The sequence below is a fragment of the Ranitomeya imitator genome, chromosome 2, assembly GCF_032444005.1.
Source record: "Ranitomeya imitator isolate aRanImi1 chromosome 2, aRanImi1.pri, whole genome shotgun sequence".
NCBI lineage: Eukaryota > Metazoa > Chordata > Amphibia > Anura > Dendrobatidae > Ranitomeya > Ranitomeya imitator.
In genome coordinates, this window is record NC_091283.1 from 314,930,474 (window position 1) to 315,002,562 (window position 72,089).

The 72,089-nt window shown below is 45.8% G+C and overlaps 1 pseudogene; it reads right to left on the bottom strand.

The window, feature by feature from the left end:
• Positions 1-19,262: 19,262 nt before the first annotated feature.
• On the bottom strand, positions 19,263-33,678 carry LOC138666466 (zinc finger protein 665-like; annotated as a pseudogene).
• Positions 33,679-72,089: the final 38,411 nt, after the last annotated feature.

Genomic DNA, 72,089 nt, shown 5'->3' on the forward strand with positions numbered 1-72,089 from the left:
ATGTACACCAATAAATTGTTAATGATTCACTTGCAATATTCCATCCGTGAGTGCAGTGTATTTTCCTATTACTGTTAGTTTTCTTTATAACAATTGTAGCTGCTCATTCCAGGTCTGTCTGTAGCTCTCCTCAGGTAATCCTTGGCTCTTGGAAAAATTTTTGTCTAAAACCTGGTCATGGCCGGTTTATGGTAAAATAATGTTCTTTCAAATACCAGACTACTGCCACAACAGTACTCACTAGAACCTTCAGTAGTTTATAAATGTTTCTGTAACAAATCCCATGAGTATAATTTGCAAGAATAAGGTTGCAAAGGTCTTGAGACAGCACACTGGTTTTACCCATCATGAGATTTTTTTTTGTGTGTGACATTCTGGTTAGGATTTCATGTCAATAGTAGATTTCATGTCAAACAGAACTTAATATTTAGTGCAGAAACCTTTGTTTGCAATTACAGAGGTCAGACGTTTCCCATAGTCATTGACCAAGTTTACACACACACACTGCAGCAGGGATTTTGGCCCACTCCTCCATACAGATCTCCAGTTAGTTCAGGTTTCAGGGCTATCACTGGGCAACATTAACTTTCAGCTCCATCCAAAATTTTTCTGGAGACTGGCTAGGCCACTTCAGGACTTTGAAATGCTTCTTACGAAGCCACTTTTAGTTGCCAAGACTGTGTTTGGGGTCAATGTCATGATGGAAGACCCAGCCATGACCCACCTTCAATGCTCTTACTGAGGAAAAGAGGTTGTTGGCCATAATCTTATGATACATGACCCCATTCATCCTCCCTTCAATATGGTGCAGTCATCTGATTTCTTTTGCAGAAAAGCACCATGAGGTTTCCCCTATCATGCTTCATGGTTGGGATGTACTCATCCTTCTCACTCAAAACACAGAGTGGAGTTTATACCACAAAGTTATATTTTGTTCTCATCTGACCACATGACCTTCTCCCATGCTTCCTCTGGATCATCCACATGGTCACTGACAGATTTCCAACGGGCCTGAACTTTTGCCGGAGTGAGCAGGGGGAACTTGCGTGCCCTGCAGGATTTTAATCTATGACAGCATAGTAGGTTACTGACAGTAAGTTTGAGACTGTAGTCCCAGCTCTTTTCAGGTCTTTGACCAGGTCCTGCCATTTAGTTCTGGGCTGATTCCTGACTTTTCTTAGAATTATACTTACCCCTTGAGACGAGATCTTGCAGGGTTCCCCAAATCGAGGAAGATTGACAGTGATCTTGTGTTTCTTCTATTTTCTAATAATTGCACCAAGGGTTGTTGCCTTCTCACCAAGCAGCTTGCCTATTGTCCTGGAACCCATGCAAGTCTTGTGCAGGACTACCCTGGAGCCCATCCCAGTCTTGTGCAGGTCTACAATTTTGTCCCTGGTGTCCTTAGACAGTTTTTTGTTCTTGGCCATGGTGGAGAGCTTGGAGTGTGATTGAGTGTGGGGACAAGGGCTTCTATACAGGTAATGATTTCAAACAGGTGCAATTAATACAGGTAATGAGTGCAGAGTAGGAGAGCTTCTTAATCAAAAACAGGTCTGTGAGAGACAGAATTCTTGCTGGTTGGTAAGTGATCAAATACTTACCGTATTTTTTGGAATATAAGATGCACTTTTTCCTCCAAAAAAGTGGAGGAAAACGCAGAGTGCGTATTATAGTCTGGATGTACCGGCTCTGGTTGAGTTGGGGAGGTGGGTGAGTGGCATCGGGGGAGCAGCAGGTCACAGGAGGCTGTAGCCGGCTGCTGTGGCTAATTCCTGTGCACGCTGCTAAAGAGAAATGAATATTCACTGCATTCCACACTCATGGATGTGGAGGGCAATGAATATTTATTTCTCTTTAATAGTATCTTGGTATGATTGGCCCCCAACCCTGGTCTTTGTAAGCATGGTCCCCACCCCCATCTTTTCCTAGTATGCATGGCCCCATCCTTATTCTGGTATGATTGGCCCCCCAGCCCGGTCCTGGTATGCATGGCCCCATCAGAAAACATAAAAAAAAACCAAATCATTACACTTACCTTCCTGGCACTCCCTCAAAGCATTTTGTTCTGATGCCAGCAGCTGCTTTATGCTTGTAAGCAGTGCATGGCAGGGTCATCATGCGCTGCTTGCAAGCCGATGGGCAGCTGCCGTAATACTCATTGCTCTGCACACCGGGACTATGTGTGTGGTGGGTAGTGAGTATTCATTGCTCTTCAGTAGCGTGCACAGTGCCAGCCGCCGGCTTCATGTTGCTGCTGGGCAGCCACGTGTGCCACTACTTAAGAGAAATGAATACTCACCTCTTTCCACGCCCAGAGAAGTGAATATTCATTTATCTTAAGCAGCTACACATGTGACTACGGGCAGCAGCAAGAAGGCTCTGGCTGACACTACACTACTGAAGAGCAATAAATACTGCTCTATGCGCACACAGTCCTTGCGTGCAGAGCAGTGAGTATTCTGGCAGCTGTGCTCTGCTTATGAGCTGCGCATGACATCCCTGCCATGCGCTGCTTACAAGCATAAAGCAGCTGCTGGCACCAGAACAAGATGCTGCAAGGGGCGCAGGGAATGTAAGTGAAATGATTTATTTTTTTTATGTTTTCTGATGGGGCCATTCATACCAGAATATGGGTGGGGCCAATCATAATCTACTATATAATTGTCTAAGGGTCACTTCCGTCTTTCTGTCTGTCTGTCTGTCCTTCTGTCATGGATATTCATTGGTCGCGGCCTCTGTCTGTCATGGAATCCAAGTCGCTGATTGGTCTCGCCAGCTGTCATGGCTGCCGCGACCAATCAGCGACGGCAACAGTCCGATTAGTCCCTCCCTACTCCCCTGAAGTCAGTTCCCGGCGCCCACTCCATACTCCCCGCAGTCACTGCTCACACAGGGTTAATGCCAGCGGTAACGGACCGCGTTATGCCGCGGGTAACTCACTCCGTTACCGCCGCTATTAACCTTGTGTGACCAAGTTTTTACTATTGATGCTGCCTATGCAGCGTCAATAGTAAAAAGATCTAATGTTAAAAATAATAATAAAAAAAAAAACATTATATACTCGCCTTTCGCGACGCTCCAGTGACCGCTCCATGCAAGCGGCAGGTTCCGGTGCTAAGGATGGTATGCGACAAGGACCTGCCATGACGTCACGGTCATGTGACCGCGACGTCATCACACCCTGGGAACGGAAGCTGCCGTGTGCACCACGCACAGGCAACAGAACTACAAGGGGCCCTCGGATCGGAAGGTGTGTATGTTTATTGTTTAACCCCTTCATGACCCAGCCTATTTTGACCTTAAAGACCTTGCCGTTTTTTGCAATTCTGACCAGTGTCCCTTTATGAGGTAATAACTCAGGAACGCTTCAACGGATGCTAGCGGTTCTGACATTGTTTTTTCATGACATATTGGGCTTCATGTTAGTGGTAAATTTAGGTCAATAAATTCTGTGTTTATTTGTGATAAAAACGGAAATTTGGTGAAAATTTTGAAAATTTTGCAATTTTCACATTTTGAATTTTTATTCTGTTAAACCAGAGAGTTATGTGACACAAAATAGTTAATAAATAACATTTCCCACATGTATACTTTCCATCAGCACAATTTTGGAAACAAAATTTTTTTTTGCTAGGAAGTAATAAGGGTTAAAATTTGACCAGCGATTTCTCATTTTTACAACAAAATTTACAAAACCATTTTTTTAGGGACCACCTCACATTTGAAGTCAGTTTGAGGGGTGTATATGGCTGAAAATACCCAAAAGTGACACTACTCTAAAAACTGCACCCCTCAAGGTACTCAAAACCACATTCAAGAAGTTTATTAACCCTTCAGGTGCTTCACAGCAGCAGAAGCAACATGGAAGGAAAAAATGAACATTTAACTTTTTAGTCACAAAAATTATCTTTTAGCAACAATGTTTTTATTTTCCCAATGGTAAAAGGAGAAACTGAACCACGAAAGTTGTTGTCCAATTTGTCCTGAGTACGCTGATACCTCATATGTAGGGGTAAACCACTGTTTGGGCGCACGGCAGGGCTTGGAAGGGAAGGAGCGCCATTTGACTTTTTGAATAAAAAATTGGCTCCACTCTTTAGCGGACACCATGTCACGTTTGGAGAGCCCCCGTGTGCCTAAAAATTGGAGCTCCCCCACAAGTGACCCCATTTTGGAAACTAGACGCCCCAAGGAACTTATCTAGATGCATAGTGAGCACTTTGAACCCCCAGGTGCTTCACAAATTGATCCGTAAAAATGAAAAAGTACTTTTTTTTCACAAAAAAATTCTTTTAGCCTCAATTTTTTCATTTTCACATGGGCAACAGGATAAAATGGATCCTAAAATTTGTTGGGCAATTTCTGCTGAGTACACCAATACCTCATATGCGGGGGTAAACCACTGTTTGGGCACTCGGCAGGGCTTGGAAGGGAAGGCGCGCCATTTGACTTTTTGAATGGAAAATTAGCTCCAATTGTTAGCGGACACCATGTCGCGTTTGGAGAGCCCCTGTATGCCTAAACATTGGAGCTCCCCCACAAGTGACCCCATTTTGGAAACTAGATCCCCCAAGGAACCTATCTAGATGCATATTGAGCACTTTAAACCCCCAGGTGCTTCACAGAAGTTTATAACGCAGAGCCATGAAAATAAAAAATAATTTTTCTGTCCTCAAAAATGATTTTTTAGCCTGGAATTTCCTATTTTGCCATGGGTAATATGAGAAATTGGACCCCAAATGTTGTTGTCCAGTTTGTCCTGAGTACGCTGATACCCCATATGTGGGGGTAAACCACTGTTTGGGCGCACGGCAGGGCTCGGAAGGGAAGGCACGCCATTTGGCTTTTTAAATGGAAAATTAGCTCCAATCATTAGCGGACACCATGTCAAGTTTGGAGAGCCCCTGTGTGCCTAAACATTGGAGATCCCCCACAAATGACCCCATTTTGGAAACTAGACCCCCAAAGGAACTAATCTAGATGTGTGGTGAGGACTTTGAACCCCCAAGTGCTTCACAGAAGTTTATAACGCAGAGCCATGAAAATTAAAAAAAAAATTATTTTCTCAAAAATGATCTTTTAGCCTGCAATTTTTTATTTTCCCAAGGGTAACAGGAGAAATTTGACCCCAATATTTGTTGTCCAGTTTCTCCTGAGTACGGTGATACCCCATATGTGGGGGTAAACTACTGTTTGGGCACATGCCGGGGCTCGGAATTGAAGTAGTGACGTTTTGAAATGCAGACTTTGATGGAATGCTCTGCGGGCGTCACGTTGCGTTTGCAGAGCCCCTGATGTGGCTAAACAGTAGAAACCCCCCACAAGTGACCCCATTTTGGAAACTAGACCCCGAAAGGAACTTATCTAGATGTGTGGTGAGCACTTTGAACCCCCAAGTGCTTCATAGAAGTTTATAATGCAGAGCCGTGAAAATAATAAATAAGTTTTCTTTCCTCAAAAATAATTATTTAGCCCAGAATTTTTTATTTTCCCAAGGGTTACAGGAGAAATTGGACCCCAAACGTTGTTGTCCAGTTTCTCCTGAGTACGCTGATACCCCATGTGTGGAGGTAAACCACTGTTTGGGCACACGTCGGGGCTCAGAAGGGAAGTAGTGACTTTTGAAATGCAGACTTTGATGGAATGGTCTGCGGGCGTCACGTTGCATTTGCAGAGCCCCTGGTGTGCCTAAACAATAGAAACCCCCCACAAGTGACCCTATTTTAGAAACTAGACCCCCCAAGGAACTTATCTACATATGTGGTGAGCACTTTGAACCCCCAAGTGCTTCACAGACGTTTACAACGCAGAGCCGTGAAAATAAAAAATAATTTTTCTTTCCTCAAAAATGATGTTTTAGCAAGCATTTTTTTATTTTCACAAGGGTAACAGGAGAAATTGGACCCCAGTAATTGTTGCGCAGTTTATCCTGAGTATGCTGGTACCCCATATGTGGGGGTAAACCACTGTTTGGGCACACGTCGGGGCTCGGAAGGGAGGGAGCACCATTTGACTTTTTGAATACAAGATTGGCTGGTATCAATGGTGGCGAAATGTTGCGTTTGGAGACCCCTGATGTGCCTAAACAGTGGAAACCCCTCAATTCTACCTCCAACACTAACCCCAACACACCCCTAACCCTAATCCCAACTGTAGCCATAACCCTAATCACAACCCTAACCACAACCCTAATTCCAACCCTAACCCTAAGGCTATGTGCCCACGTTGCGGATTCGTGTGAAATTTTTCAGCATCATTTTTGAAAAATCCGCGGGTAAAAGGCACTGCGTTTTACCTGCGGATTTCCAGTGTTTTTTGTGCGGATTTCACCTGCGGATTCCTATTGAGGAACAGATGTAAAACGCTGCGGAATCCACACAAAGAATTGACATGCTGCGGAAAATACAACGCAGCGTTTCTGCGCGGTATTTTCTGCACCATGGGCACAGCGGATTTGGTTTTCCATAGGTTTACATGGTACTGTAAACCTGATGGAACACTGCTGCGATTCCGCAGCGGCCAATCCGCTGCGGATCCGCAGCCAAATCCGCACCGTGTGCACATAGCCTAATGCTAAAGGTATGTGCACACGCTGCGGAAAACGCTGCAGATCTGCAGCAGTTTCCCATGAGTTTACAGTTCAATGTAAACCTATGGGAAACAAAAATCGCTGTACACATGCTGCGGAAAAACTGCACGGAAACGCAGCGGTTTACATTCCGCAGCATGTCACTTCTTTGTGCGGATTCCGCAGCGGTTTTACAACTGCTCAAATAGAAAATCGCAGTTGTAAAACCGCAGTGAAATGCGCAGAAAAAATGCGGTAAATGCGCCATAAATCCGCAGCGGTTTAGCACTGCGGATTTATCAAATCCGCAGCGGAAAAATCCGCAGAGGACCAGAATACGTGTGCACATACCGTACCCTAACCCTAACCCTAGCCCTAACCCTAGCCCTAACCCTAACCCTACCCCTAACCCTAGCCCTAACCCTAGCCCTAACCCTAGCCCTAACCCTACCCCTAACCCTAACCCTACCCCTAACCCTAGCCCTAACCCTAGCCCTAACCCTAACCCTAGCCCTTACCCTAACCCTATTCTAACATTAGTGGGGGAAAAAAAATTCTTTATATTTTTATTGCCCCAACCTATGGGGGTGACAAAGGGGGGGGGTCATTTATTATTTTTTTTATTTTGATTACTGAGATATAATCTATCTCAGTGATCAAAATGCACTGTGGAACGAATCTGCCGGCCGGCAGATTCGGCGGGCGCACTGCGCATGCGCCCGCCATTTTGGAAGATGGCGGCGCCCAGGGAGAAGACGGACGGATCCCGGCAGGATCGGTAAGTATGATGGGGTCGGGGGGGGGGAGCACGGGGGGGGGAATCGGAGCATGGGGGGGTGGATTCGAGCGCGGGGGGGTGGAACGGAGCATGGGGTGGTGGAACGGAGCACGGGGGGGTGGAACGGAGCATGGGGGGTGGAACGGAGCACGGGGGGGTGGATCGGAGTGCAGGGGGGGTGATTGGAGCAAGGGGAGGGTGATTGGAGCACGGGGGGAGCGGACAAGAGCACGGGGGGAGCGGAGCACAGGACGGAGGGGAGACGGAGCAGTGTACCGGACAGATCGGTGGCTTGGGGGGGCGATCGGTGGGGTGGGGTGGGGGCACATTAGTGTTTCCAGCCATGGCCGATGATATTGCAGCATCGGCCATGGCTGGATTGTAATATTTCACCAGTTATAATAGGTGAAATATTACAAATCGCTCTGATTGGCAGTTTCACTTTCAACAGCCAATCAGAGCGATCGTTGCCACGGGGGGGGGGGGGGGGTGAAGCCACCCCCCCTGGGCTAAACTACCACTCCCCCTGTCCCTGCAGATCAGGTGAAATGGGAGTTAACCCTTTCACCGGATCTGCAGGGACGCGATCTTTCCATGACGCCACATAGGCGTCATGGGTCGGATTGGCACCGACTTTCATGACGCCTACGTGGCGTCATGGGTCGGGAAGGGGTTAACCTGTGACATACGTGGCTAGGCAATATACTACGTAGCTGGGCAATATACTACGTGGCACTGTGCTGTATACTACATCACTGTGCAATATACTATGTGGCTCTGTGCTGTATACTACGTCACTGGGCAATATACTACGTAACTGGGCAATATACTATGTGGCTGGGCAATATACTACGTCACTGGGCAATAAACTACGTGGCTGGGCAATATACTATGTAACTGGGCAATATGCTACGTGGCTGGGCAATATACTACGTGGCTGGGCAATATACTACGTGGCTGGGCAATATACTACGTGGCTGGGCAATATACTACGTGGCTGTGCAATATACTACGTGGACATGCATATTCTAGAATACCCGATGCGTTAGAGTCGGGCCACCATCTAGTAATAATATTTATTTATATAGCTCCAACATATTCAGCAGCGCTTTACAGTTTAACAGTTTCAAACACAACAGTCATAAGTAACAATGTTAACAATACAATAATGAAAGCAAAATAAGACGACCCTACTCATGACAGCTTACAATCTACAATGAGGTGGGGGAGATACAAAGTAAAGGTGTGTATTTACAATGATGTATTTACAATGATGGTTCAACCATCTACTGGGGGTGGGGGATAGGTGGAAGTAGTGAATGGGCTACACACACATAAAATGACTGATTAGTGAACGTGATAGGCCACTCTGAACAAATGTGTTTTGAGGGAGCGCCTAAAACTATGCAAATTGTAGATGGTCCTAATATCTAGAGCAGCGGTTCTCAACCTGGGGATCGCGACCCCGAGGGGGGTCGAACGACCAAACCACAGGGGTCGCCACCTCTCTCACCTCCCCATCCACCTTCCCAGTGGTGTAGGAAGGGGGGTGCGGGGGGGCGGGCCGCCCCGGGCGGCACACTGCGGGGGGCGGGTCGGCCGGCGCTGCAGAAGGAGGAGAAAAAAAAAAACCGTGGGCCCTTTAAGTCTTCGGGCGCCCGCCCCCTTCCCCCGGTGCCAGCGCTAATACTCACCTCTCCTGGTTCCTGCGGCTGCGCGGTAGCTGCAGCCAGCGTCTTCAGCGCCCTCTGACTCTGCGATGTCTCAGGGCAGAGGGTGCGATGACGTCATCACTGCGCGCTCTGCCTCTCTGTCCTGAGCGTTGCAGAGCCGGAGAGACGCTGACTGCACCGGACCTGCACTGGGAACGGGAGAGGTGAGGATTTTACTTTTTTTTTTCTTTTTTCTTTATGTCTGTCTGGGGGCAATGCTGGAGACCCTGGGGCAGATTTCTGGACAGACTGGGGCAGATTTCTGGACAGACTGGGGCAGATTTCTGGACACACTGGGCAATGCTGGACACTGGGGCAGATTTCTGGACAGACTGGGGCAGATTTCTGGACACACTGGGCAATGCTGGACACTGGGGCAGATTTCTGAACAGACTGGGGCAGATTTCTGGACAGACGGGCAGATGTCTGGACACACTGGGCAATGCTGGACACTGGGGCAGATTTCTGGACACTGGGGCAATGCTGGACACTGGGGCAGATTGCTGGACACGCTGGGGCAATACTGGACACGGGCAGATTGCTGGACACACTGGCGGCAATGCTGGACACACTGGGGCAATGCTGGACACACTGGGGCAATGCTGGAGACCCTGGGGCAGATTGCTGGGCACACTGGGGGCAGAGTGCTGGACACACTGGGCAATGCTGGAGACCCTGGGGCAGATTTCTGGACAGACTGGGGCAGATTTCTGGACAGACTGGGGCAGATTTCTGGACAGACTGGGGCAGATTTCTGGACAGACTGGGGCAGATTTCTGGACACACTGGGCAATGCTGGACACTGGGGCAGATTTCTGGACAGACTGGGGCAGATTTCTGGACACACTGGGCAATGCTGGACACTGGGGCAGATTTCTGGACAGACTGGGGCAGATTTCTGGACAGACTGGGGCAGATTTCTGGACAGACGGGCAGATTTCTGGACACACTGGGCAATGCTGGACACTGGGGCAGATTTCTGGACACTGGGGCAATGCTGGACACTGGGGCAGATTGCTGGACACGCTGGGGCAATGCTGGACACAGGGGCAGATTGCTGGACACACTGGCGGCAATGCTGGACACACTGGGGCAATGCTGGACACACTGGGGCAATGCTGGACACTGGGGCAATGCTGGAGACCCTGGGGCAGATTGCTGGGCACACTGGGGGTAGAGTGCTGGACACACTGGGCAATGCTGGAGACCCTGGGGCAGATTGCTCGGCACACTGGGGACAGAGTGCTGGACACACTGGGCAATGCTGGAGACCCTGGGGCAGATTTCTGGACACACTGGGCAATGCTGGAGACCCTGGGACAGATTTCTGGACACTGGGGCAATGCTGGACACTGGGGCAGATTTCTGGACAGACTGGGGCAGATTTCTGGACACACTGGGCAATGCTGGACACTGGGGCAGATTTCTGGACACTGGGGCAATGCTGGACACTGGGGCAATTTGCTGGACACGCTGGGGCAATGCTGGACACTGGGGCAGATTGCTGGACACACTGGCGGCAATGCTGGACACACTGGGGCAATGCTGGACACACTGGGGCAATGCTGGACACACTGGGGCAATGCTGGAGACCCTGGGGCAGATTTCTGGACACACTGGGGCAATGCTGGACATACTGGGGCAGATTGCTGGACACACTGGGGGTAATATGCTGGACACACTGGGGCAGATTGCTGGACAACCTGGGGGTAATATGCTGGACACACTGGGGCAGATTGCTGGACACACTGGGGCAGATTGCTGGACACACTGGGGCAGATTGCTGGACACACTGGGGGCAGGACTTGAGGCATGGGCAGAATGTAGATACGGGGCATGATTGGAGACACGGGGCAGAATGAAAGACATGGAGCAGGATGGATACGATGGAGACTGATGGGGCAGGATGGGGAGATCATATGGGGTAGAATGGATACTCATGAGGGCAGGATGCGAGAACATATGGCTGGAGCCAAGAATGAGATAAACGGGGCCAGGGTGGGGAATATTATTACCATAGGGGCTAATTAAGGGATATTATTACTGCAGTGATGTATTTATTTTATTTTTTGAGTATACTGTTTTAAATGGGAGGCGGTCCTGTTACTGTGCAGAGTGACACTATATCGCCTTTTTTTCTTCGTGGTGTAATGTAGAAGTTGTTAAAAATTAAGTAATGTGTTCTACAAGCGGAGCTCGAGATAACTGTGTTATTTCCTGCAGAAACGAGTCCTGGCTAGAAGAAATGATGGCGGTCTGTGCTGGATGAAAGATGAAGGACTTCACCTAGAGACGTCACTGGTGAGTCAGTGTTACCTATACACTGACACTATACACTGTATACTATATAGAGGTCCTGTGTATAATGTCACCAGTGATCTCTGTATTACCTCTCTACACAGACACTGCATACTAAGTACAGATCTCCTGTGTATAATGGCACTTATGGTGATAGTATTGTGTTTTTTTTTATTACTGATCAGTATTGTAGTATTCAGTCACTATTTGGTGATAATATGTGGTCTGGAAATGGTGTTGTGGTATTTGTCCCTTGTATGTGCTATTTGGTCACCAAGTGGTGGTAATATGTGATCTGGTCATGGTGAGGCGGTATTTGTCCCTTGTATATAGTATTATTTGGTCCCTATGTGGTCTGGTCATGGTGTGGTGGTGTTTCTTCCTGTGTGATATTATTGGTCTTGGTATAGTGGTGCCGCAGCCTCCTCGAGTATATACGGTAATTGTTTTTGTGATTATTTATTATGTTTGATTTGTAGCAATGAGAATACAATACATACTGCATATCAGATATTTACATTCCGAATCATAACTAATAAAATTACAGTTTCAAAGTAGCCACCAAAATTATTTTTTGGGTTGGGGGTCACCGCAACATGAGGAACTGTATTGCGGGGTCACGGCATTAGAAAGGTTGAGAACCACTGATCTAGAGGTAGATCATTCCAGAGGATTGGCGTAGCACGGGAGAAGTCTTGGAGTCAGGAGTGGGAGGTACGGATCAGTGCAGAGGTTAGTTGAAAGTCGTTTGCAGAGCGCAGTGGTCAGTTAGGCCGATAGACCGAAATGAGGGAGGAGATGCAAGGGGGTGCTGCACTGTGGAGAGCTTTGTGGGTGAGAACAAGTACTTTGAGTTGGATTCTATAATGAATGGGCAGCCAGTGTAATGACTGGTGAAGAGCGGACACGTCTGAATACCGATTAGCTAGATGGACAACTCTGGCTGCTGCATTAAGGATAGACTGGGACCATGCATACCAGGACCGGGATGGGGGCCAATCATACCAGAATAAGGTTGGGGCCATACATAATAGGACAAGATGGGGGCTCTGCATACCAGGATAGGGATTGGGGCCATGAATACTAGGACAAGATAGAGGCCCTGAATACCAGGATAGGGATTAGGCCATGCATACTAGGATGAGATTGGGGCCCTGCATACCAGGATAGAAATGAGGATGATCATTCCTGCCAGGATAGGGATGAAGAGGACCAATCCTACCAAGATAGGGACGAGAGGGCCATGCATACCAGAGTAGGGAGGAGGTAACCATGTGTGTCACGGTTACTACCGTGCTGCCAACAATATGTCACGGATCCCAACAATATGTCAGGCATCTCGGATACCTTGATAACAAGGGGGTTGTTTGATTTCCCCTGGTTCCTTCCGAAGGGGATTTAGCTACATCCCACTTCCCAGTTTGGAACTTGCAGCTCTCGGGCGCCCCCTTTACCATCAGGTCAGATCAGGTACTGCACCTAGGGTAATTAATTGCCAGAAAGGCTGCCTGCTATGTACTGGTTATTGGACACACTGTTATGTACCTGGTGGTTAGGAGCACCCGGAACAACCTGATGGTTAAACTCACACAGGACAAGCTCTGGGAAGTGGGAACTCTGCTGACCGCAACCCCTAATCCTATCACACAACTAGAAATAGCCGTGGAGCGTACCTAACTCGGCCTAGACGCCTCTTCACAGCCTAAGAGCTAACTAGCCCTAGAAATAGAAAATAAAGCCTACCTTGCCTCAGAGAAATTCCCCAAAGGAAAAGGCAGCCCCCCACACTATGTTACTATTATTGTATCATACAATTATTAGGTTCTGTAGAAGGACGTAGATCTGGGTATTTATTATGATGGAATATAGGCTGAACTGGATGGACAAATGTCTTTTTTCGGCCTTACTAACTATGTTACTATGTTACTATGTTACTATATTGACTGTGAGTTAAGATGAAGTCACAAACACAGAAATTAAACAAGTTTCAGCAAAGGGAGGCCAGACTTACTAAACAGACTGAGGATAGGAAAGGTATCTTTGCGGTCAGCACAAAAAACTACAAAAAGACCACGCAGAGTGTGCAAAAAGACCTCCGCACCGACTCACGGTGCGGAGGTGCCACTCTGCATCCCAGAGCTTCCAGCTAGCAATGCAAAATCATGATTGCAAGCTGGACAAGAAAACAATGAACAAATAATTAACTAGCAGGGACTTAGCTTCTGCTGGAGTAGACAGGTCACCAGAAAGATCCAAGAGCGAACTGAACCAGTACAAGAACATTGACAGCTGGCATGGAGTAACGATCTGAGTGGAGTTAAATAGAGCAGCCAGCCAAATAATAAACTCCGTCACCTGTGGAAGGAACCTCAGAAGCAGCAGCTCCACTCACAGCCACCAGAGGGAGTCCATGGACAGAACTCGCCGAAGTACCATTCATGACCACAGGAGGAAGTTCGATAACAGAATTCACAACAGCACACTGCAGCGAGGACAATATAACTACTCCCACTTAGCCGGGAACAATAATTATCAATGTCGCCAGTCGCTGCAAAGCCGCCCAATTGCACCGAACAAGGTTGGTGCAACCAGCTCCGATTTTCACCAAAGGTTAACGGGTCCAGAGCCAACCCAAATCAGTAGCGTTATTCACCTCAGAGGACGCACAGTTGAATAGAGCATGAAGACAAGCTAGTAAAATTATACATTTTACTCCATAAAAGATAGAATAACAACCACAGAAACCCCAATCACCGTATACCAGCAGAAAAAATAATTTATAAAATTAATAAAATTTGTAAAATCTTGATGTGAATGCCAGTGACTAGCGTCCTGTGGAGAGCAGAGTGGAAACCACCACCATACCAAGGGAGAACAACCACAGCAAATATGGAGTAGTCCAAAAAGATCTACCAAGCAGAGATAAGAATCCCAAGAAGGCGCACCCCGACGCGCGTTTCGGATTACTATCCTTCGTCAGGATAGTAATCCGAAACGCGCGTCGGGGTGCGCCTTCGTCAGGATAGTAATCCGAAATGCGCGTCGGGGTGCGCCTTCTTGGGATTCGGCTGACCCCACATTACAGGTACATTAAAGGTTCTATATATCTCCCTGCATTGTGCCATATCGGCTGGACCAATATCCGGTCCCCTGATCCTCAGTACTCCCTTTTTGCTTGAACTTTTTTGCTATTTTGCACATATAAATTATTTTTTATTATATATTTTGCACACCTTACATTAAGGGGTATATACTTGGAATATATGCGGATTTTATACTATACATAATTCGGGCCAGTATATGTCAGTGTAGGAGGGTATGTGAGCTTTTTTGTTTGGAATATATATATATATGTAGAAAATACCTTTTATATAAAAGGGTCAGCCTGTATCATTGTTTACATTTGTTTTTACTCGTACAAAAAATATTGTCCCTTTGTGCGCACATGTGTTTATAATTTTTTGCATATTGTCTTATATATTATATTTGTTATTTAATGTTTGCCAATTATACACAATAAAGGCAATTTGTATCTTATCTCTGCTTGGTAGATCTTTTTGGACTACTCCATATTTGCTGTGGTTGTTCTCCCTCCATAAAAGATAGGCAGTATTTACAAAAATATTAAAAAGATATTATAAAGACGAATCATGTGTATATTGCAGTTACAAATAAAAAGGGATTAACATTGAAAATTGACTTACAATTCTTTTATATCATTCAATGGTACGCTGTATGCTGGCTGGTGGAGGGGACCTTCCCCACTTATTCTCACGTCAGATTGCACAGCCTGTCGTAGCTGAATCCCCAGCAAAAGACACTGCAAGAATCCTGCTTTACACAGATATTCCCTGCCTAAAGCCCAGGCACTCCCCCTGTGGTGACATCACTTAGGGGCTGAAACCTCCCCCTTTCTTACAATATGAAAACTATTTTTTATGCATAATTTTCTGTGTGAACCTCACATAAGTACGTCACGATGCTCATGATGTTCCCCACGTCAGGGGCGTTCTGTTAAGTGTAAAAACGGAGCCATTACCTGAACTGCTTAAGGAGAAATCTGGAATTTGCACTCGTTGCGCCTAGTTGCTTGCGCTTTCAGTGGCCGATATATTCTGAATGTCCATCAGTAGAACTGTAATTCGTATAGTTCCAGCCCAAATCGGTGCCGCGATATGTAACTTTAATAGAACAAAGAAACGCATGTCTTACACTAGTTCCAACTAGTACTAGATCGGAGGAGTGAGCAGCCTTCGCAGAAACTGCTATTTGCCGGGGGCAATAAAAATTCTTCACACACAGGCAACCAGCAGAGAAAAGAGGGGGGGGGGGGGGTCAGAATAGCCCACAGCATGTGTCTTATAAAGCTAGGCAGACTCAAACAGGGCATATTCACATTATCGTGACAATGTATATCAGGATGTGGATGAGGGGACCATATACCAGGATAGGAGATATTAAGTACAAAATTTACCAAATTTTTTGCTTCAGCTTTTATTTCCCTAATTTCCTCCTTTAAAACCTAGGTGAGTCTTATGGTCCGGTGCATCTTATAGTCCGAAAAATACGTTATTTCATGCAATAAAATGCAATTTAATTATGCAAAAGTCATAAAATGTTATTTCCTGGCTTTTATTTTTAGATTCTGTCTCTTACAGTTGAAGTGTACCTACAAAAAAAATTACAGACTTCATTCTTTGTAGCTGGAAAAACTTGCAAAAATCGGTATAGTATCCAATAGTTATTTTCCCCATTGTATATATTTTCTCCAGGTCAGAGCTAGTGTTGACAGTCAACAAAATACAATTTTCAAGTAATTCATTCTTTACACTCTAGGTATGATAATGATTTCTCGCTGTGTGGGATTTTTTTTATGTTTAAAAGGGTTTTTCTTTACTTGGACAATCCCTTCTCAAGCCTTATGTTTGATCCTGTTAAAATAAAAATAATTATTCAAACCTTCCATGCCGATGCAGTTCCAGCAGTGTCAGCACTTGCGTTCATGAAGCTCATGTGAGTTTGTCACGTCATGTGAGCCCTGCGGCCAATCAGCTCTGATGTCACTGTCCCCAACTTCAAATTAAACAATAGGAGGAAGTAGAGAGCACTCTTGTTGAATAGTTAATATTAAACCAGGGTAACCATTAATGTACTAAATCATATAATACCTCATAAAACCACTTTTATTTATAAATGATTAAAGTACTACCAACCCTGTGGTGATACCATGTAAACAAAACACACCGTGAACAAACTGGTATAGGGATAGGTGTTCGTACACTAATACCTAAACTGGTACCTGCCTGTCTGCGGGGGTTGGCACCCTAGGGGGAACGTTGTGGTGCCCCCACTCCACGACAGCTGGCTCTAGGGTCCCTGATGAACCCTATTGGATGCCCAGGGTCCCTCTACCCAATTATATAACTGAGGGTACCCCTGACCACTATACACAGAACAATCCTATGTCTAAGGAATCCTAATCCCCACACCGTGCCATAAAAACAATGGAGAATATGTGTAAAGGTTTAGGACGGTAATTCGATCAATGCAGCACGCTGGCTCTCATTCCACATTCTAATGGGTCTTTATGCCCTTCAGATTTGAGACCTCAATATGTGCTCAATTGTGTGGTTAATGCTCCTATATGATGTGCTGCACGTATGCTGTCATAAATATAGGTAAGTATACTAGTGAAAACTTGAACACATGGGCTACTTGCACAGTGAACAAGTCTGTAGTTTCCATAATTGTTCTCTTGTGTCTACAAGACTGGGGAGCTACCCACCACTCCTCTTGGGCTATCTGCACAAAAGCTGTTCTACTCTGTATGCACACATGGATTTTTCCTCTCTGAACCCTGTTCACACAGGTAATATACAGATGATCAGGTTTTTAAATACATCAGATAGGGATTGCATACATTAGTTAGGACTGCTCTGATAAGGGTATACCGTGAAGATTGGTAGAGCAGCTTAGTATACATTTTTTGCAAAAAACGTATCAACCAAATACCCTGTTTTTTACATCTTTTACTAGCACTTGCGGATTACTGCAACATTTTTTTCAAACTGAGTGTTTTTGGTTTTACTATTCTCTTTTGTGTCTTCAAGTATACTAGTGAGTATACATCCGGATACAAATCAAAGTACTCATCCAGCCAAAGCATGCCGTCCGCCTTTCCAAAGTACTGCCTCAATGCGTTTCGCCTCTCCGGCTCATCAGGAGGCGCGATTTAAGAACATGTGTCCCGATGGTGTCAGATAGCTATGAACTTTGATACACTACCTCTGATTTAAAAAGGCCGCCCGGGCTCTATGTCCGTCTTCATTTCCGGTTCAGCCAGAGGTCCGCCTCTGCGACCTTGCGTAGATACAGCATACTGCGCAGAATCACCATGGGATGCACTCATGATCTCGCGTTACCCAACCGTGTATTGCGCATGTTCCTTCCAGATCACACCTACCCTTTCGATTCAGGTGTGTGAAGACGTCACTGGGCCTATTGCGCTTGCATCTAGATGGGACGCATCGATTGCGTTCTACCTGATAAACACCAACTAGATGCTTCTGCGCAGACTCCTGGTTGTGCATCGCAAATGTTAGCCATCCAGTGCCTGCCGGCAGCATAACGGTGAATGTAAATTGTTGCCGCTTATGATATAGATATGCATATCTTATTCTTTCGAAATGCACCATTCTGAATACCGCTTAATGTCAAAAGATCATACCTATACGTGGCCCTATCTCTTACCCATGATCTAACGGTAGGAGTACAACATATATAAGATTAGCCCGTTTCTTTAACATAGAAGACCCATAAGTCAGAGGATTTCTATTGTATGTTATATTTATCATACTAATCTATGTATCACCCTAACAAAGGATGAATTTTAGAGTAAAAGCATAGCCAGAATTTCTTCATGGAGACATACATCAAGTCCCTCCCAACTAACAGGAAATGGGGAACACTCTAATGACCAGAAAAAGCAATCACTTTACATAAAGCCCCCACGCTACAGGAAACAAGCAAAGGACAATTGTTCATTCAGCCCCTTAGGGGTCATTGCGTCCATTCTAAAGGTCCATTCACATTCTCTCAGTAAGATTTTTTTATCCATATTACCCCCTCTAGGGTTGGGTTTTATCACCTCAATGGCCATAAATCTGACATTCATCATATCACCCAGATGTTGAAGTCTCATGTGTCTCGCTAGAGTGGTGTCCCTGTTATTTCTGATGTCCCCCATATGTTCACCTACCCTCCTATGCAGCTCCCTCTTAGTTTTGCCAATATAGTCCTTTAGACAGGGGCAGGTGGCCATGTATACCACCCCTGAGGACCTGCAGTTAGAAAAATCCCTCTGATAGAAGACCTTTCCTGTGGAGGAGCTCACAAAGGCCTTATTGGGTTTCATCTATTTACACATCTGACAGTCTCCACAACGAAAGAAGCCACAGGGTTTTTTATCAAGCCACGTGCCCCCACCTCTTGGTCTACTGTAGTGGCTATGAACCAATACATCTTTTAGTGACTTTCCTCTTCTATAGGTGATATCTGGGTGAGGACCTAACAGATCCCTGAGGTCCGGATCCATTTTAAGGATTTCCCAGTGTCTATTTATGATTTCCCTCACTTTATGATGTTGATGATCATAGGTCCCTACGATCCTGATCACATCCTTTGTTCTTTCCCGTGAGATGTCATGCTTGTGTAGTAGCTGTTGTCTACTTTTATTAGTTGCACCCTGATAAGCTGTTTCCAAAAAATGCCTAGGGTAGCCTTTTTCCATAACATAACATAAGGAATGACAAGGTGTTGTCCTAGTAGTAAGACAACTGTTTTAAGAAGTTACAATTTTTGGTTAAATATTTCCAACATTCTGAACATGAAAAACGCTTCTTTGATGTTTATTAAAGAGTTGAATTCCATGTAAAACATTTCCCACATTAGGAACAGGAAAAAGGCTTCTCCGCTGTGTGAATTCTTTGGTGTCTAACAAGATCTGATTTCCGATTAAAATATTTTCCACATTCTGAACATGAAAAAGGCTTCTCCCCTGTATGGATTCTCTGGTGGCTATCAAGATGCACTTTCCAGTTAAAGCATTTCCCACATTGTGAACAGGAAAAAGGCTTCTCCCCTTTGTGGATTCTCTGGTGGCTATCAAGATTCGCTTTCTGATTAAAACATTTCCCACATTTCTGAACATGATAAAGGCTTCTCACCTGTTTGAGTTCTCTGGTGCTTAACCAAATCTGATTTCTGGTTAAAACATTTCCCACATTCTGAACATGAAAAAGGCTTCTCACCTGTGTGAGTTCTCTGGTGCTTAACCAATTCTGATTTCTGGTTAAAACATTTCCCACATTCTGAACATGAGAATGGCTTCTCCCCTGTGTGGATTCTCTGGTGGCTATCAAGACGCGCTTTCCAGTTAAAACATTTCCCACATTCTGAACAGGAAAAAGGCTTCTCCCCTGTGTGGATTTTCTGGTGGCTATCAAGATGCGCTTTCTGATTAAAACATTTCCCACATTCTGAACATAAAAAAGGCTTCTCCCCTGTGTGAGTTCTCTGGTGCTTAACCAAATCTGATTTCTGGTTAAAATATTTCCCACATTCTGAACATGAAAAAGGCTTCTCCCCTGTGTGGATTCTCTGGTGGCTGTCAAGATGCGCTTTCCAGTTAAAACATTTCCCACATTCTGAACAGGAAAAAGGCTTCTCCCCTGTGTGGATTCTCTGGTGGATATCAAGATGCGCTTTCTGATTAAAACATTTCCCACATTCTGAACATGAAAAAGACTTCTCAACTGTGTGACTTTTCTGGTGACGAACAAGATTTGATTTGTGTGTAAAACATTTCTCACATTCTGAACATGAAAAAGGCTTCTCACCTGTGTGAGTTCTCTGGTGCTTAACCAAATCTGATTTCTGGTTAAAACATTTCCCACATTCTGAACATGAAAAAGGCTTCTCACCTGTGTGAGTTCTCTGGTGCTTAACCAAATCTGATTTCTGGTTAAAACATTTCCCACATTCTGAACATGAAAAAGGCTTCTCACCTGTGTGAGTTCTCTGGTGCTTAACCAAATCTGATTTCTGGTTAAAACATTTCCCACATTCTGAACATGAAAAAGGCTTCTCACCTGTGTGAGTTCTCTGGTGCTTAACCAAATCTGATTTCTGGTTAAAACATTTCCCACATTCTGAACAGGAAAAAGGCTTCTCTCCTGTGTGTAATCTCTGGTGGCTATCAAGATGCGCTTTCCGATTAAAAGATTTCTCACATTCTGAAAATGAAAAAGACTGCTCACCTGTGTGAGTTCTCTGGTGCTCAACAAAATTTGAATTGTGTGTAAAATATTTACCACATTCTGAACATGAAAAAGGCTTCTCCCCTATGTGAGTTCTTTGGTGTATAACAAGATTCCACTTCTGGTTAAAACATCTCCCACACTTGGAACAAAAAAATCTATTCTCTGCTGTGTGAATATTTTGACGCTTAAGAAAAGATTCTTTGAGGGGAAAATGATTTCCATATTCTAAAAGTGAAAATGGCTTCTTTACTTCAGGACCAATTTGTTTTTTAATGCTTATTTTGTGACTTTGATTTTCCTTAGTAGTCGGTAATGAATCAGAAGACAGGACCTGTTTCAAAAGATCAGACGATAGATCTTTGCTGTGAAGGGATGATGGTATATCTGGAATAATGGCATTCACTTCAATTGTATACTGTGGGATCTCAAGATTATCTGATTTAAAAACTGAAGATGTCAGCTGCCCCACTGATTGCCTGGTGCAGTCATCTGTTAAAAATAAAACCAATTAGTTTTCATAAAAAAATCCTTGAATTTTACATATTTTAATATTTGTACGTAAACTGTCCACAACATGACAAGTTATGTTGAATATGTAATTATTCACTAAGACAATGACAGCTCACAGTCTAATAGAAAACCTCATAGGATGAACCAGTAGAGTGTGGTGTTCAACTGTTTGTCCATTCTGCCTCCGAAATATAGAGTAAAAAGTCACCAAACAATGTTATGTTGAGGAAAATTATACCAATAAACCTTCTACTCATCTCCCAAAAAAACAAGTCCCCACTCAGGTCCATCATCTGTCAGTGAAAGACAGGTTTCTACATTAGAAGTGGCTCAAAGGCTCTTGAAAAGCACCATGGCTTCCATACACCAATCCAGCAATATCCGCTCTCCCAAAGTCAAATTTTCCCCTCGCTTCTTAGCCTTGCAGTGTGCCCAAACCACATTTAACATCCATGTATAAAGCACGTGTAAAGCGCCATGGAATAAATGTTGCTACAAAAATGAATAATGATAATAAATAATAATGTATTTGGCATTACTATAGTGATAAGGACCCACTTAATTTACAATGTTTGTGTCTCCTGGACCACAATCTGAGTGTTGGGTAATAAAATGGCATATTTGCAATTTTCACTCTCCAACATCCACTGCGTGCTAATTTCTAGAAAGTGGCTCTGGGGTGAACATAGTCACTACTACAATACATTAATCCCCTGAGGGTTATAATTTCCAAAATGAAGTCAATTTATGGGGATTTCTACTGCACTGGTTTTCTGCCATTTTCTCACATTAGGGCTTCTGCATATGGTATGTCCTATCTCCTCTGGGATCTGCTCCTGTGATGTTTGGTTCTGTTACCAGGCACGACCTTATTCATTCTACAGGCAGCACTGGTAATGGAGGAGACATCGAAACCAGAAGCTCAGGGCGACACAGGCTCTGCCCTGCCACTGAGATTAGGGTGCCTGGGATTTGTAGTACCATCCAGTCTGGCAGTATGGATATGTGTTGTCCAGCTCCCTGAGTCAAAGGATTTGAGCAGTAACTACTGTAGTCAAAAACTGTGACCTAAGATAATAACACATCTACTTAAATGATCAAACTCAACAGTCTTCATCTACTATATAATTGTCTAAGGGTCACTTCGGTCTGTCTGTCCCGGAAATCCTGCGTCGCTGATTGGTCGCTGCCTGGTGGCCGCAACCAATCAGTTATGGGCACAGTCCGGACGAGAATTAGTCCCTCTCTTCTCCCCAGCCGTCAGTACCGGCTCCATACTACCCCCACAGACAGCGCTCACACAGGGTTAATGGCAGCGTAACACTGCGTTATGCCGTTGGCTGTGCTATATTTCTCTGCTGTATCTGTGCATCATGAATCGTGGTATGTGTTAAAGAGGGGGGTCCACTTAGTCTTCTTTCACCCGGGGCCCTCAAAAACCTGGAGCCGGCCCTGGCATCACTGATTGGTCACGCCCGGCCGCGAACAATCAGCGACAGGTGCAGTCCGCCCGCGAATTGCCGCGGAATTTGAACCACGCTTCGCTAATTGGTCACGGCCGGCCCGCTGAATCCTGTGTATAAATTGCATTATTCTGAAAACTTCATAAACTACATACATATTCTAGAATACCCGATGCGTTAGAATCGGGCCACCAGCTAGTCAGTAATAAATGAGTAACTAGTGGTGAAACCTCACTGGTGTAATTAGAGTATGGGGCTCAGTGGCTCTTTCAAGCTAAACTATTATAAGGACCAATGGTAGATGTCAGATCAGTTTCAAGAAGAAATATTAGACATTCAAATACTTTTTTTATAACAGTTTAGAGCGGATGTGTCAAAGTTTGGATGGAGGAGAATGTTGAGGTCTAGAGGCAAAGTGGTGAACACCCGATTGTGATACGACCAGGCTATGCAACCGATAAAGCAGCCATAGCCGGTGACTAAGAAGAATCTGTGACTTCTCTACATTTATAATAATTTATAATAATAATAATTTAATAATAATTTTTATTTATATAGCGCCAACATATTCCGCAGCGCTTTACAAATTATAGAGGGGACTTGTACAGACAATAGACATTACAGCATAACAGAAATACAGTTCAAAACAGATACCAGGAGGAATGAGGGCCCTGCTCGCAAGCTTACAAGCTATGAGGAAAAGGGGAGACACGAGAGGTGGATGGTGACAAATGCTATAGTTATTCGGACCAGCCATAGTGTAAGGCTCGGGTGTTCATGTAAAGCTGCATGAACCATTTAGTGGATACTACTCACCTGGGTAGCCATATGTAGAAATCTCCTCTTTACACCACTCATCCCCCCTCACATATGTCTCTGTAGTATTAATATGGGTCAGATCTTCACCCTGAAGCAAGTATTGTAAAAGTCACAGACAGATGAATAGAAAAGATAGTCACATCTATGATCAGCTCTAATCCTGCCATCAGTTCCGCCATCAGAGCATTATAGCCCTTACTGGCGAATAGGGCCTGGCGAGCAGAGGGGACCCGCAGCAGGCCGCCTCTCCTCTACGGGCCCCAGCGGCTCAACTGATCATGCATCGTCAGACGCACGGCAAGTTAAAATCTGTTGCCTTGCGGGAGATCACAAGCTGGCAGCTGATGTCAGAGGGCACATTGCCGGCGTATAATCACACTCACATATGATGGTACACGCCTCAGATGTATCAGGTGGAGGACACCGCTGGACCTCAGCCAGGTCAGGATAAACTTTTTTTTTGTTAAGCTGCAGTATTACGCTACATTATACTAGTATGGGGGTGTACTATATTATTATGGGGCTGCATTATACTACTATGGGGCTGGATTATACTATAAAGTGCATCATACCACTATGGGAGGGCATTATACTATGAGGTGCATTACACTACTATGGAGGTGCATTGTACTACTATGGGGGTGCATTATACTACTATGGGGGTGCATCATACTATTATGGGGGTACATTATACCACTATGGGGGTGCATTATACTATGAGGTGCATTATAGTACTATAGAGGTGCATTATACTCCTAAGGGGATGCGTTATTCAACTATATATGACTATGGGATGCATTATACAGATACAGATGCAGAGTTTATCTATGAGTGGGCAATGGGACTGTGGAAGGTTCGAGAGTTGGAGGCGGAGCTGGGGGGGGGGTGTAGCCTGGGCAGAGTCCCAAGTGGGCCCGAAAGTTTTGCCAGTATGGGACACCAAAATTCCTGGTGGCAGCCCTGCCTGCCATCTGCACTGTTCTCATTACACAAGTATAAAACATATAATACTGGTGAATAAAACAAGACTGAGCACAAGACCTTCACAGCAGTCTACTCATCATAGGGGAGATCTCATGACACCTTCTTTCCATCTACCTGATGATCCTGAGGAACATTGGGATCTTCTAGTTTATAGTCCTGTGGAAGAAGAGGACGGGGACATCTCTCTGGTGTTGTCCTCCTACTGGATAGAACTGGAGGAAACACATACAGGGACTGAATTAATTCTTTACATACAGATAATTATAGGCCGTATGTATTTAGTCCTGTCTATTACCTGGTGATGTGAGGGGCTGGGGAAACTCCATCATGACTTCCTTTTATACATCTTTGTGTCCTGCTAAATACTCCCACTCCTCCATGGAGAAATAGACGGCGACATCCTGACACCTTATAGGAACCTGACACACACAATGATACAGTCATCCCCCGAAACCTTCACAGCGTTACTGTATAATTTCCCAGCATTCCCAGCAGTGTCACCTCTCCAGACAGCAGCTCAATCATATTGTAGGTGAGTTCTAGGATCTTCTGGTCATTGATGTCCTCATGTATCAGGTGAGGTGGAGGCCCCGTGATTGGGCTCAGGGGTCTTCCCAATCCCTCAGACACAGGGTCCTGACAGCGATCACTAGAGGTCTTGTTCACTACTGTGTAATCCTGGTTATGGAGAGACACATTAATAAATCTCACTACAAACATTTCCAGACTCCTCACCTCTCCACTTCTGTCCATCTGTTATTCTCATAGATAAGAATGATGTCATGTGACGTCATCAGAATCTCTCACCTCTCCAGTAAGCCGGAAGAGGATCTCTAGGGTGAGGTGTAATATCCTCTCCGCCATCTTGTCTCTGTCCATATCCATCTTTGATGGGTAAATCAGGAAAATGCTCTTATATAGAAGATCTTCACTGAGAGGATCCGATATTGTAGAGACCTGAATGAGAAAATAAGCCAATGTAACATCATAAAAATGCCGTGTAATAATACAATTAATGGAGATAAGGGAAGCATATGAGATTGATTATTTTACAGTATTTAGTGTTCTTCTTTACATCTACTAATAAAACCAATATACACTGCTCAAAAAAATAAAGGGAACACTAAAATACGATATCCTAGATATCACAGAATTAAATATTTCAGTTGCAAATTTTTATTCATTGCATAGTGGAATGTGTTCAGAACAATAAAACATAATTATCAATGTAAATCAAAATAGATATCCCATGGAGGTCTGGATTTGGAATGATACTCAAAATCAAAGTGGAAAATCAAATTACAGGCTGATCCAACTTCAGTGGAAATGCCTCAAGACAAGGAAATGATGTTCAGATGTGTGTGTATGACCTCCCTACAAGCATGGGCAAACTGCTGATGAGGCGGCGAATGGTCTCCTGAGGGATCTCCTCCCAGACCTGGACTAAAGCATCTGCCAACTCCTGAACAGTCTGTTGTGCAACGTGACGTTGATGGATCATGCGAGACATGATGTCCCAGATGTGTTCAATCGGATTCAGGTCTGGGGAACAGCAGGCCAGTCCATAGCTTCAATGCCTTCATCTTGCAAGAACTGCTGACACACTCCAGCCACATGAGGTCTGGCAATGTCCTGCATTAAGAGGAACCCAGGGCCAACTGCACCAGCATATGGTCTCACAAGGGGTCTCAGGATCTCATCTCGGAAGCTAATGACAGTCAGGCTACCTCTGGCAAGCACATGGAGGGCTATGTGGCCCTCCAAAGAAATGCCACCCCACACCATTACTGACCCCTTGCCAAACTGGTCATGCTGAAGGATGTTGCAGGCAGCAGATCGCTCTCCACGGCGTCTTTAGACTCCGTCACATGTGCTCAGTGTGAACCTGCTTTCATCTGTGAAGAGCACAGGGCGCAAGTGGCGAATTTGCAAATCCTGGTGTTCTGTGGCAAACGCCAATCTTCCTGCACGGTGTTGGGCTGTAAGCACAACCCATGATGAAATCACAGCTAGAATAAGATTGTTCCTGTGCAGAAAAATTGAACAAAGAAATTCACCGTGTAAATACTGTACTTAAAAAATTACCTTTATTACATCTTAACGCAGTAAGGTGATAACAAGGACCACTACCACGATTTAAAAGATATCAGGAGGTGCCTGTACCTATCACTAAACTGAACTGTTCCTACCTACCAGCGGAGGTTGGCACCCTACACCTGTGCAATGGCGCCCCCGATCACTGTCGTCTGTCCTTCCTACCCCTATCCAGCCCTGTGGGATGGGGAAAGGAATAGGAGGAGAGATATTGAAATGAGAGTTTGTTTGGACAGTATACCACAATTATAGTGATTGAAGAAATTGCTAAGATCGGCACAATAGCAACATGGATCAACATGCACCGTATCATGCAGCACACTATGAAGGGGTATCGTTTCCTTATGTGCTTGAACTCTGAACCCTGCTATTGTGCCGGTCATAGCAATTTCTTCAGCAGCTAAGTCTCTTTATACTAGTTGATAGTTTGAACCTTGAAAGGGGAAATGCGTTGAGTGTGTTTCAGAGCTCTTAGGTTTTTTTTTTTGTTTTTTTTTATAAGTTCTTGATTTGATGGCATATACCTGTTCTTTAACATGCAGCTGAGCCAAATATAAAAACCCGCTCTAAATAGTAAATCAAACCCCCCTTTATCACCACCTAAGGCTGGTTTCTCACTTGCGTTCCCCTGATGTGCGGCGGGCTGCGGACTTCCTCCGTGAAGCCCCGCCCTCGGCCACACCTCCCCGCATGCGACCTGCGTACCTATATTTAACAATAGGTAAGCAGGTCGTGTGGCTGTATGCGGATGGTGCCGCATGCGTCGTTTTGACGATGCGGGGACCAGCAGAGACGCAGCCATGTAGCATTTTTTTTTGCCGCATCGTCAAAACGCATGCGGCACCATCCGCATACAGCCGCACGACCTGCGTACCTAATGTTAAATATAGGTATGCCGGTCGCATGCGGGCCACATACAGATGTAGGTGGAGATAACAGCGGAGGTGCGGCCGATTGCGTGGGCTCCACAGAGGAAGTCCGCAGCCCGCCGCACATCAGGGGAACGCAAGTGAGAAACCGGCCTTAGTTAGGGAAAAATAATAAAATAACATTTTTTTTTATTTATTTTCCCATTAGAGTTAGGGCTAAAGTAAGGGTTGGGGCTAAAGTTAGGGTTGGGATTACATTTATGGTTGGGATTAGGGGTGTGTCAGGGTTAGGTGTGCTTAGGATTATTGTTGAGATTAGGGTTAGGGGTGTGGTTAGAGTTGGGATTAGGGTTAGGGGTGTGTTGGGGTTAAGGATGTGTTGGGGTTAGGGTTGGGATTAGGGTTAGGGGTGTGTTCGGGTTAGGGTTGGAGCTAGAATTGGGAGGTTTCCACTGTTTAGACGCATCAGGGGCTCTCCAAATGCAACATGGCATCCGATCTCAATTCCAGCCAATTCTGCGTTGAAAAAGTAAAACAGTGCTCCTTCCCTTCCGAGCTCTCTTGTACGCCCAAACAGGGGTTTATCCCAACATATAGGGTAGCAGCATATTCAGGACAAATTGGACAACAACTATTGGGTCCATTTTCTCGTTACCCTTAGGAAAATAAAAATTGGGGGGCTAAAAATTATTTTTGTGGGAAAAAAGATTTTTTATTTTCACGGCTCTGCATTATACACAGTAGTGGAAAACTTGGGATTCAAAGTTCTCACAACACATCTAGATAAGTTCCTTTGGGGGTCTAGTTTCCAATATGGGGTCACTTGTGGAGGGTTTCTACTGTTTAGGTACATCAGGGGCTCTGCAAACGCAACGTGATGCCTGCAGACCATGCCATCAAAGTCTGCATTCCAAACAGCGCTCCTTCCGAGCTCTGCCATGCGCCCAACAGTAGTTTACCCCCACACATGGGGTATCAGCGTACTCAGAACAAATTGTTCAACAACTTTTGGGGTCCAATTTTTGCTGGTACCCTTGGTAAAATGAAACAAATTGGATCTGAAGTACCGTATATACTCGAGTATAAGCCGACCCGAGTATAAGCCGACCCCCCTAATTTTGCTCAGCACCGTTCATACTGCCCCATAGCTGTGCCATATAGTGCTCTGCACCGTTCATACTGCCCCATAGCTGTGCCATATAGTGCTCTGCACCGTTCATACTGCCCCATAGCTGCCATATAGTGCTCTGCACCATTCATATTTCCCCATAGCTGTGCCCCATATAGTGCTCTGCGCCGTTCATACTGCCCCATAGCTGTGCCATATATGCTCTGCACCATTCATACTGCCCCATAGCTGTGCCATATAGTGCTCTGCAGCGTTCATACTGTACCATAGCTGTGCCATATAGTGCTCTGCACCGTTCATTATTGCCCCATAGCTGTGCTATATAGTGCTCTGCACCGTTCATTATTTCCCCATAGCTGTGCCATATAGTGCTCTGCACCGTTCATACTGCCCCATAGCTGTGCCATATAGTGCTCTGCACCGTTCATACTGCCCCATAGCTGTGCCATATAGTGCTCTGCACCGTTCATACTGCCCCATAGCTGCCATATAGTGCTCTGCACCGTTCATATTTCCCCATAGCTGTGCCCCATATAGTGCTCTGCACCATTCATACTGCCCCATAGCTGTGCCATGTAGTGCTCTGCACCGTTCATACTGCCCCATAGCTGTGCCATATAGTGCTCTGCACCGTTCATACTGCCCCATAGCTGCCATATAGTGCTCTGCACCGTTCATATTTCCCCATAGCTGTGCCCCATATAGTGCTCTGCACCGTTCATACTGCCCCATAGCTGTGCCATATATGCTCTGCACCGTTCATACTGCCCCATAGGTGTGCCATATAGTGCTCTGCAGCGTTCATACTGTCCCATAGCTATGCCATATAGTGCTCTGCACCGTTCATTATTGCCCCATAGCTGTGCTATATAGTGCTCTGCACCGTTCATTATTTCCCCATAGCTGTGCCATATAGTGCTCTGCACCGTTCATACTGCCCCATAGCTGTGCCATATAGTGCTCTGCACCGTTCATACTGCCCCTTAGCTGCCATATAGTGCTCTGCACCGTTCATATTTCCCCATAGCTGTGCCCCATATAGTGCTCTGCACCGTTCATACTGCCCCATAGCTGTGCCATATAGTGCTTGCACCGTTCATACTGCCCCATAGACGCCATATAGTGCTCTGCACCGTTCATATTGCCCCATAGCTGTGCACCATATAGTGCTCTGCACCGTTCATACTGCCCCATAGCTGTGCCATATAGTGCTCTGCACCGTTCATACTGCCCCATAGCTGTGCAATATAGTGCTCTGCACCGTTCATACTGCCCCATAGCTGTGCCATATATGCTCTGCACCGTTCATACTGCCCCATAGATGCTCCACATAAATCTGTGCCATTGCTGCTGCTGCAATAAAAAAAAAATGCCATACTCACCTCACTTGCTTGCAGCTCCCAGCGTCCGGTCCCGGCGTCTCTGCGCACTGACTGATCAGGCAGAGGGCGCCGCGCACACTATATGCGTCATCGCGCCCTCTGACCTGAACAGTCAGAGCGGAGCGACGCCGGGAAGATGGAGCAGCGCCCAGCGGCTGGAACGGGGACAGGTAAATATGACATACTTACCTGGTCCCGGCGTCCGGCTCCTTCCCCCGTACAGCTGGTCTTCGGTGCCGCAGCCTCTTCCTCTATCAGCGGTCACCGGCACCGCTGATTAGAGAAATAGAATAGGCGGCTCCACCCCTATGGGAGGTGGAGCCGCCTATTCATTTCTCTAATAAGCGGTCCCACGTGACCGCTGAAGAGGGGAAGAGCTGCAGCACAGAAGACCGTGGGACAGGCGGGGAGCGTCAGGATCGCTGGAAGCAGGTAAGTATGCCTCAGCGACCTCACCCCCTCACCCGCTGTCCCTGCCGCCCACCTTGACTCGAGTATAAGCCGAGAGGGGCACTTTCAGCCCAAAAATTTGGGCTGAAAATCTCGGCTTATACTCGAGTATATACGGTAAATTTTTTGTGAAAAAAAGTGAAATGTTGATTTTATTTTTTTAAACATTCCAAAAATTCCTGTGAAACGCCTGAAGGGTTAATAAACTTGAATGTGGTTTTGAGCATCTTGAGGGGTGCAGTTTTTTAGAATGGTGTCACACTTGGGTATTTTCTATTACGTAGAGCCATCAAAGTGACTTCAAATGTAATGTGGTCCCTAAAAAAAATGGTGTTGTAAAAATGAGAAATTGCTGGTCAACTTTTTTTTTTTTTTTTTTTTTTTTTCGTATTTTTATTAAACTTTTAAACATAACAACAAACTTTATGCATTAGTTTTGTATTGAGATATGTTTCAAACATAGATACATATACGGGATCATGGGGGAAGGGGGAGAAAGGGGGAGGAAAGATAAAAGAAAATAACTTTAATGCAGACAGATTTATTATTGCTTGTAAAGATTTAACTCCTAGTCTGTCTTGTTGTCACCAGCTTCTTTTCAATATTAAACTATATACATACTGGAATGCGTCAACATTCTATAACTCTACAATCAACAGTTAACTTTGATATACAGTGTTCCAAATATTCCACTTCTTTTCGTATTTATGCATACAATCGTTTACTATAGCAAATTTTAGATCAAGCGCGTTATGTGTTTGTAACCTGTCCACAACGTCAGGGAGCCTTGGGGGATCAAGTCTCTTCCAGAATGCTGCAATTAGGTTTTTTGCAATTAACAGGATGTGGATGATGACATGTCTTGTGGAAGGGTGGATGTCCTCCAAATTTAATGAGAACAATAAATTTAGCGAAGAGAGAGTAAAGTCTCTGCCAATAAGTTTGCTACTGTATTCTGAAATCTCTCTCCACAGATCCTCAAGTTTCGGGCACGACCAGAAGACATGCATCATGTCCCCTTTTCCTCCACATTTTCTCCAACATAATGGGGACTCATCCACCCTAAAATGTGCAACTCTGGAAGGTGTGAGATACCACCTGGTTAGGATTTTGAGATAGGATTCATGCAGAGGAATCGAAATTGTTGACGCATAGGTATATTTAATGGCCATTTCCCACTTTTTCCTAGATGCCCTAAACTGTAATTCCTTCTCCCATTTTTGTATGTAGCTATTCTTCCCAAACTCACTGTCCTTACTAAAAAACCTATATATGAACCCTGTGCTCCAGAAAATCTTATGTGTAGTATTTCTGAGGAGGAGGGGGGAAACCTCTGATTTAATGGCAACTCTACCCAAGAATTTTTTTAATAAATCCTTTATGATGAAGAACTGCATGATTTCCTCCGATGGTATGTTAAATTTTTTCTTTATTTCTGAAAAGGACCTGATTTTATTATCACAGACCAGATCACCCAACTTGTCTATGCCAACCTTTATCCAATTTTCTGGGAAAGTGGTCCCTAAAGCATTAGCTATTAATGCCAATGGTAGTTTGTCTCCAGGGTTACCCTCTGTTTTGTCCTTTTGGTTGGTCAGGGACCCCCAAGCACACAGTATTGCCGATAAGATAGGATGTTTTGATTTATGATTATTTAGGTTAAATATATGTTCGAGGAAGATTCTCTTTATGGACTTAGTATCATGGATCTGTGCCTCCAAATCCATCCATGCAGGTGTTATACCCTCCATCAACCAAAGCTGGCTCTGTTTGATCAAATTTGTTAAATAATAGGCATGTATGCTCGGGACTCCCATTCCCCCATTGGACTTACTTTTGTGCATAATTTCCCTGGAGACTCTGGCCCTCTTTCCCTTCCAGATGTATTCAAAGAGTTTTTTATTGCAGTCTCTAAAAAATGTTGCTGGAAAGATCAAGGGTAAAGTTCTGTACAAATACAACAGCTTAGGTAGAATTATTGTTTTGATTGCCATTACTTTTCCAAACCAAGTTAAGCCCACGTTCTCCCATGCCAGTAGGTCTTTTGTAATAGTGGATAACAGTGATCTGCAATTCGCGCTGACAGTGTCTGCAATGTTCCTCCTAAATATAACCCCCAAGTAACCGATTTCCTCCCTCTCCCAGCAGAATTCCGATTCCTTCTTAACAGACTCTATCAAGTCGTCAGTCATGTGGAATTGCAAAATTTTAGATTTATGGTTATTGACTTTGAAGTCAGAGATCAGGGAAAACTCTCTGAGAGTTTCTATTAAGGCTCTGATAGAATTAACTGGGTCCGTGAGGGACAATAACATGTCGTCCGCAAACAAACTAACCTTGAACTGTCTGAGTGTGGATTCTATTCCCATGATATTAATATTTTGTCTTATTGCCTCTGCCAAAGGCTCAATTGCCAGGGCAAAGAGCAGGGGGGACAACGGGCATCCCTGTCTCATTCCGTTTCCTATTCTAAAAGGCTTGGAGAGGCTATTGTTAACGTGGATTTTAGCACTTGGGCTGGAGTAGAGGGAAAAGACCGAATTCACCCATGAATCATCGAAACCAAATCTCAAAAGGACTTTTTTTAGGTAGGACCAGTTAATTCGGTCAAAAGCTTTCTCAGCGTCCAAGGCTACCAATATTGACGGGGTATGAGTAGAATTAATTTTATGGATAATATTTATAAGCCTTCTAGTCCCATCTGATGTTTGTCTGTCTTTTATGAAACCTGTTTGATCACTATTGATTAATTTGGGGAGAATATCTCTCAATCTTGTGGCCATGATTTTAGAATAGATCTTGATATCCGTGTTGATGAGAGATATTGGTCTGAAATTTCTAACCTCCTCCGTATCATTCTGAGATTTCGGAATCATTATAAGAGTTGCCTCTAGCATCTCCTCTGGAAACTGACCTGACCGCGAAGCTCGATCAAAGACTTTAGTTAAGCATGGGACAAGAGCTTCCGTAAATTTCTGATAATACTCATTAATCAGACCATCCGGACCTGGGGATTTCTGGGATTTTAATGATTTGATTGTTTCCCTAATCTCTGATTCATTAAAGGGTTGGTTTAGAATGAGCAAGTCTGTTTTGTCAATCTGAGGGAGATTTAATCTGTTCAGGAATTTCATTGTTTGTTGGGATTTTGTTGGAAAATCTGATTTAATATTGTACAATTCCCTATAGAAGTTAGCAAACTCCTCCGCAATATCCTGTGGATGGTGTTTTATGTCCCCATTAGTAGTTCTGATTTTGAGCACCCTGTTTTTTATTCTTTCTTTCTTCATTTTTGCCATCATGAATTTAGTGGGCCTATTCGTTTCGGCATAAGTTTTAAATTTAAATTTATTTGAAATTTTTTTAAAATCTTCCATGATCACCCCATTCAAATCCTGTTTTAATCTAAGGGTTTCAGTGTATATCTGTTGGGAGTTGGGATCTTTTTTATTGAGAAGGGCTTCATTTGTCCTGATCTGTGTCTGAATGGCTTTAATCCTTTCCCTCCTCTTTGAGTTGTTTTGTGCTGTCAATTGGATCATCCTTCCCCTCACCACCGCCTTGTGGGCACACCATATTGTGAAAGGACTCATTCCTTCGGTTTCGTTTTCCTTAAAATATAAATTCAGAGAGGACTCAATCTCTTTCCTGCACTCTGGCGTGTTCAACAAGTAATTGCTGCACTTCCAAAGAGCGCTATTTTTGAAATTAGGTCCGATCACAACTTCCGTTATGATGGGAGAATGATCTGAGAACGTTTTGTCTATAATGACTGATTTTTTTATGTTGGTGAGGGAGAAGATGTCTGTGAGAAAAAGGTCTATTCTAGATGAAGTTTTGTGAACAGAGGAGAAATGTGTGTATTCTTTTGATGATGCATTCAGACATCTAAATGTGTCATATAGTTCATTGTTCAATAGCCAATTTCCTAGGTCTCCAGAGAGGTGTCTAGTCGATGATGAGGAGTCTATTTTACCATCAGGCACCATATTGAAGTCTCCCAATATGTATAATTTCCCTTTTCTATGCTTTTGGATTTTTTTGGCAATCTTATTAAGGAAGTTCATTTGCTTTTTATTAGGGCCGTATATATTGACAATCGTGCACAGGGTTGAATTTAACTCGCAGACCAAAATGTGATATCTACCCCCTGGGTCAATGTGTTCCTCAATGAGTTTGAAAGGGACTGTGTTTTTTATTAAGGTGATTACCCCTGCTTTTTTCTTTGTGGCTGACGACCTGAACGAGTGTGAAAAGTCTCTGCTGGAAAGGTGTGGATAGTTACCGTTCTGAAATTTCGTCTCCTGTATACAGGCGACATCAACCTGAAGCTGTTTCAATTCCCTCAAAAGCGTATATCTCTTCCAGGGACTGTTAAGCCCCCTGACGTTGTAGGACGCGAACCTGATCATTACCATGTGGAAGCGTAAAATGTATCGGAACACTAAAAATCAAAACAGAGAAGTTAGTGAACAAGAAATTGAACAAGATAATAAAAAACAATCAACTGTAAACGAAAATTGAACAAAATAATACAATGCAAACAACTGCAATCTATTACTTCTAACTGTTCAGTTTCAGATCTAGATCCAAATGGGAATCTTGACCTATGGGGAAAGTTCGTGTGAGTGTCAACTCTCCCACCTCCCCCCCCTCTTGAATGAGGACTAAATTTATTCAACAGCCTTCTTCTTTAGAAAATAAAGTCCCGATGAAGAAGAGGAAAAAAGAAACATACTGCCTGACATGAACGCAAATTTTCAAACCTTAGATGTAAAGAATGACCTTCCCTCCTCAACAGAATTAAGCACTATGAGTTTTTCTTTATGATAAAACAGGAGCTTAGTCGGAAAACCCCACTTGTATCTGATGTGTTTCTCCCTTAGGATATCCGTGATAGGTTTGAAGGACCTGCGCAGGTCCAATGTGTGCTTGGATAAATCCGTGTAGATTTTAAGCTGATGATAGGGGTCTGGTAGTGCGCCATTGTCTCTGACGTAGTTCTGAATTTTTTCTTTGGTACTAAAGAAGTGAAGTCTCATAATTGTATCCCTAGGCTTATCGGCATGAATTCTCTTTGGCTTAGGGAGCCTGTGAATCCTGTCAATACATAGATCCATGTTGGTAGCATTTGGGAGAGTCTTCTTGAAGATAGTCTTAACAAAGTCAGTTAAATCCTCCTGCTTGACTTCCTCAGGGATACCCCTTATCTTAATGTTGTTACGGCGGCTTCTGTCCTCTATATCCGCCACTTTGGATCTGAGCTCATTGATTTCCTGCTTAAGAATGGTGTTCTGAGAGACTAGAGCGTCAGTCTTTTGCGTTAGTTCTTCAATCTTTTTTTCATTTATCTCTAGTTTTTGTACTATGCCTGCACATACTTCCTCAATTTTGGTATTATATTTTGTAAATCCCTCCTCCATTTTGGTATCTATCAGAGTAATAACCTTCTGAAAAAATTCCTCCTCAGGGGTCTTTTTTACTCTTATTTGTTCTAGATCGGAGCGCTCTCTTTTGAGTTTAGGATCAAATTCTTCGGTTGATCTATGCTCTGGGGCGCCCCTTTTAGCAGAAACGGATGAGTCCATTGCTGGTTCCTCTGATGAGTCTTTTTCAGTTAATGTGAGAGGATTTTTGTTTTTTGTGTCAGGGTTAGTTTTTCCACTAGAACGTTGTGCAGGGGTAACCCTTTGGGGAAGTATTATTGATGGTTTGTTAACTTTGGCTGTGTTCCCCTTTTGAGGTGATGTGGATTTAACAGGACTCAATAGATTAGGGATATCTACATATGATTTAGATGTTGCTTTCCTGAATGAGCTCATTGGTACACACTGTTGGAAAGTCGTTTTATTTAGGAATTTATGGGAGTATCTAAACAGACACTTAATACTTGACTCTGAATGGGTTAACAAGTGAACTATAAATAGGACTCTGCTGTAGTTCTGCTTAATCTGTTTGTAGGGAGTACTGACTCTCAACAGTTAGCCGGTAGCCTTTAATGGGTTAATAACCTGTGTGATTAATCCACTTATATATCTGAAAGTGGTTCTGCAGGGTTGATGCTCTATGATCAGGGTTAATCTCCTGCCTCCAGTATCTCTGTGGTGAGCTTCACTGCCAAGCACCCCAAGTCATTCCATAGACGCCTTTAAATAAAATGCTAATTCCACCATTCACAACGCATATCCCCCACACGGAAGTAATAATATGTAGCAATGACTCCTGCTGTAATTGTTAGCGTTGTAAGTTTATATGGGAGGTAAGGGGGAGATCTCCTTGTTTTGCTCGTTTAGTGTCTATGGGGGACTTTAAGTTTGGCTTACCTCTAAGCCTATTGCGTCATTGGGACGGTCTGGATCCTTCTGTCAGCAGATTATCTTCTGCTATTCCTTGCCGGCGCTGCTGCGTTGTTGTACAGAGGCTGCTCCTCCAGCCCCTGCTGTCCCCAGTGCTGTCAATAAGCCCGTTGGTTTCAGCGTCGCTGCGCTCCGGTCCACTGTTCCTCCTCACTTGCCGCTTGTCAGCTGCTCTTCTCCCCCCTCTCAGCGACGAAAAGGGAGAGTTATCAGTGGCTCCGCCGCAGAGCCCGAGCGACGGGGGGGATCCGCACCCGACCCTCTTCAAAGGGTGTGTGCGGGAAAGAATATCCTCACCCCCAACCACCGGCACCTCAGCGGCCGGTTCAGTAGCAGCCGCTCTGCCCCGGTGCTGCAGCCGCGAGCGCAGCGATATCCTCCGCGGCCGCACCTGCTTCCCCAGGCGCCACCGCAAGCCGGCGATTCCCGCCGATGACGTGTGCTCCGGGGGGTGCCGCTCCTAATTGAACGGTGGCTTCGGGGCTCCGACTCACCCCGTCCGCTGTCCAGTCTCGCTTCCTCCTCTCCCCCGGCGTCACCACAGGGAGCTCTCGCAGCCGCAGCCCCACGCTCCGAGCACCGCTGTGTTGTTAGTGGAGGCTGCGCGGATCTCCTGATGTTGCTGTATCTTCCTCCTTCTCCTCGGACCCCGCCGATAAGGGGTACTATGTATTGGGGATGGCCGCACTGCTTGTCCTTTTAGTGAAGGAGGGGACGCTGATTCCAAGATGGCGGGTCCCGCTCTCCTCCCCGCATGCAGAGAGGTTCTCCTGGATATCTCAGGCTATATCTCTGTCAGAGACCTGGTTGTGGTCTTAAAATGAAGCCTGTTCCAAAGGCTGTCTGTGGTTTGTAAAAAAGTCAGTTTTTTGCCTCAAAATAAGCTTTTAGCCGCTTAATAAAGGGAGACAGTGGGAGAGCTCACAGCTCCAGCACCCTCACATGTCTAGAGCCAAGCCACGCCCCCGCTGGTCAACTTTTAACCCTTATAACTCCCTAACAAAAAAATACATTTTGGTTCCAAAATTGTGCTGATGTAAAGTAGACATGTGGGAAATGTTACTTATTTTGTGTGAGACAAATCTCTGTGATTTAAGGGCATGAAAATTCAAAGTTGGAAAATTGTGAAATTTTCAACATTTTCCATTTTTTTCACAGATAAATGCAAGAAATGTTGAGGAAATTTTACCACTAACATGAAGTACAATATGTCACGAGAAAACACTGTCAGAATCACCGGGATCCGTTAAAGCGTTCCAGAGTAATAACCTCATAAATGGACAGTGGTCAGAATTGTAAAAATTGGCCCGGTCATTAACATGCAAACCACCCTTGGGGTTAGGGGGTGAATGCCCTAGGATCGTGCAATATTTATGCAGGCTCTATGATATTTATATATGATATTGGCTGTTTAGTTCATACTTAGACAGTGTAACTATTTGCCCTGTAAGAGGAAGTGGAACTATATTGATCATTTATTAGTTTGAGCTCACTTGTATGTTAATTTTGGATAGTAAACTGTTGAGTCTAACATATCATTGCCATCATTGTTAGACTTCACCCCTTCACTGCCCCTCATATGGAAATTTCCTTATGGTCTTAGGGTTAAGAGGGACAACCGTCTCGAGCGGGGGAATGAAACAAAATCGTAAATATCATATAGGGTGCCAACCTCCGCTGATAGGCAGGAGATAGATAAGGGTAAGGCCCCTTCAATTCATTTTGGCCCCTCACCAAGTCTATATTATCTTTTACAACCTCCTTTATCTTGGGTACTTGAAAATCTAAATATCTATTCACTCACGTGGTTTACTACCCAACATTAAAATTTTGGTAATGATAAAAAAAAGTAATACATCAACCCCCCACTATAACTGTGGTATACTGTCCAAACAAACTCATTTCATTATCTCTCCTCTTATTTCTTTCCTCATCCCACAGGGCTGGATAGGGGTAGGAAGGACAGTCGATGGTGAGTGGGGGCGCCATTGTACAAGTGTAGGATGCCAACCTCCACTGGTAGGTAGGAACAGTTCAGTTTAGTGGGTACAGGCGCCTCCTGGTATCTTTTAAATGGTAGTAGTGGTCCTTAATATCACCTTACTGCTTTAAGACGTAATTAAAGGTAATTTTTTTTACTACAGTTTTTATATGGTGAATTTTTTTCTGTGAGCACAACCCTCATCTGTGGACATCGGGCACTCAGACCATCCTCATGGAGTCGGTTTATAACCGTTTGTGCAGACACATGCACATTTGTGGCCTGCTGGAGGTCATTTTGCAGGGCTCCTCCTGTTCCTCCTTGCACAAAGGCTGAGCCCCTTCCACATCTGGTATACTGGCCTGTCTCCTGGTAGAGCCTCCAGCCTCTGGACACTCCGCTGAGAGACACAACAAACCTTCTTGCCACAGCTCACATTGATGTGCAATCCTGGATGAGCTGCACTACCTGAGCCACTTGTGTTGGGTTGTAGAGTCCGTCTCTTGCTACCACGAGTGTGAAAGCACAACCAACATTCAAAAGTGACCAAAACATCAGCCAGATAGCATTGGTACTGAGATGTGGTCTGTGGTCCCCACCTGCAGAACCACTCCTTTTTGGAGTGTATCTTGATAATTGCCAATAATTTCCAGCTGTTGTCTATTCCATTTGCACAACAGCATGTGAAATTGGTTGTAAAACAATGTTGCTTCCTAAGTGGACAGTTTGATTTCACAGAAGTTTGATTTACTTGGAGTTATATTCTGTTTAAGTGTTCCCTTTATTTTTTTGAGCAGTGTATTTTAGGCCGCAGACAACAAGCAGCTTCTTCCTCGGAGTCGGCAGCTGAATACGTTTCTCATAGACTCATCTTCCATAACGCTAATTCTCGTCTCATTTACCGACACTGGAATCGGCATTAGCAATACTGCAGGAGATATTCATTACGTGACATGAGAAATAACTACTTCTTGATGAGAACGACATCATCTTCTACTATGGCTCTAGAAACATATTTGTCCAGAGTCCGTCACTGACTCCATCACCACCTGCCGTCTATATGATTCCCGTCTTCGCCGCACTGTAATCTTCTATCACATTAGATCTTATGTCGGAGTCACACACAGGAGTTTGAGGCTTTTATAATTGTCATGCTTCTACAGTGCAATATAACGCAACCTCCACCAGAGGGAGCTTGAGAGGGAAGTGAGACTGCGTACACAGAGAAGCACTGCAGAGCAGCAGCATAGGCACCACCAAGTGCCAAGAGAGTGGTCCAACAAGCCGAGTCAAAAAACAACAATAGGCAGAAGTACTAAAGAGATCAGCAATACACGTGGTCAGGAACAAACCAGGAGGTTCAGAAGCGGATAAAACAAAGTCAGGAGGCAGAAGAGAATCTGAATACAAGCCAAGTCAGAAACCAGAGAATCAAAACCGAAACGCTGGAGAAAGGGCAGACAGAGGGAGTCAACAGAGACGGGGCAAGTCAGGGATCACAGCAGGACAAAACAAGAGCTAGCAGAGTCAGGTTCACACGCCAAAGCCAGAACTATAGCTGACACTACCAGCAGGATGCATGGGAGCTAAATAGCAAACCTGAACCCAGAATGAGGCAGAGCAAAATTAACTTGACATGATCCCACCCAGAAAAAGGGCAGACAGGATTAAACCCTGGAAAGGATCATGACAAAAAGCTTTTTTGTTTGCACAAACACAGTGGACAGAAATTATCTGATCCCAAAGTCTCCATGTACAGTGTTTTATGGGATTTATTTCTGGCCTTAGGCTTTCCTATATTACAGGAAAAACACCAGGAAAAAAAAACAGATACTAAAAATTATTGTTTTTGACACGTTAAACATTTCTTTTACTCATTTGTGCCCCAGAACATAGATTTACACTGCAGGGATGGCACACGGGCGGCTACAACAAAGCCCTGGCAGTTTAACCCCTTAACGACCGCCGATACGCCTTTTAACGGCGGCCGCTAAGGGTACTTAAACCACAGCGCCGTTAATTAACGGCGCTGTGGAAAAAGTGTATAGCGCCCCCCAGAGGCCGAATTTCTCCGGGGTCTCGGCTGCCGGGGGTAGCCGAGACCCCAGAGAACATGATTCGGCGGGTTTTTTACCCACCCCGCATTTGCGATCGCCGGTAATTAACCGTTTACCGGCGATCGCAAAAAAAAAAAAAAAACGCGATTTGCGTTGTGTTTCTCTCCCCTCTAATGTGATCGGACATTAGAGGGGAGAGAAATAGGGTCCCCCGAGCCCCCCACGGTACCTAATGTACCGGTGAAGGTGCCCCCCCGGTCCCCGACCCTCCTCCTTCCTGTGCGGGCTCCAAAATGGCGGGCGCAAGTGCAGATGCGCCCGCCAAAACCTAGCTTCCCCCAGTGTATTGGGGTCAGTTTTTACCGACCCCTGGAGCGATCGCAATCCAGGGGGTCTTTACAGACCCCCGGGGTTGCGATCGCTGCAAATAGTTTGTGAAAAAAAAAAATGCTTTGCATTTCTCTCCCCTCTGATGTGATCGCACATCAGAAGGGAGAGAAATAGAGCCCCCGAGCCCCCCACCATACCGCCTGCTCCTGTCCCCGGTCCCCGGTCCTCAGTCCGTGGTCCCCGGTCCTCAGCCCATGGCTCCTGGCCCCCCTTCTTCTTCTCTGCTGGAAGAAAATGGCGGGCGCATGTGCAGTGCGCCTGCCATGATCTGCCAGCAGAGACCCAGCAACCTATGAGAATTTTCTCATTGGCTGCTGGGTTTTGATTACTGTAATATGTCCAATTACAGTGATCAAAACCCCAAATGTTTGATAAACATGGCAGCACTTGGGCTGTACCTTTCTCTTCTCTCCTTGTAGTTGTTCTAGGAGAGAAGAGAGAGAGACTACAGTTCAAGTGCTGCCCTGTCAGTTACAAATAACATATCATCTGCCTCCGCCAGCATCCAATTTACCCACCCCCGTTCTCCGTAATCCCTGCATCATCAGCAGAGGATTATAAAAAAAAAAAAGAAAAAAAAAATTATAATTTTTAAAAAAAAAAATTTGTTAGGGTTAGGGTTAGGGGAGGAATTAGATAAAATGGCCCACAGAACTTTTAGCGCGGAGCAAGCTTACAGCCTGCTTTGCTCCGGCAGCTCCGGCAGCGAAACAGATAATGCCCCTGAAGTTGAGCAGTTTTCAGACAGTGATGACGACTCTTCCTCCACGGGATCCCCCAGCCCGGTGGTAGCGGAGTCGGTCGTCACTGCTGAAGCTTCAGAGGCAGGACCAAGTACCGCAGTCCCCCCACTGCTGTGGTATAATGACACCTCATTTTCCCCTCAAATTCCCCCTTTTTCTGCAGTCCCTGGAATAAAAGTAGATGTCGCCAATTTTACCCCCATTGATTTTTTTGAAATTTTCATTAGCCCCGAAGTCCTGCAATTAATCGTCCACCAAACAAATCTATATGCCCGGCAATATATTTCCCAAAAACCCACTGCCTTTCATTCCCGTTCCTGGATCCCCACAAATGTCCCTGAAATAAAAAAATTCTTAGGCCTCACCCTGAATATGGGTATAGTAAAAAAAAACACTCTCCGCTCTTACTGGGCAACAAAAGCTGTCCACTGCACCCCTGTATTTGCAGCCATCATGTCCCGAGCCCGTTACGAAGCCCTGATGAGATTCCTCCACTTCAGTGACAATTCCCAAGCTCTCCCAAGAGCTGACCCCAACTACGATCGGCTAAATAAATTAAGACCCCTAATTTCCCTCCTAAAAACTTCCTTTCTAAATTCCTATACCCCAGAGCAAAATATGGCAGTCGACGAGTCCTTGATGAGCTACAAGGGCCGTCTGTTATTCCGCCAATTTATTCCCTCCAAGAGAGCCAAATACGGCGTAAAATTATATAAAGCTTGCGAGAGCTCATCAGGGTACACGTCCACCTTCCTAATTTATGAAGGTAGGGACCGCCAAATAAACCCCCCAAACTGCCCCCAGGCAATTGGTATCCCAGGCAAAATTGTCTGGGAGCTAATGACGCCCTTTCTCAATCAAGGGTACCACGTGTACACAGATAACTATTACACTAGCATCCCCCTATACAAATCCCTCCATGCTGCAAATACAGGGGCCTGTGGGACAGTGAGGAAAAACAGAGTGGGGTTTCCGTCACAGTTGGTGTCCAGACTTTTGGAGAGGGGGGCGTCATTTTCACTTGCAAGCGACCAACTTCTTGCAGTGAAGTGGAAAGACAGGAAGGACGTCTATATGCTTTCCACACTGCATACGGACACCACTGTGACGGTCAGAGAGAGGGGTGCCACCAGGGACAAAGAAAAACCAGTCTGCGTCACAGACTATAACAGACATATGGGTGGCGTAGACCTGTCAGACCAGGTTCTGCAACCATACCTGGTCAAGAGGAAGACCAGGGCGTGGTATAAAAAGGTGGGAATCTATCTAATTCAGACTGCCACCTACAACAGCTTTGTCCTATATAAAAAATCTCAAGGACCGCTAACTTTTCTGCACTTTCAGGAAAAAGTAGTAGAGAGCCTCATATTTGAGTCCATGGCACCGGGGGAAGCCTTCGACTCTGAGGATTCCCGGAGACTGTCAGAACGCCATTTTCCTCACCCTGTCCCTGTCACTCCCACCCAAAGGTATCCTCAAAAAAGGTGCCGAGTTTGCAGAAAGCATGGCAGGCGGAGTGATTCCCGATTTTATTGCCCCACATGCCCATCCCAACCAGGCCTTTGTATCTCCCCCTGTTTTGAGACCTACCACACCACCTACAATTATTAGTTTGCTTTTTTTCAATAATTTTTATTTTCTGCTTAGTGGCCCCAGTAGTACAATTTGGAACAATTGATAAATAATATTTTAAATTAGTAGATCCCATTTTACCCCATTTCACAATTAATTCCAGAACTTGATCAATCCCATACCAAACTACTATCCCAACAAATTCTCGTCCACGTACCCACGTCTGTACGCTCTAGAGTGTGTGCCCCACAAATGTTCTTGCAAAGTCAGGTCATCTGAAAATTTTACGACTCGATCAATCCCATACCAAACTACTATCCCAACAAATTCTCATCCACGTACCCACGTCTGTACGCTCTAGAGTGTGTGCCCCACAAATGTTCTTGTAAAGTCAGGTCATCTGAAAATTTTACGACTCGATCAATCCCATACCAAACTACTATCCCAACAAATTCCCATCCACGTACCCACGTCTGTACGCTCTAGAGTGTGTGCCCCACAAATGTTCTTGCAAAGTCAGGTCATCTGAAAATTTTACGACTCGATCAATCCCATACCAAACTACTATCCCAACAAATTCTCATCCACGCACCCACGTCTGTACGCTCTAGAGTGTGGACCCCACAAATGTTCTTGCAAAGTCAGGTCATCTGAAAATTCTACGACTCGATCAATCCCATACCAAACTACTATTCCAACAAATTCTCGTCCACGTACCTATGTCAATAAGCGTTAGAATGTGGACCCCAGAAATGATCTTGAAAAGTGAAATCATCTGAAAATGAATTCTAGGACTTGATTACTCACAAACATTTTTGACCATTTATCTAACTTTGACTGCTTTATGACTCTTGCTACACAAAACTTTGGTTTCCATTTATATTACTTATATTTATGTTGATGATACGGGCATGATCATTTTATTGTAGGATTTCTAAAAAAATTAGGAAGTTCCGTACTTATACACTATGGGCTTTACTTTATGATTCTTGCCGAACCTCTGGTACCAGACAATACTTTCTATAGAGAACTGCTTGTTTTGTGCATATAGCGGTTCTGACCTTGGCGGGTGGGAGCTTGCTATGGTGTACCACGTCTATTGGCACATTCGTCTCTCATATAGGGATTGATGGAGCTAAAAGGACGTTGTACGACCAGTCTCTGAAAGTGTCTGCCATTCTAGCCCTGATGGTGTTCTTTCATCTTTGGAACAAACTCCGCTTTGCCACATAGTTGGCTGCATTTTCCTACACATTTTGCCCTTCATTCCAGTACAGTTTATTCTTCCTGCTACAATATACGCAAATGCGGGAAAACTGTTTTGTTAGCAAGACCAATTTTATAGTCAGCCATTGTGTTTTAGGAGCATGCCTCCCTCTGTGAGTAATAATTCCTGGAAGGATTTTCTTTTTTGCTCAATGTCTCTAGAAGCTTTGAATGGGTCCTGGATCTTCAATTTCAACTAAAGCCAAATTTGTCACATTGTGCCCCTTTCTGTCCAAGCCCTGCCATTTGTCCAAACAGAACTTTTTGACTACATATGGGATATCGCTGCGCTCATAATACATAGTAACATAGTAACATAGTTAGTAAGGCCGAAAAAAGACATTTGTCCATCCAGTTCAGCCTATATTCCATCATAATAAATCCCCAGATCTACGTCCTTCTACAGAACCTAATAATTGTATGATACAATATTGTTCTGCTCCAGGAAGACATCCAGGCCTCTCTTGAACCCCTCGACTGAGTTCGCCATCACCACCTCCTCAGGCAAGCAATTCCAGATTCTCACTGCCCTAACAGTAAAGAATCCTCTTCTATGTTGGTGGAAAAACCTTCTCTCCTCCAGACGCAAAGAATGCCCCCTTGTGCCCGTCACCTTCCTTGGTATAAACAGATCCTCAGCGAGATATTTGTATTGTCCCCTTATATACTTATACATGGTTATTAGATCGCCCCTCAGTCGTCTTTTTTCTAGACTAAATAATCCTAATTTCGCTAATCTATCTGGGTATTGTAGTTCTCCCATCCCCTTTATTAATTTTGTTGCCCTCCTTTGTACTCTCTCTAGTTCCATTATATCCTTCCTGAGCACCGGTGCCCAAAACTGGACACAGTACTCCATGTGCGGTCTAACTAGGGATTTGTACAGAGGCAGTATAATGCTCTCATCATGTGTATCCAGACCTCTTTTAATGCACCCCATGATCCTGTTTGCCTTGGCAGCTGCTGCCTGGCACTGGCTGCTCCAGGTAAGTTTATCATTAACTAGGATCCCCAAGTCCTTCTCCCTGTCAGATTTACCCAGTGGTTTCCCGTTCAGTGTGTAATGGTGATATTGATTCCCTCTTCCCATGTGTATAACCTTACATTTATCATTGTTAAACCTCATCTGCCACCTTTCAGCCCAAGTTTCCAACTTATCCAGATCCATCTGTAGCAGAATACTATCTTCTCTTGTATTAACTGCTTTACATAGTTTTGTATCATCTGCAAATATCGATATTTTACTGTGTAAACCTTCTACCAGATCATTAATGAATATGTTGAAGAGAACAGGTCCCAATACTGACCCCTGCGGTACCCCACTGGTCACAGCGACCCAGTTAGAGACTATACCATTTATAACCACCCTCTGCTTTCTATCACTAAGCCAGTTACTAACCCATTTACACACATTTTCCCCCAGACCAAGCATTCTCATTTTGTGTACCAACCTCTTGTGCGGCACGGTATCAAACGCTTTGGAAAAATCGAGATATACCACGTCCAATGACTCACCGTGGTCCAGTCTATAGCTTACCTCTTCATAAAAACTGATTAGATTGGTTTGACAGGAGCGATTTCTCATAAACCCATGCTGATATGGAGTTAAACAGTTATTCTCATTGAGATAATCCAGAATAACATCCCTCAGAAACCCTTCAAATATTTTACCAACAATAGAGGTTAGACTTACTGGCCTATAATTTCCAGGTTCACTTTTAGAGCCCTTTTTGAATATTGGCACCACATTTGCTATGCGCCAGTCCTGCGGAACAGACCCTGTCGCTATAGAGTCCCTAAAAATAAGAAATAATGGTTTATCTATTACATTACTTAGTTCTCTTAGTACTCGTGGGTGTATGCCATCCGGACCTGGAGATTTATCTATTTTAATCTTATTTAGCCGGTTTCGCACCTCTTCTTGGGTTAGATTGGTGACTCTTAATATAGGGTTTTCATTGTTTCTTGGGATTTCACCTAGCATTTCTTTTTCCACCGTGAATACTGTGGAGAAGAAGGTGTTTAATATGTTAGCTTTTTCCTCGTCATCTACAACCATTCTTTCCTCACTATTTTTTAAGGGGCCTACATTTTCAGTTTTTATTCTTTTACTATTGATATAGTTGAAGAACAGTTTGGGATTAGTTTTACTCTCCTTAGCAATGTGCTTCTCTGTTTCCTTTTTGGCAGCTTTAATTAGTTTTTTAGATAAAGTATTTTTCTCCCTATAGTTTTTTAGAGCTTCAGTGGTGCCATCCTGCTTTAGTAGTGCAAATGCTTTCTTTTTACTGTTAATTGCCTGCCTTACTTCTTTGTTTAGCCACATTGGGTTTTTCCTATTTCTAGTCCTTTTATTCCCACAAGGTATAAACCGCTTACACTGCCTATTTAGGATGTTCTTAAACATTTCCCATTTATTATCTGTATTCTCATTTCTGAGGATATTGTCCCAGTCTACCAGATTAAGGGCATCTCTAAGCTGTTCAAACTTTGCCTTCCTAAAGTTCAATGTTTTTGTGACTCCCTGACAAGTCCCCCTAGTGAAAGACAGGTGAAACTGCACAATATTGTGGTCGCTATTTCCTAAATGCCCAACCACCTGCAGATTTGTTATTCTGTCAGGTCTATTAGATAGTATTAGGTCTAAAAGTGCTGCTCCTCTGGTTGGATTCTGCACCAATTGTGAAAGATAATTTTTCTTGGTTATTAGCAGAAACCTGTTGCCTTTATGGGTTTCACAGGTTTCTGTTTCCCAGTTAATATCCGGGTAGTTAAAGTCCCCCATAACCAGGACCTCATTATGGGTTGCAGCTTCATCTATCTGCTTTAGAAGTAGACTTTCCATGGTTTCTGTTATATTTGGGGGTTTGTAACAGACCCCAATGAGAATTTTGTTACCATTTTTCCCTCCATGAATTTCAACCCATATGGACTCGACATCCTCATTCCCTTCGCTAATATCCTCCCTTAAAGTGGACTTTAGACAAGACTTTACATAGAGACAAACCCCTCCTCCTCTCCGATTTTTACGATCCTTTCTAAACAGACTGTAACCCTGTAAGTTAACTGCCCAGTCATAGCTTTCATCTAACCATGTCTCGGTTATTCCCACTATGTCAAAGGTACCTGTAGATATTTCTGCTTCTAGTTCTTCCATCTTGTTTGTCAGGCTTCTGGCGTTTGCGAGCATGCAGTTTAGAGGATTTTGTTTTGTTCCAATCTCCTCACTGTGGATTGTTTTAGAAATGTTCTTACCTCCCTTCTGAGTATGTTTTCCTGGGTCGTCTTTGTTCGAGTCTAATGTTTTTCTTCCCGTCCCCTCTTCTTCTAGTTTAACGCCCTCCTGATGAGTGTAGCGAGTCTTCTGGCGAATGTGTGTTTCCCAGGTTTGTTGAGGTGTAGTCCGTCTCTGGCGAGGAGTCCATCGTACAAGTAATTCACACCGTGGTCCAGGAATCCGAATCCTTGTTGTCTGCACCATCGTCTTAGCCAGTTGTTTGCATCAAGGATCCTGTTCCATCTCCTGGTGCCATGCCCATCTACTGGAAGGATAGAAGAAAAAACTACCTGTGCATCCAGTTCCTTTACTTTCTTCCCCAACTCTTCAAAGTCCTTGCAGATTGTCGGTAGGTCCTTCCTTGCCGTGTCATTGGTGCCAACATGTATCAGAAGAAATGGGTGGACGTCCTTGGAGCTGAAGAGCTTTGGTATCCTATCGGTCACATCCTTGATCATCGCACCTGGAAGGCAGCATACTTCTCTTGCAGTTATGTCCGGTCTGCAGATGGCTGCTTCTGTGCCTCTCAGTAGTGAGTCTCCCACCACCACCACTCTTCGTTGCTTCTTGGCTGTACTTTTTGCTGTCACTTGTTGCTGTGTGCCCTTTTCTTTTTTGCTTGCTGGTATTGCTTCATTCTTAGGTGTGCCATCTTCGTCCTCTACAAAGATTTGATATCGGTTCTTCAGTTGTGTGGTTGGTGATTTCTCCATGGTCTTCTTGCTTCTTTTGGTCACATGCTTCCACTCATCTGCTTTTGGAGGTTCTCTGACACTTTTTGCACCTTCTGTGACCAGTAGAGATGCTTCTGTTCTGTCTAGAAAGTCTTCATTCTCTTTGATGAGTTTCAAAGTTGCTATTCTTTCTTCCAGACCCCGCACCTTTTCTTCTAAAAGGGCCACTAGTCTACACTTCTGACAGGTGAAATTGGATTCTTCTTCTGGTCGATCTGTGAACATGTAGCACATGCTGCAGCTCACCATGTAGGTTGTCACATCTGCCATGTTGCTCCTAGATCCTGCTGACTTGCTGTGTGTTTTCCTTCTTGTGTAATCTACTCAGCCAAGCTCTCTTGCAATAATGTCCTACAGGCAAAAATTTGCGCGCCGTAAGGCGCGCGGTTTGGTGATGCTTTCAAAGCAGCTGGTCCCGGCTGTACCCAACGATCTTCTAGCTTAGGGAGACTTCGCTTCTCCCAGAAGGCACCTGGAATATGCAAATTAGCCTCCTGAAGCTTGAATCCCTGGTTTGGTGATGCTTTCGAAGCAGCTGGTCCCGGCTGTACCCAACGATCTTCTAGCTTAGGGAGACTTCGCTTCTCCCAGAAGGCACCTGGAATATGCAAATTAGCCTCCTGAAGCTTGAATCCCTGGTTTGGTGATGCTTTCGAAGCAGCTGGTCCCGGCTGTACCCAACGATCTTCTAGCTTAGGGAGACTTCGCTTCTCCCAGAAGGCACCTGGAATATGCAAATTAGCCTCCTGAAGCTTGAATCCCTGGTTTGGTGATGCTTTCGAAGCAGCTGGTCCCGGCTGTACCCAACGATCTTCTAGCTTAGGGAGACTTCGCTTCTCCCAGAAGGCACCTGGAATATGCAAATTAGCCTCCTGAAGCTTGAATCCCTGGTTTGGTGATGCTTTCGAAGCAGCTGGTCCCGGCTGTACCCAACGATCTTCTAGCTTAGGGAGACTTCGCTTCTCCCAGAAGGCACCTGGAATATGCAAATTAGCCTCCTGAAGCTTGAATCCCTGGTTTGGTGATGCTTTCGAAGCAGCTGGTCCCGGCTGTACCCAACGATCTTCTAGCTTAGGGAGACTTCGCTTCTCCCAGAAGGCACCTGGAATATGCAAATTAGCCTCCTGAAGCTTGAATCCCTGGTTTGGTGATGCTTTCGAAGCAGCTGGTCCCGGCTGTACCCAACGATCTTCTAGCTTAGGGAGACTTCGCTTCTCCCAGAAGGCACCTGGAATATGCAAATTAGCCTCCTGAAGCTTGAATCCCTGGTTTGGTGATGCTTTCGAAGCAGCTGGTCCCGGCTGTACCCAACGATCTTCTAGCTTAGGGAGACTTCGCTTCTCCCAGAAGGCACCTGGAATATGCAAATTAGCCTCCTGAAGCTTGAATCCCTGGTTTGGTGATGCTTTCGAAGCAGCTGGTCCCGGCTGTACCCAACGATCTTCTAGCTTAGGGAGACTTCGCTTCTCCCAGAAGGCACCTGGAATATGCAAATTAGCCTCCTGAAGCTTGAATCCCTGGTTTGGTGATGCTTTCGAAGCAGCTGGTCCCGGCTGTACCCAACGATCTTCTAGCTTAGGGAGACTTCGCTTCTCCCAGAAGGCACCTGGAATATGCAAATTAGCCTCCTGAAGCTTGAATCCCTGGTTTGGTGATGCTTTCGAAGCAGCTGGTCCCGGCTGTACCCAACGATCTTCTAGCTTAGGGAGACTTCGCTTCTCCCAGAAGGCACCTGGAATATGCAAATTAGCCTCCTGAAGCTTGAATCCCTGGTTTGGTGATGCTTTCGAAGCAGCTGGTCCCGGCTGTACCCAACGATCTTCTAGCTTAGGGAGACTTCGCTTCTCCCAGAAGGCACCTGGAATATGCAAATTAGCCTCCTGAAGCTTGAATCCCTGGTTTGGTGATGCTTTCGAAGCAGCTGGTCCCGGCTGTACCCAACGATCTTCTAGCTTAGGGAGACTTCGCTTCTCCCAGAAGGCACCTGGAATATGCAAATTAGCCTCCTGAAGCTTGAATCCCTGGTTTGGTGATGCTTTCGAAGCAGCTGGTCCCGGCTGTACCCAACGATCTTCTAGCTTAGGGAGACTTCGCTTCTCCCAGAAGGCACCTGGAATATGCAAATTAGCCTCCTGAAGCTTGAATCCCTGGTTTGGTGATGCTTTCGAAGCAGCTGGTCCCGGCTGTACCCAACGATCTTCTAGCTTAGGGAGACTTCGCTTCTCCCAGAAGGCACCTGGAATATGCAAATTAGCCTCCTGAAGCTTGAATCCCTGGTTTGGTGATGCTTTCGAAGCAGCTGGTCCCGGCTGTACCCAACGATCTTCTAGCTTAGGGAGACTTCGCTTCTCCCAGAAGGCACCTGGAATATGCAAATTAGCCTCCTGAAGCTTGAATCCCTGGTTTGGTGATGCTTTCGAAGCAGCTGGTCCCGGCTGTACCCAACGATCTTCTAGCTTAGGGAGACTTCGCTTCTCCCAGAAGGCACCTGGAATATGCAAATTAGCCTCCTGAAGCTTGAATCCCTGGTTTGGTGATGCTTTCGAAGCAGCTGGTCCCGGCTGTACCCAACGATCTTCTAGCTTAGGGAGACTTCGCTTCTCCCAGAAGGCACCTGGAATATGCAAATTAGCCTCCTGAAGCTTGAATCCCTGGTTTGGTGATGCTTTCGAAGCAGCTGGTCCCGGCTGTACCCAACGATCTTCTAGCTTAGGGAGACTTCGCTTCTCCCAGAAGGCACCTGGAATATGCAAATTAGCCTCCTGAAGCTTGAATCCCTGGTTTGGTGATGCTTTCGAAGCAGCTGGTCCCGGCTGTACCCAACGATCTTCTAGCTTAGGGAGACTTCGCTTCTCCCAGAAGGCACCTGGAATATGCAAATTAGCCTCCTGAAGCTTGAATCCCTGGTTTGGTGATGCTTTCGAAGCAGCTGGTCCCGGCTGTACCCAACGATCTTCTAGCTTAGGGAGACTTCGCTTCTCCCAGAAGGCACCTGGAATATGCAAATTAGCCTCCTGAAGCTTGAATCCCTGGTTTGGTGATGCTTTCGAAGCAGCTGGTCCCGGCTGTACCCAACGATCTTCTAGCTTAGGGAGACTTCGCTTCTCCCAGAAGGCACCTGGAATATGCAAATTAGCCTCCTGAAGCTTGAATCCCTGGTTTGGTGATGCTTTCGAAGCAGCTGGTCCCGGCTGTACCCAACGATCTTCTAGCTTAGGGAGACTTCGCTTCTCCCAGAAGGCACCTGGAATATGCAAATTAGCCTCCTGAAGCTTGAATCCCTGGTTTGGTGATGCTTTCGAAGCAGCTGGTCCCGGCTGTACCCAACGATCTTCTAGCTTAGGGAGACTTCGCTTCTCCCAGAAGGCACCTGGAATATGCAAATTAGCCTCCTGAAGCTTGAATCCCTGGTTTGGTGATGCTTTCGAAGCAGCTGGTCCCGGCTGTACCCAACGATCTTCTAGCTTAGGGAGACTTCGCTTCTCCCAGAAGGCACCTGGAATATGCAAATTAGCCTCCTGAAGCTTGAATCCCTGGTTTGGTGATGCTTTCGAAGCAGCTGGTCCCGGCTGTACCCAACGATCTTCTAGCTTAGGGAGACTTCGCTTCTCCCAGAAGGCACCTGGAATATGCAAATTAGCCTCCTGAAGCTTGAATCCCTGGTTTGGTGATGCTTTCGAAGCAGCTGGTCCCGGCTGTACCCAACGATCTTCTAGCTTAGGGAGACTTCGCTTCTCCCAGAAGGCACCTGGAATATGCAAATTAGCCTCCTGAAGCTTGAATCCCTGGTTTGGTGATGCTTTCGAAGCAGCTGGTCCCGGCTGTACCCAACGATCTTCTAGCTTAGGGAGACTTCGCTTCTCCCAGAAGGCACCTGGAATATGCAAATTAGCCTCCTGAAGCTTGAATCCCTGGTTTGGTGATGCTTTCGAAGCAGCTGGTCCCGGCTGTACCCAACGATCTTCTAGCTTAGGGAGACTTCGCTTCTCCCAGAAGGCACCTGGAATATGCAAATTAGCCTCCTGAAGCTTGAATCCCTGGTTTGGTGATGCTTTCGAAGCAGCTGGTCCCGGCTGTACCCAACGATCTTCTAGCTTAGGGAGACTTCGCTTCTCCCAGAAGGCACCTGGAATATGCAAATTAGCCTCCTGAAGCTTGAATCCCTGGTTTGGTGATGCTTTCGAAGCAGCTGGTCCCGGCTGTACCCAACGATCTTCTAGCTTAGGGAGACTTCGCTTCTCCCAGAAGGCACCTGGAATATGCAAATTAGCCTCCTGAAGCTTGAATCCCTGGTTTGGTGATGCTTTCGAAGCAGCTGGTCCCGGCTGTACCCAACGATCTTCTAGCTTAGGGAGACTTCGCTTCTCCCAGAAGGCACCTGGAATATGCAAATTAGCCTCCTGAAGCTTGAATCCCTGGTTTGGTGATGCTTTCGAAGCAGCTGGTCCCGGCTGTACCCAACGATCTTCTAGCTTAGGGAGACTTCGCTTCTCCCAGAAGGCACCTGGAATATGCAAATTAGCCTCCTGAAGCTTGAATCCCTGGTTTGGTGATGCTTTCGAAGCAGCTGGTCCCGGCTGTACCCAACGATCTTCTAGCTTAGGGAGACTTCGCTTCTCCCAGAAGGCACCTGGAATATGCAAATTAGCCTCCTGAAGCTTGAATCCCTGGTTTGGTGATGCTTTCGAAGCAGCTGGTCCCGGCTGTACCCAACGATCTTCTAGCTTAGGGAGACTTCGCTTCTCCCAGAAGGCACCTGGAATATGCAAATTAGCCTCCTGAAGCTTGAATCCCTGGTTTGGTGATGCTTTCGAAGCAGCTGGTCCCGGCTGTACCCAACGATCTTCTAGCTTAGGGAGACTTCGCTTCTCCCAGAAGGCACCTGGAATATGCAAATTAGCCTCCTGAAGCTTGAATCCCTGGTTTGGTGATGCTTTCGAAGCAGCTGGTCCCGGCTGTACCCAACGATCTTCTAGCTTAGGGAGACTTCGCTTCTCCCAGAAGGCACCTGGAATATGCAAATTAGCCTCCTGAAGCTTGAATCCCTGGTTTGGTGATGCTTTCGAAGCAGCTGGTCCCGGCTGTACCCAACGATCTTCTAGCTTAGGGAGACTTCGCTTCTCCCAGAAGGCACCTGGAATATGCAAATTAGCCTCCTGAAGCTTGAATCCCTGGTTTGGTGATGCTTTCGAAGCAGCTGGTCCCGGCTGTACCCAACGATCTTCTAGCTTAGGGAGACTTCGCTTCTCCCAGAAGGCACCTGGAATATGCAAATTAGCCTCCTGAAGCTTGAATCCCTGGTTTGGTGATGCTTTCGAAGCAGCTGGTCCCGGCTGTACCCAACGATCTTCTAGCTTAGGGAGACTTCGCTTCTCCCAGAAGGCACCTGGAATATGCAAATTAGCCTCCTGAAGCTTGAATCCCTGGTTTGGTGATGCTTTCGAAGCAGCTGGTCCCGGCTGTACCCAACGATCTTCTAGCTTAGGGAGACTTCGCTTCTCCCAGAAGGCACCTGGAATATGCAAATTAGCCTCCTGAAGCTTGAATCCCTGGTTTGGTGATGCTTTCGAAGCAGCTGGTCCCGGCTGTACCCAACGATCTTCTAGCTTAGGGAGACTTCGCTTCTCCCAGAAGGCACCTGGAATATGCAAATTAGCCTCCTGAAGCTTGAATCCCTGGTTTGGTGATGCTTTCGAAGCAGCTGGTCCCGGCTGTACCCAACGATCTTCTAGCTTAGGGAGACTTCGCTTCTCCCAGAAGGCACCTGGAATATGCAAATTAGCCTCCTGAAGCTTGAATCCCTGGTTTGGTGATGCTTTCGAAGCAGCTGGTCCCGGCTGTACCCAACGATCTTCTAGCTTAGGGAGACTTCGCTTCTCCCAGAAGGCACCTGGAATATGCAAATTAGCCTCCTGAAGCTTGAATCCCTGGTTTGGTGATGCTTTCGAAGCAGCTGGTCCCGGCTGTACCCAACGATCTTCTAGCTTAGGGAGACTTCGCTTCTCCCAGAAGGCACCTGGAATATGCAAATTAGCCTCCTGAAGCTTGAATCCCTGGTTTGGTGATGCTTTCGAAGCAGCTGGTCCCGGCTGTACCCAACGATCTTCTAGCTTAGGGAGACTTCGCTTCTCCCAGAAGGCACCTGGAATATGCAAATTAGCCTCCTGAAGCTTGAATCCCTGGTTTGGTGATGCTTTCGAAGCAGCTGGTCCCGGCTGTACCCAACGATCTTCTAGCTTAGGGAGACTTCGCTTCTCCCAGAAGGCACCTGGAATATGCAAATTAGCCTCCTGAAGCTTGAATCCCTGGTTTGGTGATGCTTTCGAAGCAGCTGGTCCCGGCTGTACCCAACGATCTTCTAGCTTAGGGAGACTTCGCTTCTCCCAGAAGGCACCTGGAATATGCAAATTAGCCTCCTGAAGCTTGAATCCCTGGTTTGGTGATGCTTTCGAAGCAGCTGGTCCCGGCTGTACCCAACGATCTTCTAGCTTAGGGAGACTTCGCTTCTCCCAGAAGGCACCTGGAATATGCAAATTAGCCTCCTGAAGCTTGAATCCCTGGTTTGGTGATGCTTTCGAAGCAGCTGGTCCCGGCTGTACCCAACGATCTTCTAGCTTAGGGAGACTTCGCTTCTCCCAGAAGGCACCTGGAATATGCAAATTAGCCTCCTGAAGCTTGAATCCCTGGTTTGGTGATGCTTTCGAAGCAGCTGGTCCCGGCTGTACCCAACGATCTTCTAGCTTAGGGAGACTTCGCTTCTCCCAGAAGGCACCTGGAATATGCAAATTAGCCTCCTGAAGCTTGAATCCCTGGTTTGGTGATGCTTTCGAAGCAGCTGGTCCCGGCTGTACCCAACGATCTTCTAGCTTAGGGAGACTTCGCTTCTCCCAGAAGGCACCTGGAATATGCAAATTAGCCTCCTGAAGCTTGAATCCCTGGTTTGGTGATGCTTTCGAAGCAGCTGGTCCCGGCTGTACCCAACGATCTTCTAGCTTAGGGAGACTTCGCTTCTCCCAGAAGGCACCTGGAATATGCAAATTAGCCTCCTGAAGCTTGAATCCCTGGTTTGGTGATGCTTTCGAAGCAGCTGGTCCCGGCTGTACCCAACGATCTTCTAGCTTAGGGAGACTTCGCTTCTCCCAGAAGGCACCTGGAATATGCAAATTAGCCTCCTGAAGCTTGAATCCCTGGTTTGGTGATGCTTTCGAAGCAGCTGGTCCCGGCTGTACCCAACGATCTTCTAGCTTAGGGAGACTTCGCTTCTCCCAGAAGGCACCTGGAATATGCAAATTAGCCTCCTGAAGCTTGAATCCCTGGTTTGGTGATGCTTTCGAAGCAGCTGGTCCCGGCTGTACCCAACGATCTTCTAGCTTAGGGAGACTTCGCTTCTCCCAGAAGGCACCTGGAATATGCAAATTAGCCTCCTGAAGCTTGAATCCCTGGTTTGGTGATGCTTTCGAAGCAGCTGGTCCCGGCTGTACCCAACGATCTTCTAGCTTAGGGAGACTTCGCTTCTCCCAGAAGGCACCTGGAATATGCAAATTAGCCTCCTGAAGCTTGAATCCCTGGTTTGGTGATGCTTTCGAAGCAGCTGGTCCCGGCTGTACCCAACGATCTTCTAGCTTAGGGAGACTTCGCTTCTCCCAGAAGGCACCTGGAATATGCAAATTAGCCTCCTGAAGCTTGAATCCCTGGTTTGGTGATGCTTTCGAAGCAGCTGGTCCCGGCTGTACCCAACGATCTTCTAGCTTAGGGAGACTTCGCTTCTCCCAGAAGGCACCTGGAATATGCAAATTAGCCTCCTGAAGCTTGAATCCCTGGTTTGGTGATGCTTTCGAAGCAGCTGGTCCCGGCTGTACCCAACGATCTTCTAGCTTAGGGAGACTTCGCTTCTCCCAGAAGGCACCTGGAATATGCAAATTAGCCTCCTGAAGCTTGAATCCCTGGTTTGGTGATGCTTTCGAAGCAGCTGGTCCCGGCTGTACCCAACGATCTTCTAGCTTAGGGAGACTTCGCTTCTCCCAGAAGGCACCTGGAATATGCAAATTAGCCTCCTGAAGCTTGAATCCCTGGTTTGGTGATGCTTTCGAAGCAGCTGGTCCCGGCTGTACCCAACGATCTTCTAGCTTAGGGAGACTTCGCTTCTCCCAGAAGGCACCTGGAATATGCAAATTAGCCTCCTGAAGCTTGAATCCCTGGTTTGGTGATGCTTTCGAAGCAGCTGGTCCCGGCTGTACCCAACGATCTTCTAGCTTAGGGAGACTTCGCTTCTCCCAGAAGGCACCTGGAATATGCAAATTAGCCTCCTGAAGCTTGAATCCCTGGTTTGGTGATGCTTTCGAAGCAGCTGGTCCCGGCTGTACCCAACGATCTTCTAGCTTAGGGAGACTTCGCTTCTCCCAGAAGGCACCTGGAATATGCAAATTAGCCTCCTGAAGCTTGAATCCCTGGTTTGGTGATGCTTTCGAAGCAGCTGGTCCCGGCTGTACCCAACGATCTTCTAGCTTAGGGAGACTTCGCTTCTCCCAGAAGGCACCTGGAATATGCAAATTAGCCTCCTGAAGCTTGAATCCCTGGTTTGGTGATGCTTTCGAAGCAGCTGGTCCCGGCTGTACCCAACGATCTTCTAGCTTAGGGAGACTTCGCTTCTCCCAGAAGGCACCTGGAATATGCAAATTAGCCTCCTGAAGCTTGAATCCCTGGTTTGGTGATGCTTTCGAAGCAGCTGGTCCCGGCTGTACCCAACGATCTTCTAGCTTAGGGAGACTTCGCTTCTCCCAGAAGGCACCTGGAATATGCAAATTAGCCTCCTGAAGCTTGAATCCCTGGTTTGGTGATGCTTTCGAAGCAGCTGGTCCCGGCTGTACCCAACGATCTTCTAGCTTAGGGAGACTTCGCTTCTCCCAGAAGGCACCTGGAATATGCAAATTAGCCTCCTGAAGCTTGAATCCCTGGTTTGGTGATGCTTTCGAAGCAGCTGGTCCCGGCTGTACCCAACGATCTTCTAGCTTAGGGAGACTTCGCTTCTCCCAGAAGGCACCTGGAATATGCAAATTAGCCTCCTGAAGCTTGAATCCCTGGTTTGGTGATGCTTTCGAAGCAGCTGGTCCCGGCTGTACCCAACGATCTTCTAGCTTAGGGAGACTTCGCTTCTCCCAGAAGGCACCTGGAATATGCAAATTAGCCTCCTGAAGCTTGAATCCCTGGTTTGGTGATGCTTTCGAAGCAGCTGGTCCCGGCTGTACCCAACGATCTTCTAGCTTAGGGAGACTTCGCTTCTCCCAGAAGGCACCTGGAATATGCAAATTAGCCTCCTGAAGCTTGAATCCCTGGTTTGGTGATGCTTTCGAAGCAGCTGGTCCCGGCTGTACCCAACGATCTTCTAGCTTAGGGAGACTTCGCTTCTCCCAGAAGGCACCTGGAATATGCAAATTAGCCTCCTGAAGCTTGAATCCCTGGTTTGGTGATGCTTTCGAAGCAGCTGGTCCCGGCTGTACCCAACGATCTTCTAGCTTAGGGAGACTTCGCTTCTCCCAGAAGGCACCTGGAATATGCAAATTAGCCTCCTGAAGCTTGAATCCCTGGTTTGGTGATGCTTTCGAAGCAGCTGGTCCCGGCTGTACCCAACGATCTTCTAGCTTAGGGAGACTTCGCTTCTCCCAGAAGGCACCTGGAATATGCAAATTAGCCTCCTGAAGCTTGAATCCCTGGTTTGGTGATGCTTTCGAAGCAGCTGGTCCCGGCTGTACCCAACGATCTTCTAGCTTAGGGAGACTTCGCTTCTCCCAGAAGGCACCTGGAATATGCAAATTAGCCTCCTGAAGCTTGAATCCCTGGTTTGGTGATGCTTTCGAAGCAGCTGGTCCCGGCTGTACCCAACAGATCTTCTAGCTTAGGGAGACTTCGCTTCTCCCAGAAGGCACCTGGAATATGCAAATTAGCCTCCTGAAGCTTGAATCCCTGGTTTGGTGATGCTTTCGAAGCAGCTGGTCCCGGCTGTACCCAACGATCTTCTAGCTTAGGGAGACTTCGCTCCTCCCAGAAGGCACCTGGAATATGCAAATTAGCCTCCTGAAGCTTGAATCCCTGGTTTGGTGATGCTTTCGAAGCAGCTGGTCCCGGCTGTACCCAACGATCTTCTAGCTTAGGGAGACTTCGCTTCTCCCAGAAGGCACCTGGAATATGCAAATTAGCCTCCTGAAGCTTGAATCCCTGGTTTGGTGATGCTTTCGAAGCAGCTGGTCCCGGCTGTACCCAACGATCTTCTAGCTTAGGGAGACTTCGCTTCTCCCAGAAGGCACCTGGAATATGCAAATTAGCCTCCTGAAGCTTGAATCCCTGGTTTGGTGATGCTTTCGAAGCAGCTGGTCCCGGCTGTACCCAACGATCTTCTAGCTTAGGGAGACTTCGCTTCTCCCAGAAGGCACCTGGAATATGCAAATTAGCCTCCTGAAGCTTGAATCCCTGGTTTGGTGATGCTTTCGAAGCAGCTGGTCCCGGCTGTACCCAACGATCTTCTAGCTTAGGGAGACTTCGCTTCTCCCAGAAGGCACCTGGAATATGCAAATTAGCCTCCTGAAGCTTGAATCCCTGGTTTGGTGATGCTTTCGAAGCAGCTGGTCCCGGCTGTACCCAACGATCTTCTAGCTTAGGGAGACTTCGCTTCTCCCAGAAGGCACCTGGAATATGCAAATTAGCCTCCTGAAGCTTGAATCCCTGGTTTGGTGATGCTTTCGAAGCAGCTGGTCCCGGCTGTACCCAACGATCTTCTAGCTTAGGGAGACTTCGCTTCTCCCAGAAGGCACCTGGAATATGCAAATTAGCCTCCTGAAGCTTGAATCCCTGGTTTGGTGATGCTTTCGAAGCAGCTGGTCCCGGCTGTACCCAACGATCTTCTAGCTTAGGGAGACTTCGCTCCTCCCAGAAGGCACCTGGAATATGCAAATTAGCCTCCTGAAGCTTGAATCCCTGGTTTGGTGATGCTTTCGAAGCAGCTGGTCCCGGCTGTACCCAACGATCTTCTAGCTTAGGGAGACTTCGCTTCTCCCAGAAGGCACCTGGAATATGCAAATTAGCCTCCTGAAGCTTGAATCCCTGGTTTGGTGATGCTTTCGAAGCAGCTGGTCCCGGCTGTACCCAACGATCTTCTAGCTTAGGGAGACTTCGCTTCTCCCAGAAGGCACCTGGAATATGCAAATTAGCCTCCTGAAGCTTGAATCCCTGGTTTGGTGATGCTTTCGAAGCAGCTGGTCCCGGCTGTACCCAACGATCTTCTAGCTTAGGGAGACTTCGCTTCTCCCAGAAGGCACCTGGAATATGCAAATTAGCCTCCTGAAGCTTGAATCCCTGGTTTGGTGATGCTTTCGAAGCAGCTGGTCCCGGCTGTACCCAACGATTTTCTAGCTTAGGGAGACTTCGCTTCTCCCAGAAGGCACCTGGAATATGCAAATTAGCCTCCTGAAGCTTGAATCCCTGGTTTGGTGATGCTTTCGAAGCAGCTGGTCCCGGCTGTACCCAACGATCTTCTAGCTTAGGGAGACTTCGCTCCTCCCAGAAGGCACCTGGAATATGCAAATTAGCCTCCTGAAGCTTGAATCCCTGGTTTGGTGATGCTTTCGAAGCAGCTGGTCCCGGCTGTACCCAACGATCTTCTAGCTTAGGGAGACTTCGCTTCTCCCAGAAGGCACCTGGAATATGCAAATTAGCCTCCTGAAGCTTGAATCCCTGGTTTGGTGATGCTTTCGAAGCAGCTGGTCCCGGCTGTACCCAACGATCTTCTAGCTTAGGGAGACTTCGCTTCTCCCAGAAGGCACCTGGAATATGCAAATTAGCCTCCTGAAGCTTGAATCCCTGGTTTGGTGATGCTTTCGAAGCAGCTGGTCCCGGCTGTACCCAACGATCTTCTAGCTTAGGGAGACTTCGCTTCTCCCAGAAGGCACCTGGAATATGCAAATTAGCCTCCTGAAGCTTGAATCCCTGGTTTGGTGATGCTTTCGAAGCAGCTGGTCCCGGCTGTACCCAACGATCTTCTAGCTTAGGGAGACTTCGCTTCTCCCAGAAGGCACCTGGAATATGCAAATTAGCCTCCTGAAGCTTGAATCCCTGGTTTGGTGATGCTTTCGAAGCAGCTGGTCCCGGCTGTACCCAACGATCTTCTAGCTTAGGGAGACTTCGCTTCTCCCAGAAGGCACCTGGAATATGCAAATTAGCCTCCTGAAGCTTGAATCCCTGGTTTGGTGATGCTTTCGAAGCAGCTGGTCCCGGCTGTACCCAACGATCTTCTAGCTTAGGGAGACTTCGCTTCTCCCAGAAGGCACCTGGAATATGCAAATTAGCCTCCTGAAGCTTGAATCCCTGGTTTGGTGATGCTTTCGAAGCAGCTGGTCCCGGCTGTACCCAACGATCTTCTAGCTTAGGGAGACTTCGCTTCTCCCAGAAGGCACCTGGAATATGCAAATTAGCCTCCTGAAGCTTGAATCCCTGGTTTGGTGATGCTTTCGAAGCAGCTGGTCCCGGCTGTACCCAACGATCTTCTAGCTTAGGGAGACTTCGCTTCTCCCAGAAGGCACCTGGAATATGCAAATTAGCCTCCTGAAGCTTGAATCCCTGGTTTACTAGTGATTGTCTGAGGAATGTTCTGCCACATTGGATGCAATGGGATAATAAAATTATCAAGATCCGCTGCTGGCAGCTTCTTTTTAAAAAACAAAACAATGAAGTCCTAGATCTGCTCGATGGGAGACAAAACAAGAAACACTGCAGGCCATAGTAGCACATTTAGGCCATGCAGAATGCTCACATTATCATGAGCAATTAGAGGACTTGGATTATTGAGTTGAAAAATGGCACCTGGCACACTTTGGAGAAATGGCTGTATCACTGGTTCCACCACCGAATTAATGCAATGCTGAACTGTGAGTGTACCTGAGTGAAGACTGGAGGAGCCCAGCCACCATATATGCTTAATGGTGTCATCAGTCGTCAATGTGGATGCATGCCCGGCTCTTTCTTCTTGGCTGATACTTATGCGATCTTTGGACTTCTCTATATATCGAAGGTAATGGCAATATAGAAGTAGAACAAGTCCAAAAGCCCATATTATGTTCATGCTGCATAAAAACATTGGTTGGTGTTCTGCGGTGAAACACAAGTCCCAGCAATATAACCCAATAAAGAATAAACTCGGTCTCTCTCACTCACTCTTGTTTTGTTAATTTTGTTTTAAAATCAGATTTTTTTTCCAATTCCGAGATTGCAGTAATATAAGAAAATTTGTTTTGCTGGTGAGTGCCATGGAATTGTTCGTATTTAGAATGTTTATGCTTGTACATGCATATATACATACAGTTATATGAAAAAGTTTGGGCACCCGTATTAATCTTAAGCTTAATGTTTTATAAAAATTGTTTTTTTTTGCAACAGCTATTTCAGTTTCATATATCTAATAACTGTTGGACACAGTAATGTTTCTGCCGTGAAATGAGGTTTATTCTACTAACAGAAAATGTGCAATCTGCATTCAAACAAAGTTTGACAGGTGCATGAGTATGGGCACCCTTATCATTGTCTTGTTTTAAATACTCCTACTTACTTTTTACTGACTTACTAAAGCACTTTTTTTGGTTTTCTAACCTCATTGAGCTTTGAACTTCATAGCCAGGTGTTAGCAATCATGAGTAAATCTACTTAAAGTGGCCACTTGCAAGTTGTTCTCCTGTTTGAATCTCCTCTGAAGAGTGGCATCATGGGCTCCTCAAAAGAACTGTCTAATGACCTGAAAACAAAGATTATTCAACATAGTTGTTCAGGGGAAGGATACAAAAAGCCGTCTCAGAGATTTAACCTGTCAATATCCACCGTGAGGAACATAGTAAGGAAATGGAAGAACACAGGTACAGTTCTTGTGACAGAGGCAGGAGCTGGCAACTGCAGCTAAAGCCTGTGCCCACTGCTAAAGAGAAATGGATATTCATTGCGCTGGCAGTGAATATTCATTCCTCTTATAGCGCACCGTTAAAGCCGCCGGCTTCCAGCACACATCCTACTTACCTTACCTGCGCTACCTCGCTGCATCTTGTTCAGGTGCCAGCAGCTCTCCCTGCCGAGCGATCATGTGTCCCCCGTTCATTAAGGTAATGAATATTCACTTCTCTCCACCCCCATAGGCGTGGAGTGAATATTCATTGCCTTAATGAGCATGGATGGGGACACGTGATCGCTTGGCAGGAAGAGCTGCTGGCGCCTGAACGAGATGCAGTGAGGGCACGTAGGGAAGGTAAGAAGGATGTGTTTTTTTTATTTTTTATATGAACCATGCACACAGGGATAGGGGATAAGGAGCCATGCATACAAGGATGGGGATAAGGAGCCATGCATACAAGGATAAGGATGAGGAGCCATGCATACAAGGATGGGGATAAGGAGCCATGCATACAAGGATAGGGAAACCATGCATACAAGGACAGGGATGGGGAGCGATGCATACCAGAATAGGGATGAGGGGACAATGCATACCTGGCTTATACTTGAGTCAATAAGTTTTCCCAGTTTTTCATGGCAAATTTAGGTGCCTCGGCTCATACTGTGGTCAGCTTATACTTGAGCATATACGGTATATACCGTATATAAAATGTAACAATGCTACTCACTTGGGAGCAATATGAGGTATTTCAGGAACCATTTCTATTTAAATGTCCGGCTGGTTTATTTCAGTCACCATAAACCACATCACAGGAATACTTAACATTCCAGCTGAAGTGTATCTACGATAAAAATTACAGATCTCTCCATTCTTCCAGCATGGAACTAAGCAGTGACTCTGTAATAAGCATTTCAAGGTCATGGAGTGGCCTAGCCGGTCTCCAGACCTGAACCCAATAGACCTGCCCAGCGACAAACCCGAAACCTGAAAGATCTGGAGAAGATCTGTATGGTGGAGTGGGCCAAAATCCCTGCTGCAGTGTGTGCAAACTTGATCAAAAACTACAGGAAACGTCTGACCTCTGTAAATGCAAACAAAGGTTTCTGGACCAAATATTAAGTTCTGTTTTTCTATTGTATCAAATACTTATATCATGCAATAAAATGCACATTAATTATGTAAAAATCATACAATGTGATTTTCTGATCTTTATTTTTAGATTCTACCTCTCACGGGTGAAGTGTCCCTACGATAAAAATTACAGAGCTCTCCATAATTTGTAGGTGGGAACACTTGCAAAATCGGCAGTGTATCAAATACTTATTTTGCCCACTGTATACATACACACTGCATGTGATTTGGTTTGGATACACTTATCACTGGAGCACCAGAGCTGAATCCTGCCTGTTAGGAGTTTACAACTGACCTTTTAACATGAACATTCTGCCCAGACTACAAGTCTGCTCCTAAAATTGTGATTTAATTTGCCAATGAAGAATGCACTTGGAAAGGGAGTCTGGGCCTGTCAATGATGAGGAAGCTTTGTGTTTCCTATTTGCCAGGGTAAACAAACAAATCTGAAGGTCAGACAATGTATCATACTATTTTATCAAATATGAAAAGTTAAAGGCGACGTGCCATCAAAAAATGAGTTATTGTTTAAGCTTAGTTTTTTATTAAACACATATACTTCATGGTAATTATCATTACGGCATGTACCGGAATTCAGAGGGCATGTTGTGAACGGCATCACTCCTTGACATCTTGCTACATGTGTGGGGAGATCTGTAGGGAGTGTGTCTGTGGGTGTATAAGAGCAGGAATATAGCATCAATGCATGTAGCGCACTTCAGTGGAAATGCATTACGAATGTGTATATATGCAAATAAATTGGAATATTATGAAGAATATGGGATTAGGACAGGTAAATCTAATATATAATTGCCTAGAATACTACTTCCTGCAATTTGTGCCAACTTCCGTGGCTTTGTCCGGAGCTAATGTCCGGAGCTAATGTGCGGAGCTAATGTCCGGAGCTAATGTCCGGAGCTAATGTCCGGAGCTAATGTCCGGAGCTAATGTCGGGAGCTAATGTCCGGAGCTAATGTCCGGAGATAAGTGACGTCAACAGTGTCCAGTGTCTGATTGGTTGCCGCCTGCTGCGAGCGACCAATCAGAAACGTGCCGTACTGTGACACACTCCGCCCGCCATTTTGGTGTGATTTTTGAATTTTTACCTCACAGCAAGTTTCTACTGCGTGGAGGCGGGCCCAGTGACGTTGCTCTTCAAGCTCCTGCCGAATTTCGTCAAAAAAATGATAATACGATTTACCAAAACTATATATATTTAGTTGTGAAGTGGTTCAGTGACATTTTCACACCAATTTTGAACTTTTGTTTGGTGTTTTCTCCATATACTGCCTATTATTTTTGTTCTTTCTTACTATTATTTATTAATTGTATTATTCTTACATTTGAATAAATAAAGTATATATGGATTCTAGACTCCTGATTCTTTAGAATCGGGCTGCCATCTAGTATATATATAATATGGGTAGAAGTACAACATAGATGTTATAGAGAAATGAGAAGATCAGAGATGACCCTTGGAAAAATAAATAGTAGAGAAAATAAAGAGAAAAATAAAAATAAATAATCGATCATTAGTACTGCGTCCATCACCACAGAGTTTTATTTTTTACACACAGCAATCTGGTGTGTACTGAGTCTAATTTATTGTTTCATGTGCCTTCTCTTCACAGACTTATTTACTTCTTCTTTCATCCTTTCATGGACCTAGAAACCATACCTCCACTCAGTTTGATTTAGTATAACACTAGTCTGTTTATTTACATGCATTTGTATGGTTATATTTGTATTTATATTCATCTTTATCATCAGTACATTCGGTTCTTTACATATCAAAATTAATCTTCAATCAGGTTCAATATGGATAATTGCAAGGAAATGTTACCAGGCTCCTTTTTAAACACATCATTATATTATATTAAATTGCTTAGATGTGTTTTCTGTTTTTTTCTAATAATGTAACATGCACCATTTAATGACGCAATCTTTAGGAAACTATTGTCCTACTTACACCAATGCCAAAAAGTGTTATCCAATTTTTTTGTAAACAAATATCTCCTTGTAGCAGATGAAGGTATATGAAGGTTTACGTTCTGGGACCAAAGTGTTACATACAGTGGGTACGGAAAGTATTCAGACCCCTTTAAATTTTTCACTCTTTGTTTCATTGCAGCCATTTGGTAAATTCAAAAAAGTTCATTTTTTCCTCATTAATGATCACTCTCCACTAGGGTTGAGCGAAACGGGTCGTTCATTTTCAAAAGTCGCCGACTTTTGGCAAAGTCGGGTTTCATGAAACCCGACCCGACCCCTGTGCGGGGTCCGACATGCGGTACGCAACTTTCACGCCAAAGTCGCGTTTCAATGACGCGAAAAGCGCCATTTCTCAGCCAATGAAGGTGGACGCAGAGTGTGGGCAGCGTGATGACATAGGGCCTGGTCCCCACCAGCTTAGAAAAGGGCATTGCAGTGATTGGCTTGCTGTCTGCAGCGTCACAGGGGCTATAAAGGGGCGTTCCCGCCGACCGCCATCTTACTGCTGCTGATCTGAGCTTAGGGAAAGGTTGCTGCCGCTTCGTCAGAAGCAGGGATAGCGTTAGGCAGGGTCCATTAACCACCAAACCGCTTGTGCTGTAGCGATTTCCACTGTCCAACACCACCTTCGGTGTGCAGGGACAGTGGAAGCTACATTTTTTTTTTTCTCAGCGCTGTAGCTCATTGGGCTGCCCTAGAAGGCTCCCTGATAGCTGCATTGCTGTGTGTATGCCGCTGTGCAAACCAACTGCTTTTTTCAAAGCACAAATCCTCTTGTTCCTTCCTTTCTGCACAGCTATCTTTTTTGTTTGTCCACACTTTTTATTTAATTTGTGCATCAGTCCACTCCTTATTGCTGCCTGCCATACCTGGCTGAGATTACTGCAGGGAGATAGTAATTGTAGGACAGTCCCTGTTTTTTTTTTTTTTTTTGTGGGAGATTAAGATTGGCATTTCTGCTAGAGTGCCATCCCTGTGTGTGCCATCTCTCACTCAGTGGGCCATAGAAAGCCTATTTATTTTTTTGGTTGATTTGGGTTCTAAATTCTACCTGAAAAAATCACTAAATCAATCAGTGGGAGATAAATATTGGCCTCTGGGCATGTGTGCCACTCCTGACTCCTGTGTGTGCCATCTCTCACTCAGTGGGCCATAGAAAGCCTATTTAGTTTTTTGGTTGATTTGGGTTCTAAATTCTACCTGAAAAAATCACTAAATCAATCAGTGGGAGATAAATATTGGCCTCTGGGCTTGTGTGCCACTCCTGACTCCTGTGTGTGCCATCTCTCACTCAGTGGGCCATAGAAAGCCTATTTATTTTTTTGGTTGATTTGGGTTCTAAATTCTACCTGAAAAAAATCACTAAATCAATCAGTGGGAGATAAATATTGGCCTCTGGGCTTGTGTGCCACTCCTGACTCCTGTGTGTGCCATCTCTCACTCAGTAGGCCTTAGAAAGCCTATTTATTTTTTTGGTTGATTTTGGGTCGTGGGAAAAAAAATATTCCACCTAAGTCTGGAGCTGTGGAGCCAGGTTCGTCGTCTGGCTACACAAGGCCTCGAACGCTCTCTTTTCTGGGAGTAGGAAAACCGCTTTTAAAGCCGGAGCAGCAACAGCAAGTTTTGGCTTACCTTGCTGACTCAGCCTCTAGCTCTTTTGCCTCCTCTTCTGAAACTGGTAAATGTAAAAGCAGCGCGTCGTTTGTGGATGTTCACGGTCAGGGACAAGTCACTTCCTTGTCCTCTTCAGCAAAAACAACAACAAGAGAGAAGGATGCAGCAGGCGACACAACGGGTTACTCCATGGAGCTCTTTACACATACCGTCCCTGGCTTAGAAAGTGAAACACTTAACAGGCCATGCCCATTACAAGTAGATTCTGACATGGAGTGCACTGGTGCACAGCCACAGCCAGACTACTATGCTGGTCCTTTGACTCAGACCACAACATTGCCCTCTCAGGGTACTGATCCACAATCAGACCCTGATGAGACTATGTTGCCCGTCACGAACGCTATACCACCGACCGACATGGTGACACAGACAAAGTTGCACATGAGCTAGAAGAGGAGGTTATAGATGACCCAGTTGTTGACCCCGATTGGCAGCCATTGGGGGAACAGGGTGCAGGCGGCAGTAGTTCTGAAGCGGAGGTGGAGGAGGGGCTGCAGCAGGCATCAACATCGCAACAGGTTCCATCTGCCGGGCCCGTATCTGGCCCAAAACGCGTGGCAAAGCCAAAACCTGTTGGAGGACAGCGTGGCCATCTGGTTAAAGCTCAGTCTGCAATTCCTGAAAAGGGATCCGATGCTAGGAAGAGTGCAGTCTGGCATTTTTTTAAACAACATCCAATTGATCAGCGCAAAGTCATCTGTCAAAAATGTTCAACTAGCTGAAGCAGAGGTCAGAATCTGAAAAGTCTCAATACAAGTTGCATGCATAGATATTTAACCACCATGCATTTGCAAGCCTGGACTAACTACCAAACGTCCCTTAAGGTTGTAGCACCCTCGGCCAATGAAGCTAGTCAGCAACGCAACATCCCTTCCGTCACTGTAAGGCCACCATTTTCCGCACCACTGGCAGTATCTGTGCAGGTTTCTTTGCCAGCCCAAAGCAGTCAGGGTCAGGGAATCACCAGTTTTGTAGGAGGAAATACTGCATCTAGGGCACCGGCGGAAACAATACTGTCTCCAACCGTCTCTCAGTCTGCCATGTCCACCAGCACACCCGCTAGTTCCATGATCTCCAGCTCTCCAGTCCAGCTCACCCTACATGAGACTCTGGTTAGAAAAAGGAAGTACTTATCCTCGCATCCGCGTACACAGGGTTTTAATGCCCACATAGCTAGACTAATCTCGTTAGAGATGATGCCCTACCGGTTAGTTGAAAGCGAAGCTTTCAAAGCCCTGATGGAGTACGCTGAGCCACGCTACGAGCTACCCAGTCGACACTTTTTTTCCAGAAAAGCCATCCCATCCCTGCACCAGCATGTTAAACAGCGCATCGTCCATGCACTCAGGCAATCTGTGAGTACAAAGGTGCACCTGACTACAGATGCATGGACCAGTAGGCATGGCCAGGGACGTTACGTGTCCATCACGGCACACTGGGTGAATGTGGTGGATGCAGGGTCCACAGGGGACATCAATTTCGGGACGGTTGTTCCTAGCCCACGGTCTAGGAAACAGTTGGCTGTAGGCGTTCGCACCCCCTCCTCCTCGTCCTCCTGCAGAAACGAGAGCTCTTCCACAGACCGCAGTCGCCCAACCACTCCATCGGCAGCTGATACTGTTGCACACCAGTTGTCCCATTATGGGCCAGCTACTGGCAAGCGTCAGCAGGCTGTATTGGCTATGAAGTGCTTGGGCGACAACAGACACACCGCAGAAGTTCTGTCCGAGTTCTTGCAGCAAGAAACGCAGTCGTGGCTGGGCACAGTAGATCTTGAGGCAGGCAAGGTAGTGAGTGATAACGGAAGGAATTTCATGGCTGCCATCTCCCTTTCCCAACTGAAACACATTTCTTGCCTGGCTCACACCTTAAACCTGGTGGTGCAGTGCTTATTGAAAACTTATCCTGGGTTCTCCGACCTGCTCCTCAAAGTGCGTGGACTTTGCTCACATATCCGCCGTTTGCCCGTACACTCCAGCCGTATGCAGACCTATCAGCGTTCTTTGAACCTTCCCCAGCATCGCCTAATCATAGACGTTGCAACAAGGTGGAACTCAACACTGCACATGCTTCAGAGACTGTGCGAACAGAGGCGGGCTGTTATGTTTTTGTGGGAGGATACACATACACGGGCAGGCAGTAGGATGGCAGACATGGAGTTGTCAGGTGTGCAGTGGTCGAAGATACAAGACATGTGTCAAGTCCTTCAGTGTTTTGAGGAATGCACACGGCTGGTTAGTGCAGACAACGCCATAATAAGCATGAGCATCCCCCTAATGTGTCTGCTGATGCAAAGTTTGACGCACATAAAGGATCAGGCGTCTGCACCAGAGGAAGAGGAAAGCCTTGATGACAGTCAGCCATTGTCTGGTCAGGGCAGTGTACAGGACGAGTTAGCGGGCGAAGAGGAGGTGGAGGACGAGGAGGATGATGGGGATGAGTATATTTTTAATGAGGAAGCTTTCCCGGGGGCACTGGAAATTGGTTGCGTGGCAAGGCCGGGTTCTGGTTTTTTGAGGGACACAAGTGACGTAGATTTGCCTGAAACTGCCCCTCAACCAATCACAACCGCAGATTTGACAACTGGAACTTTGACCCACATGGTGGATTATGCCTTACGTATCCTCAAAAGGGACACACGCATTACTAAAATGATGAACGATGACGATTACTGGTTGGCCTGCCTCCTTGATCCTCGCTATGAAGGCAAATTGCAAAATATTTTGCCACATGAGAACTTGGAACTAATATTAGCAACCAAACAATCAACTCTTGTTGACCATTTGCTTCAGGCATTCCCAGCACACAGCGCCCGTGATCATTCTCACACGAGCTCCAGGGGGCAGCAGACCAGGAGTGTTAGGGGTGCACACATCAGAAGTGGCGTTGGACAGAGGGGTTTTCTGACCAGGTTGTGGAGTGATTTTGCTATGACCGCAGACAGGACAGGTACTGCTGCATCAATTGAAAGTGACAGGAGACAACATTTGTCCAGTATGGTTACAAACTATTTTTCATCCCTTATCGATGTTCTCCCTCAACCGTCATTCCCATTTGATTACTGGGCATCAAAATTAGACACCTGGCCAGAATTGGCAGAATATGCATTGCAGGAGCTTGCTTGCCCGGCAGCTAGTGTCCTATCAGAAAGAGTATTCAGTGCTGCAGGTTCAATATTAACCGAAAAAAGGACTCGTCTGGCTACCCAAAATGTTGATGATCTAACATTCATTAAAATGAACCACAACTGGATTTCAAATTCTTTTGCCCCACCTTGCCCGGCCGACACCTAGCTTTCCTATGAAAAGCTCTTGCCTGTGGACTACTGTGAATTACTTTTCTAATGTCTTAATTTGCTGCAGCTGATTGTCCAGCATACGACATGTTTACACCTCCCTAAATGGCCAAACTCCCCACACGGGGCCGTGGTATCGCGACTTGGCGCAAGCACCCCTGAGAGTGCTGTTTGTCTGAAGAGGTGGGTGTGCCCGCTTTTGGTCGACAGCACTGCCACTGGGTCCCTCATAGTACAATAAAGTGTCTCTGGCGGTGGTGGTGCGCACCCAACGTCAGACACACTGTTGTAACATGAGGGGCCCTGGGCCTGTACCGCCGGCCACAAGAGAGTTCACCCACCCCCAGGTCAAACATTGCTCTACCACTTCCACAGTTATCTCTCACACTTCCACCAATGTTTCGTCTATGCGCTGACATCCTTCCATTCCTGCCACTGACAATACCATTGTGTTGACATGTATGATGGTACTTAACATAGTCAGGGGCAGTGTCCTCTATTTACCACAGTAAATACTTTGCGCTAAATTAGTAGGTCTGAAACTACGCAGAGGATCCCACCCCTATACCTAATGATTGCACCCTTTAGTGTTTTCGTTTGGTTTTAATGCGAGACATTCACATTTATTTATTGTTTTGGACTACTAACTGGCAGACACTCATTACAATCGGCCTCCGCTGACCAGACCACTGCTGCCTGTGTACCCCTGGAACCAATTTTAAATTGCCTACAGCCAGCCCAATTTATTATGTTAGGCCTTCGAAGCCTGTCTGCTGTCCCTCCTTCCACTAGGCCTCCACTGACCTGTCTACTGCTACCCGTGTACCCCTGGAACCAAATATAAAGTGCCTACAGCCTGTCCAATTTTATTATGTTAGGCCTTTGAAGCCTGTCTGCGGTCCCTCCTTCCACTAGGCCTCCACTGACCTGTCTACTGCTGCCCGTGTACCCCTGGAACCAATTATAAAGTGCCTACAGCCTGTCCAATTTTATTATGTTAGGCCTTCGAAGCCTGTCTGTGGTCCCTCCTTCCACTAGGCCTCCACTGACCAGACCACTGCTGCCCGTGTACCCCTGGAACCAATTATAAAGTGCCTACAGCCTGTCCAATTTTATTATGTTAGGCCTTCGAAGCCTGTCTGCGGTCCCTCCTTCCACTAGGCCTCCACTGACCAGACCTCTGCTGCCCGTGTACCCCTGGAACCAATTATAAAGTGCCTACAGCCTGTCCAATTTTATTATGTTAGGCATTCGAAGCCTGTCTGCGGTCCCTCCTTCCACTAGGCCTCCACTGACCAGACCACTGCTGCCCGTGTACCCC